The sequence below is a fragment of the Ailuropoda melanoleuca genome, chromosome 9, assembly GCF_002007445.2.
Source record: "Ailuropoda melanoleuca isolate Jingjing chromosome 9, ASM200744v2, whole genome shotgun sequence".
NCBI classification, from domain to species: Eukaryota; Metazoa; Chordata; class Mammalia; order Carnivora; family Ursidae; genus Ailuropoda; species Ailuropoda melanoleuca.
Genome location: NC_048226.1, coordinates 6,383,698 through 6,455,786, shown reverse-complemented (window position 1 = coordinate 6,455,786; position 72,089 = coordinate 6,383,698). Strand labels below are relative to the sequence as shown.

General features: G+C 46.9%; 1 long non-coding RNA gene and 1 other non-coding gene across 2 annotated transcripts; one reads left to right on the top strand and one right to left on the bottom strand.

Moving 5' to 3' along the window:
• Positions 1 to 42,838: 42,838 nt before the first annotated feature.
• TRNAK-CUU lies at positions 42,839 to 42,911 on the top strand. The gene has a single exon. It is a non-coding gene; the product is annotated as a tRNA-Lys (tRNA).
• A 13,982-nt stretch (positions 42,912 to 56,893) lies between these two features.
• Positions 56,894 to 62,971, bottom strand: LOC117803847. The gene is made up of 3 exons (XR_004627982.1): positions 62,932 to 62,971; positions 61,455 to 61,764; positions 56,894 to 56,914 (listed from the first exon to the last, which is right to left on the bottom strand). It is a non-coding gene; the product is annotated as an uncharacterized LOC117803847 (long non-coding RNA).
• Positions 62,972 to 72,089: the final 9,118 nt, after the last annotated feature.

The window sequence follows — 72,089 nt, the reverse complement described above, 5'->3', positions numbered from 1 at the left end:
ATTCACAGGGTCCCAGGAAAGAACTTAAGAGGGTAGAAGCAAAGAGTTTTTTCTGTCCCAGCAGTGGTTTATACTGATTCTTTCTTCACCCTTCAATTATCAGTAGGGCCTGGAGCCCCTAAACCCCTCATCTAGCATTGCCAACCTCTTGATCGTAAGACATTAAACCGTTCTCGCTGGGCCCTTAGGTATGTCCCTGTCCTTAGCCTTACTCCCTAGCCGTCCTCACTCTCCAAGTATCTACTAACCTCAGCAGAGGAAGTCCCTGGTATGTGGGTCTTGAGCTCAAAATCCACTCCTTTCCCAGCACAACCACAGGCCTAGCCTATTTGTCTTTCTAGAAATTAGATTCTAGATTCTATTTGTCTTTCTAGAATCTAGAATGTTGATTGATGCCCTGGGGGCTCTTGCCAGAAGGTATGGTGAACTTTGGCCAAAGGAGCTTTGGCACAGAGTCCAGACCCCTTCAAAGTCTCACCAGCAGAGTGACTTGCAGAAAAGCCTCCTTGTTTCCCCAATAATCCAGCTCGTCATTGCTGAATCAGATATGCCACATTTCTAAAGGGCAAACATTCGTCCTCAGAGATAGGACCACCTAATCGTTAGGGAGGATAGGACGGTGTTCCTAAGGGCCCTGTAATTAGCCAGGCTGCCCCTCTGATACTGAGTTAGTACTTTCCACCATTCTACTCCTGCCGCTTGGTCTTGCCAGAAACAAGAAAAGATCCCGGTGCGCCCAGACTCTTTACAGGCAGCCCTCAGCTACACACACAAAGACCTGGCCGAAGCTTTGAAATGATCAGTGGTAAAGGCCCAACGGCATTTTTAGCGAGGAGGGTGGCCCTCCCCCTCTGCCACTGTCTGGGGCTGGGGGCTGAGGGGAAGTCACTCTTCCGGTGATCTCTGTGTTTGGGAATGTAAAGTTGAGATGTCTCGGGAGGCATCCAGGCAGTTGGAAATAAAGCTCCTGGGAGCTAGTTGATCCAAACAGATAGATGTGAAAATCATCAGCTCTAAGGTGACAAGCCCCCCCGTGAAAATGGGAGTGCCCCCTTGGGGGCACATGCAGGGGCAGAATCTATGTGTTTTCACCTGCTGGCTCTGCGAAGATGACCTCCTTCATCTCTGGCCAACTCCCCAGAGACTTGTAGCAGAAGGGGCAGGAGGGAGCTAAGAAGCTCTGAGTGCCTACCAGCCGTAAGGCCACGTCAGGACAGGAGTAGGCCGTGAGGTTCTGTTCTGAGTCCTCCAAACTGGGACTGAGCCTGGCTCTGCCATTTCTGTAGTGGGATGAAGGGAACTGGCTAATAATGTGTGGGGCTCAGCGCACAATGAAAATACCGGGCCGTTTGTTCAAAAATTACGAAGAATTTCAAGATGACAACAGCAGAACTTTTTTTTTTTTTTTAAAGATTTTATTTATTTATTTGACAGACAGCCAGTGAGAGAGGGAGCACAAGCAGGGGTCGGACTGGTTTTCTGGGAACCACGAGCCACGGTTGATCCAGATACTGACCCACCCTTGCGACGTGGGCCTGCAAAGTCACAGCTGCTTCATGAAATTCCCCATCCTCATCCTGAGCATTTAGGATCTGCCAGGCCTGACACTGAATGCCCAGGGGTGACCGGAAGGAGTGTGAAGCCCAGTGGGGAAGCAAGCTCAACCAGGACTAATAAGGCAAACTGCGCTAAGGGCCGCATGACAGGTTCTAGCAAAGACCACAGTGGCTCTCAGAGACAGGACAGACGGCAGACCCTGTGCTCCCTGCCTCTCTGTGTAAGGGTCTCCAGTGGCAACTCTGATGGCTTTTGAAGCCAGAGATGCCAGCAGAGCTCTAAGCCCATTTCCTCCCTGAAGTAGCAAACAGATGCCCCCTTGTTGCCGGAGCCCCCGATGAACGCGGAGGAGGGGATCTCCCAAGGCCCTCTCATTCCGTGTTCGCTCCTGGCACCTGACTCGTGAGTCCTTGGGGTATCAGTCCCCACTGGCTTCCCTCCCAGAGAACTGTCACACCCCGGCTGTCCTGGCCTCCCTGGGGAGAACCGGCAGCCCCTTTCTTGCTCACCCCAAGCACCCCGACCATTTTCCTGAGGTTGCTATTGAAATCTCCTGCCCGCACCGCCACCACGCGGCTGCCACCAACAGTCCCCCCTCGAGCGGGCTCTGACCCCCACCACGCTACTCAGTTCTCAGGGCGGGGATAGGGGGGCGGGCAGGCCCTGCCTTCTGTGCACCGCATGCCCCTTCTGCCCCCTTCAAGGTCCTTCTAGCCAGACTAAGAATCAAACAGACATGAGACTAACAGGAGAAAATCAAGTTTAGTTCCATGCATTCGGAGAATCCATGCAACCCTGGGCATTCCAAAGATGGTCGGGCAAAATGAGGTATACACATGGTCATTCTGACCTAAGAAGAGGTCAGGGGTCTGGACTTCAAAGGGAACGGATGCAATTCACAGAAGAGGAAAAAGCATAAATGTGTTGTAAACAAATGTTTGCCGGGCCCTTTGGAAACAATGGGACGCAGAGAACTTAGGCCTTGCCAGGTTCCTCCCTTTCAGCTGTATCTAGTTCTTATTATGATGTAGTTATCTGTCTGTGGTCATAGCTCTCTTCCTGGGGCAGCCCCTCTATCTCCATTCTTTTAGGCAACGAGGGAAAGGTAAAGTGCTTTTCTGGAATCCACCAGGTTTTGATTGCTTTGTAACTCAAAATCATCTTTATGCCGAAGTGGCCCATCTTGGGGCGGCCTGCACTTGGCCCCCTACGTCATCCCCCAGATGTCTGGCCCATTGCTAAAGATGCCCTGGGTCATGTCTCCCTGGTGCCAGGTTTAGGGGCCCACTGCCCCCTGGGAGTGAGGGTAGAACCCAGCCAACACAAAGCCCTCTCCTCTCCCCACCCCTCAGCTGGCCCTTCTATTTCTGCTCTTCCAATAAAACTTCTCCCAGTAGGGACTCCAGCGGTGGCACCTGCCCCTCTCCTGCTTCACTGGGGCTCCCTCCCTTCAGCAAATCTCCTTATTGTGCCCATTTCACAGTTGGGAGGACGAGGCACAGAGAAACCTCTCACTTGTTGTTTGTTCCGGGGGCCCAGCTGCTGGGCCCTTTGCCTGGAAGCCCAGGCCCTGAGGGCAAAAAGAGGAGCTTCTGGCTTGGGACACAGGCTCTCCTGGGAAGAGAAGTCGTCAGCAGTGAGCAGCTCCCAGGCTCCCAGTCCTCCCTCCAGCCAGACCTCCCTCCCTCCGCAGGCAAGCTTGGACAGGGAGCAGGCACCCAGGGGGCACCAGAAGCTGCCTGCAGCCTCCCAGCGGACCTTCCAGCCCGAGTTGTTTTTGAGGATCAGAGAGCCTGGCGGAGACCAGGCAACGAGGAGGCTGCAAATGGGGCTCTTTGTAGAGAAGAGCGTAAATACACGCTTAACCACCGGTGACATTTCCTCATCAGCCCACGCTGGCGGGCTCTGCCTGTCCCCCTGCCCCCACGCCGTCCCAGAAGGCCGGCTGACACGGAGCACGGGCACGGAAAGTTCCTTCCCTGCACGGCAATTAGCTCCAGACATGGGAGCAGATGCACATTCTCAGGGAGCCGGGTCCCGAGGCCTTGGCAGGGACCCCCGCAGCTGCCCGTCGCCAGCAGGCCGTCAAAAGGAGGTGAGGCGTGGGAGCCTGGCCCTTAGACGGGCCACCGCTGGACCTGCCAGGCGGCCGTCAGGCCTTGGCAGCAAGAGAAAACATTTTTGCTCTTAGAGAGAGTAAAGAGAAAGGCAGCGTGGCCGGGCAGGCCAACTTCTGCCAGTCTTGAAGGGGTGGAGAACAAAACCCTTTTTCTCCAGGTCCTTGAATCTTCTGCCAGGCTGGGCCATTGGTTGGTTCTGCCCCAGCTCTGGGGAGGTGTGGCGATCAGAGCTGTCCTGGGGCCCATTGAGGAGAAAGGCCCTGGATAAACACATCCAGGAGGCCCTGGCCCGCTGATGTGACCTCCCAGAGTCAGCCTCACGGGCTCTGCATTCTGAGAGACCCGCGTTCACCAGCCAGGCCGCAGAACATCTGTGACTGGCAAGGTCCTCTTGCTTAAACTAATGAAGATAGGGTCTGCCGCACTGTGGAAAAGGCAAGGTGCAGAGTGCAAGGCTAACAGGCCACTGTTCAAGGAGGCAGGGGCGGGGAGCGTAATGTTGATGCATGTTTGCGGGGGGCGGGGGAGGAGGGTGGGAGCATCTCTGGAAGGATAAACAAGAAATGGGCTGTTTGGGTTGCCTCCAGGAAGGGAAATGGGTGGCCGGCCAAGGAACAGAGGACAGAAGCTTTTCAGAGTGTACATTTTGGAGCTTTCGAGTTTTGAATTGTTTCAATAACTATATATTTAAAAATATAATTTGAATTCGACAAACAAAACACAAGGGGACCTTGTGTATGGACCTTGCTGGATGGCCACGAGGGTGACTTAACGTCAGTGAAATGCCTGCAGGATGCCAGGTGCGTGGCAGGCCCTTGGGAAGTGGTGGTAGAGCTGTAGGGGTTACGACACGTGGGCACCAGCCCGCACTGCTGGGCATGAAAGGGTGCAGGTGGAACCTAGAGGTCCAGAAGGGACAGGCCCAAGGTCACACAGCTGCAAGTGATGGATGATGGATCTTGGACTGGAATTCTGTTCCCAGAAGGAGCCTAGGAACATGAGTAGAAACTAGAAAAACTATTTAAGATCTCTGGAGATATGAACACCAGGTAAAAATCAGACCCTTCTGAGATGGCTTGACTTTCAAGGTTGGCCTTCAGAAGAGCGGGGGGCCTTTGGCTGATCAGGGCAGAACTTTGGGTTGGGGTGTAAGGGCAGGGGAGCTGGACTTAGAATCTAGCCCCCGTCAGAGCTGGTCCACCCCAAGAAGCCCATTTGTTGAGAGAACACACACTTCTGTGCTTTCTCTACCCAGCCCCACACTTGGCATCCATTGGAGAGGAATCCCTTCTCAAAATGCCCCCGGCCCCTCCCTCACCCAGCAGGCCCCTCCTCACCGAGATGGCATGCCTACTGTATACTAGGCATTCAGCGAGGCCATGGGGACGCCAAGAAGTCTGAGGAACCTCTTGGAGCTTCTAGTTTAATTGGAAGTGAAGAGCAGACAAATATCTGTTCTTGGAGCCCTGGCCCTCCCATTCGTTAGCTGTGTGACCACCTCGCATCTTTGTGGCCTTTGCTTCCCCATCTGTAAAATGGGCATCAAAAACTGCCTAGCTTGTTTTGAGGATTAAGAAGGCATGTAAACTGTCCATTGGAAGTGCCCGACCATCACTCTATCAGCTACTACTCTCATGCAAGAGAGAAAGGGGAAAGAATGCATTTTAAGACAGACAGGACCAATGTTTGGATGAGTGATGTAAGCCTACACAGCATTATCATTGGGATTCCCAGAGGGAATGCCGGGGTAGACTAGAAGGGCTCCGTGAGCAAGTGGAGCTTGCACTGGGCCTTGACGCAGAGGAAAAAGGAGACCACATTCCAGGACCCCTGGCTGCTTCAGTTGGAAGAGAGTGTGACTCTTGATCTTGGGGTTGTGAGTTCAAGTTCCATGCTCAGTGTAGAGATTACTTAAAAAAAAATCTTTTCTTTAAAGATTTTATTTATTTATTTGAGAAAGAGAGAGCGAGTGAGTGAGTAGTGAGGACAGAGGGAGAGGGAGAAGCAGACTCCCCACGGAGCAGAGAGCCTGACATGGGGCTTGATCCCAAGACCCTGGGATCATGACCTGAGCCAAAGGCAGACACTTAACCAACTGAGCCATCCAGGCACCCCAAAAATAAAATCTTAAAAAAAAAAAAAAAGAAGATGATATTAGAAGGAAGAGACTCAGTGTGGCATAGGTGAGCGTGAGTGCGGCTGGAGGGAAGCAAGACAGCAGGTTTGTCTTTGGGGAATTAGCCCCTCGTCCTGTAGATGAAACGCCAGGGTCTGAAGCCAGCCTCGGCAGCCCTCCCCTGGCAGCACCCAGGCTGGGCCAGAGGCTGCCCAGAATTCCTGCTCTCGACTCACTGCTATCAGTGTACATCCTCTCTCTGGGTCCAGCTGCCAAGCCCAAGACTGCCTCACAGGATTCAAACTCAAAGTCGGGATGCTCCATTCCCGATCCTGGGAAAGGCGAGTGGGTACAGGCAGCCTGACTCTGTGGCCACTGTCCTCACAGTGACTGTCCCCATCACAGCAGCATGGCTCCACGGTGCTCAGACCCTCCTCTGCTTGGGCAGTCAATAAAATCGAGCACCGTCTGTTCACAGTAATACACGCTCATTATTAGAACTTTGCAAACGTAGAAATACTTAAAGAAGAAAAGAACGGATACCTTCATCCTCCAACCCGAAAGAACCTCAGTCGTCATTTGACCACCTATGTCCTTCCAACCTTTGTCCTATGCATGCAGTTTTGACAAATTCAAAAATTGTGCCATGTGTGATAGGCAGCCTTCTAAAATGGCTCACCAATCCCCACCTTCTGGAAGTCACACTCATGTGTGATCTCCTCCATTTGAGTGTGGGCTGGACCTGGTGACTTGCTTGTAAGAAGAATGTGGCCAAAGTGATAGATGTCCTCTTCGAGATGAGGGTCCATCTTCCTAGCATTCTTTCTCTCTGGCTCTTCTCACGGGCTGCCCTGATAGGAAGGACCGCCCAGCAGGGAACAGATGGGAACCTCATTCCTACAACCCTGAGGTCCTGAATCCTACCAACAAGCACAGGAGTGAGTCTGCAGATGAGACCACAGCCCCGGTTGACACTTTATAGCCTTGGGAGTTATCAGAAGCGGTGGACCAGCTCAGCTGGGATCAGATTCCTGACCCAAACCAAGTGTGAGATAATAAATGTGCATTGTTTTAAGCTACTATGTTTTGGAATAATGTGTTATGCAGCAATATACAATTAATAAACTATGTGTATTATTTTATAAACTAATGTTCAAGCCTAACATAACAACATAAGCACCTATCTCTCTGCAAACGTCGTGCTCCGGTGTTGTGTAATGTTTCATCCATAATTTGTTTAACCATCCTGCTGTGGTAGGACATTTTAATTATTTCTGAGTTTTCACTGTGCGGTGAATAAAGCATCGTCTTTTTTTTTTTTTTTAAGATTTTATTTATTTATTTAGAGAGAGCATGAACACAAACTGGGGGAGGGGCAGAGGCAAAGAGAGAGAATCTTTTTCTTTTTTTTAAAAGATTTTATTTATTTATTTGATAGAGATAGAGACAGCCAGTGAGAGAGGGAACACAAGCAGGGGGAGTGGGAGAGGAAGAAGCAGGCTCATAGCGGAGGAGCCTGATGTAGGGCTCGATCACATAACGCTGGGATCACGCTCTGAGCCGAAGGCAGACGCTTAACCGCTGTGCCACCCAGGCGCCCCAAAGAGAAAGAATCTTAAGCAGACTCCCCACTGAGCACAGAGCCCGATGCGGGCCTCGATCTCACCACCCTGAGATTACGACCTGAGCCAAAACCAAGTTGGATGCTTAACCAACTGAGCCACCCAGGCGCCCCTAAAGCATCATCTTTAAGATGATTTCTTTAGAGTTTATTTCCATAAGAATTATTGGGTCAAAGAGCATGACACACACCATTTGATAGTATGAGTTACGATAAACCCACCACCCTACCTCTTCAAATCCTTTTAAATCCTAGTGCTATAGACCAGACAAGTCAACAAAGTTGCCATAAGGTCATGCTGAGAGCCAAGGATTTGGCTGGGGTCAGAGGTTAGATCTTAGAGAAGCCATAAAACACCATAAAACAAGAAGTTCAGGTTCAATTTTCCTTTCGAGAGCATTTGGTACTGAAGGAGCCTGAGGGTACACCTTCTAGGTTCTGTTTACTACACACTCAAACTGTATGTCTCAGCAAACTCATTCTTCTCATTGCCTCTTAGGGTTCCCATTGACTGCTCTGTGACTTTGGGCAGGTTGCTTAACCTCTCTGTGCCTCAGTGTCCTCATATATAAAAGCGGGGGGGGGGCTAAAAATAATACCCACATCATAGTGTTATGTGAGAATTAAATGATTTTAAAATATGTAAAGTGCTCAGAACAGTACTGTTGCGCAGTGCTATGGGTGTGAGTTCTCATTCTCAGAGAAGGACAGCATGACGATGGAGAGCTGAGCAGACCTGGCTTTAAAATCCCCCTCCATTAAGGGGCGCCTGGGTGGCTCAGTTGATTAAGCATCTGCCTTCAGCTCAGGTCAGGATCCCGGGGTCCTGGGATTGTGTCTACGTCAGGTTCCCACTTCAGTGGGGAGTCTGCTTCTCCCTCTGCCTCTCCCCCTGCTTGTGCTCTCTCTGTCTGTCTCTCTCAAATGAACAAATCAAATCAAATAAATAAATAAATAAAATCCCCCTCCACCGATTATGAGCTGTGTGCCCTTGCACAAACGACTTAGCCTTTCAGACATTCAATTTGTGCATTTGCAAACCAGGCCATGAAGCTAGGAACCCTCATTTGCCAAGGTTCTGTACCTAATTTTGCACAGGATTTATAATTGTATCATTGCAATTTGCATATAATTTGCAAATGTATAATTGCAAAAGAGGGCCCCCAATTTTATAAGCTTCCAGGCCTCAAAAACCTGGGTCCATTCCTAAGAAGGGCGATGCCATTTGGGGGGGTTATAAAAATTAAATGAGACAAGGCATTTAATGACTTAAAATAGTGTCCAGCACATAGAAAGCCCTACCTAGTATATAGTAGGAACACAGGAGAATAGAACTTGCTTTCTTCCTTTCCTTCCTTTATACATATGTTACCATTTTAGGAAACCTAATTTACAAACACCCAAATTTTGGAAGAGAAAACAGAGGATGATCATTCTACTTATAAAATGACTCACTGACTTTACTTTTGTTGCTGTTGTTGTTAGTAATTTCCATGCCCAACATGGGGCTTGAACTCACAACCTTCACATCAAGAGTCACATGCTCTACTGACTCAGTCGGACAACACCCCTCCCACCCCCCACCCCGGACTCTACATTTTTAGTTGATGTCTGAAAAGCAGGGATCCATCCACCGGACAAACAGGATTACTGAGACACTGGAAGTGCTTTGAAATCCTGGGAGGACGGTCCCCGCAGAGAACAGAGGGAGAGACAGGCCTTTGGTACCCAGTGCTACCACACCTGCAGATCCAAAGCCGGAGGAGGGGTGGAGTGGGTGGCCACAGCTTCCCAAGCCTCGAGGACAGGACCCTGCCTTGTTTTTGTTTTTTGTAAACATCCAAACGACTTTCTTTTCCAAAACATTTTTAAAGAAAATAATGAAGCGAAGAACAGAAAAGGTAGGTGTCCCTCTTAGCAAAACTCCTGGGGATAATGCAAGATGATAAGGAGGAGGTTAAGACTGGGTAAATAAAGCCAGGAGTAAACACCAGTAAAAGGAGCAGTGGCCGATGGAATGTGGGAGGGAGAGGATCCAAAACAGGGGCGGCAGGCCAGGCAGTGAGTCAGCCTGGAGGCTTGGCGGCCCCTCCTCCCAGCGGGCCCTTGGGGAGGCAGGGCTCTCAGCAGGGACAGGCCTGATAAACCTGGAATCCCCTCCTGGATCTGTTATTCTCTGTCCCCTCTCTGACTATGGCTCCCTCCTCCACATCCAGCCACCCCTAGCTCATGAGTCCAGCCTCTTGCTTCGTAAACCTGAGCCTGCATGAAGGACCCATCTTTCAACAGGGGGCGTTTCATACCCAGCATCCTGTGGCTTGTGTGGCCACCTCCTGACATGCCCACAGGACCTTGGGCTGTACCCACATTTTCTAGACCAAACAGATCCACCAGAAGTAATGATTCCAAGCCCCAGCAATGCTGGTTGACAGAGCAGCACGGGCACTGATGCCTTGGGCTTGTATGGTGTTCTCCCTGGTGTGACCTTGACAGTCCCTCAGTGCCATAAAAAGGGGGGAATGATAGCCACGTGGCCCACCTTCAGCGTCGTGAAGATGAAGTGAGCTGCTATGTGGGAAAGTGCCTTGCAAAGGGAAGGGTTTGTAACGAAGATAGAGTATGGTAATGAACTTGGGAAATTTCATGCCCCAGCCTGACCTGGCACATTCTCCTTCTGTCACCTGCGGCCACCTGGAAATGCCACATGGGCCCTTTCCCTAACCCCCGAGGTCTATCTGTACAAGCCAGGCCAATCAATGCTCAGAGAGGTTTCCTCAGTGCCAGGTTGGACAGTGCATGGGGCCTTGGTCTCACTGACTGTCCTCCCCCTGGGACGCATCCCTGCCATGTCTCCAAATTCCTGTTGATACCCAGCCCAGGACAAGAGCCACCAGGAGGCAAGTCTCCGATGGCTGAGCAGCCTCCCAGAGAGTGAGAATCCACATCTCATAGAAGAGGAAGGAGGAGGACGAGGAGAAAAAGTAGTTGTTTTATGGTTGAAAAGTTCGGGAAATTCTGCTGACCCAAATCCAACCTCCTCTCCCTTCCCTTTCCCATCCGTCAAGGAAACACACAGTAACCTGCGGGGTTGGGACAACACGGTGACTAAGGGCATAGTTGCGGTTTTTGGTTTTGGGGTTGTTTTAAAGGCAATTTTCAAATACCTGGAAGTAGAGTAAATAGTAAAGGAAACCCTTTGGATTCAACAATTGGCTTCAACAATTATCCGTATTTACGAACAGGAGGGAGGAGGGATTTAGGAACCAACTCGATGTCCCAGCTCCAGTCCTACCATGAATGGTGCTGAGACTCTGGGCAAGTTGTTTAATCTTTCTGTTTCCTGATGCATTCCGGGAATAATTGGGAATAATCACCTTGAGAACTCCTTGTTCTGTAGTAAATGAAATAAGGTAGCTCTAAGGCACTACCTGAATGTCCCCAACAAAGTGCTCAATCATTAGTGATAACCTGTGCTAGAGGCTAGGACTGTGGGGTGTAGGGGCCCAGGGCAGACTGCCCCAGGATGGGCCACTTTGGCATGGACAGTTTCTTTGCGTCAAAAGCAATCAAAACCCAGCAGATTCAGGAACAGCTCTTCACCTCCCCCTCCATGGCCTGCTTGTACCACGAAGAGAGCTATTAACAGAAATTCCTGTTTACCTAAGAAATGTCTCTGCATAATAGGGTAACCTTTGTTTAACAAACATCTCTCACCTTCCTGCTAATGGTCTTCCTCCCCTTTGTAGCTTCAGACCCCACCCCTCTCTGTAGCTCATATAAGCATCATGTTGCCCGACTGTCTTTGGAATTGTCGACTGTCTTTGGAATTGTCGTGTTCATGTAGAGTCCCCATACATATGCCATGAAATTTTACTTTCTCCTATTAATCTGTCTCATGTCAATTAGATTTTGCCCAGCTAGAAGGACCTTGAAGGCAGAGGAAATTCTTCCTCCCCAGCAGGGTTTCTGAAACCAGATTGCCTGGGTTTGAATCCCAGCTCTGAGTTTCTAGCTATGTGACCTTGGACAAGTTGCTGACCCTCTCTGTGCCCCAATGTTTTAACAGCATTCCCTACCTCCTGGGTGTTTTGTTAGGCAAGCACATTTAGAGCATTGGGAATAACACGTGGCGAGTAGTAAGGGCTCGATGAGGGTTGACTTTGGTACTGTTAGTACAACCGGTTGAACTCTACTTATTTTGGCATTCCGTACCTTCCATTCACACCTATACAAATCCTCCTTCTGAAGTGGCATCTCAGAGTTTCAGCTTTAGGAAAGTCTGGAAGAAGGAAAGAAGGAGTCTCGGGAGTTTCACTTCCACTGGACCATGCGTCTAGGCTCCTGCCATTTTCCCAGCAGGAATGTCAGACCTGTGGGCCCAAGAATGATTTTGTTCTGATTTGCTTGCTCTCTCTGTGGGTCACACACTCTTCCCAGGGCATTCAGAAATGCTTTTAGGTTAAGTTGGTGCAACCTTGAACAACTGGAGTGACAAACCAGGAGAGGCTTTGCGGTGACGGTGCCCCTCCCCGACACACTAGCAGAACAGAACAATCTCCTTTCTTGAAGACCTTCAGACTGCTACCTGACCTTTCATGGGAGCCCTGTCACCTAGAAATCCTCGAGTGGCGTCTGTAGATGAGTCCATTTCGATGTTCTCCCCTCGTGGAGCAAATACTCACCAGGTGCCCCGTGGTGCCGGCCCAGGATGAGGGTGATGCGGGAACAGGAGGCAAGCTGAGGCCAAAGCAGAAACTGGCACCCGGCAAACCCCTCCCCCCATGGGATGTGTGTGACGTTCCTCAGGCACTCCTGGCTGCCCTAAAAGACAAAGAAATAGTTAACCTATAGAGACCACCACGATCCTGCAAGTCTCCAGTCTCCCTCAGTTTACAAATGTCTCAGCAGTTTACAAGAACAAAGCATTTCTATCAATAACCTAGCTTCCAGAAGGGAATGTAAATACAATTAAATGTCCTTATAACCTGCAGGTCATAGACAGATGCTTCCAGCAATCCAGTAAATTCCCAACTATCTTCATGTTAATGTCTTACTAGAGGGGTAAACAACCTTAACTGGACAATGGCAAGGCCTCCGGTATCCTGTGCGTCTTCTTTAACATATGAAAGTACTTTCTCAACCTCCCTTTTTCCTCACCTCCCCCAACCCCATAGTATATAATCAGCCACCCCTCACAACCCGGGGCAGCAGCTCTTTCTGCCCAGGGGTCCTGTCCCCGTGCTTTAATAAACCACCATTTTGCACCAAAAACGTCTCAAGAATTTTTTCTTGGTCGTTGGCTCCGGACTCCACCCCACTGAACCTCACCTGTATTCCACAACGTCATCAAGGGGATGTGGCATGCCCAACTTTTCCTGGGGGACCTCCTGCTCTTCACTTAACCACATCTGGGCTTACATTTTTCAACAGGGTGCACCCAGATGATATCCATGGTCCCTTCCACATCTCGCCTTTTGTGGCTGTATAATTCTATTTTTGATCTGAAACGCTAGTATTTGAACAATCTGATTCTTTTGACGAAACAAAGGGGGTGTGGGAGAGAGAAATCGGGGGCCTGTGGCTTCTGGCAATGGTGGTTCGCCTCTCAGCCTGCTTCTGCCCACACCACCTCCTGCACGCCGATGTTTACAACAGTCGAAACCACAGCTCTTCCGTATGTCTCAGACAGCATGGCCAGCTCATCCCCACTGACCCCTGGCTTTGTTTATTAGTGGGGGTGAAAAACCACCGAAAAATCCTACTACCAAGATCCCAGACAGGCTGAACCCGTGACCTCAGGGAAGGCAGCGACCTGAGCCTGTGCCAAGAAGAAACCCCAGTGGCCTAGGGAGGGCTAGGCCCCCTTCTGATGCCGCAGATAGAATACCGTGAACTGGCAAGAGACCCTCTCGTCCAGGTTCTGACCTCTTCACCCCAGTGCCTGTTTCTATTATTGTGCTCCCATGGCCTCCTTGGAGTAAAATGACTTTACTGTCAGGGGCATTAATTATATAATGCTAGTCAGAAGGCCAGTTGTAACTCTGAAAGGAAAGCTGACCAGGCGTGGTAACGGTCTCCATCATCCACTGCCCCTTCCTCTGGGAGGATTGCTCGTCCCTGCCATGAGATTGGTGACACCTCCCTGAGGACAGATCTTCCCCACCCCATCATCAGGCCTGGCCACGTGATTTCGTACGCCCCGAGAGACGAGCATAGACCTAACATAGGCCAGCTCCAAACAGAAGCTCTAAGAGCCATTGCACGTTTCCCCCAGAAGTCTTGCTCTTTCCTTTTGCCTGGGGAACACCAGGTTCCAGAGAGCGGCTCCCTCAACTTGCGTTCTGGAAGAGAGATCATATGAGACAGAGCTGCGGCCACCAACACATAATGTGAGTGAGAAGCAAGCCGTGTTTCTTAGAAGCCACAGAGATTTGGGAGTATTTCTTACTGCATCGTAACCTAGCGGAAGCTGACTCACCCAGCAATGTTACCCCAAGCCAGTGTCAGGACTTGCCAATTTTTCTGTCCTGATTGTTGATGTTAAAATTTGAACACCGACTACACCAAGATAAAAAGCTTCTGCACAGCAAAGGAAACCATCAGCAAAATGAAAAGGCAGCCTACTGAATGGGAGAAGATACTTGCAAATGATATCTCCTAGAAAGGGTTAATAGAAATGTTAATATCACTAATATATTATTAGTATATATTAATATTGATATATGTAACCAAAAATAGATAAAGAATGTATACAACTCAACATCCAAAAAACAAATAATTTGACTAAAAAATGGGCAGAGACCTGAATGGACATTTTCCAAAGAACACCTAGAGATGGCCACCAGACACAGGAAGGGTGCTCAACCTCACTTATGATCAGGGAAACGCAAAACAAAACCGCGATGAGATACCACCTCACACCTGTCAGAATGGATAAAATCAAAAAGACAAGAAACAAGTGTTGGCGAGGATGTGGAGAAACGGGGGCCATAGTGCACTGTGGGTGGGAACGCAAACTGGGGCAGCCACTGTGGAAAACAGTATGGGGTTCCTCAAAATATTAAAAATAGAACTACCCTATGATACGGTAATTTCATTAAAGAATAGGAAAACACTAATTCAAAGGGAGACATATACCCTGTGTTCATTGCAACGTTATTTACAATAACCGAGATATGGAAGGACCCAAGTGTTCATCAACAGACAAATGGATACAGAAGATGTGGTACATACACACAGTGGAATATTACTCAGCCATAAAAAAAGAATGAGATCTTGCCATTTGCAGCAACACAGATGGACCCAGAGGGTATCATGCTAAGTGAAATAAGTCAAAGACAAATACCATGGGATTTTACTTATATGTGGAACATAAAAAGCAAAATAAATGAACAAACAAAAAAAAAGAAGGAAGGAAGGAGGGAGTGAGGGAAGAAAAGAAAGGGAAAGGGAAAGGAAGAAAGGAAAGAAAAATACAGAGAACAAACTGGTGGTTGCCAGAGGGGCGGGGTGGGGGGATGGGTGAAACAGGAGAAAGTATTTGAACATAAAAAATGTGATCACCAAAAATAATCTCTGAGTCCCCATTTCATCATTATTCAACGCCTGGTTGGAAAGCACCAGTCATGGGAAAGCATCAAGACTTCCGTAAAACCAACTCTAACCAGCGTTCAAATCAACAGGAGCTAAACATCAGGACACTGCCTGACTTTGATTCAGAATGGTGAGTCATGTGAGGGCAGTGCTGTTTTCCACTCCACACGACTCTCTGCTCTCTTGCAACATAAACAACACAAAATCTGGTTGCTCTGTTTCCCATCTTACCTTCTGTGGCGGCCTGGGGAAGGTCACCCCCAAATTTGTCACAGTGGTATATTGATTATTTTGAATGTGAGTTACTTAAGAAAGAGCCGGGAGGCAGGAAGAACGCTCTGGCTCAACTTCGCCTCCAGAAAGCAAGAAATCTACCTCCCATGGGAAGAGAGATCCGGGAAGAGAGATCCGTACCATGGGAGAAGGCCAATCCAGAGCTGAAGAAGTCCATTTACACAGACCTTGTTACTTTTATTCATTTACTGGCCAGGGCCAAATTCTGTTTAGGATTCCTCACTAATGGAAACTCCCAAATATACGTGGTTTGGGATTGTTTTTGTTGTCAATTCCTCAAAGATTGCTGTTACTTTGTCTCAAAAAGCAGAAAAGCTGCCTGCCTTGGTCATTTCTTTGGGGCTCAGTTTTACTCTTGTGCCGATGTCGGTAAACTTCGCGTGTCAATTTCGCTAGGCTGTAGCACCGTTACTTCATCCAGCACCGACCTAGGTGTCCCGGTGAAGGTGACTTGTAGATGGGGCTGCCTTTCAGGAAAGGGTATGATCCTTGATTATGCGTGTGGGCCCCACCCAGTCGGTGGAAGGCCTCGAGACAAAAACGGAGGTTTTCTGGGAGCAGGAATTCTGTTGTACCAATTCCTGCCTGAGTTTCTAGGCTGCCCTATGGATTTTAGACTAACCAACCCGGTCCTTCCAATCAATCTCTCTCTCTCTCTCTCCCTCGTCCCATTCTTCCCCATCACGAACCAAAGCAGGTTTTGCTCTATTACCAGATGTGAACTGTTCTCATTCTGTGTGGGGCTTCTGGGACTGAGGCGCCTGGACTCAGCCTGTACTGTTTACACTGGGGGACGTGAGGGGGCCTTTGAGAAGGAGGGGCTCCCCTGCCTCCTCCTGAAAAGCTCTGCACGGAGTGAGCTGGGGACCCGCTCCCCCTCTTCCCTGCCCCCTTCTCAACCTCCTTCCATATTCAGTCACCCTTTGCTAACTTCTTTTCCCCTTTAAAACTGTCCTTGAGTGTGATTGCACCCTCATTTCATCAGTATAAAAGCAAGTCTCCCCACCACCACCTCTTTTAAATAGGTTCCACGCCAGGCGTGGAGCCCAACGTGGGGCCCGATCTCATGACCCTGAGATCAAGACCAGAGCTGAGATCAAGAGTCAGACGCTGAATCCATTGAGCCACCCCGGCTCTCCTAAAAGCAAGTCTCTGATCAAAGATTTATGGGCAGCCTTTATCCTTTAGGGAATGACCTATCCTTTGAGTCTCTGGGTTGTTATTGTTTTTTTTTTTTTCTGTCTTTCCCTCCCCTGCCTCCTTCTCCCTTTTCTTCCTCACTCTTTCTTCTCCAAATTTTCTCTCATTTACACAGAAGTGAGGACAATCAATATGGTGGGACTGAGGAATGGAGTGCTCTGGGAGGTGATCGTGAGGAACAAGGGTGGGAACCAAGCCAGCCCCACGGCTCAGAAAGGCAGGGACAGGCACAGGTGTTGGAGATACTCCAGAAACCCAGGGGACAGAACCCAGGGTCTGGCAGTGTCCGAGAGCCCGGCTGGGGGGTGAACCCCTTTACTGACACAGGGGACAAAGGATAGGGAGAGAGTTGGTGAAGGGGTGATGTGATACAGTGATTTATTTATTTTTTTAAAAGATATTATTCATTTATTTGAGAGAGAGAGAGAGAGAAAGCACAAGCAGGGGGAGAGACAGAGGGAGAAGCAGGCTCCCCTCTGAGCAGGAAGCCCAGGACCCTGGAATCATGACCTGATCCGAAGGCAGACGCTTAACCGACTGAGCCACACAGGCGCCGACACAGTAATTTATAATAATACGTATTTGGTCTTCATGCATTCTGGCACCTAGCTCCTAAAAAAAATCCTAGGAGTTTCCTAAAGTGAGAAGAGCAATAAGGTTGCCCTTTGTTATTCATAGCAAGCTGCTTTCAATCACACAAGTTTATCTTAATGGTAACTTCTGGAAAGCCCCTAAGGACAAGGGGGCTGGTAGCCAGGGGAGCCAACCTTACAGATTAGAGCCCCACCTTCCCACCCCCACCTCTGGGGATGGGGACGGGGATGGTGACCGAGTTTAATTGCCGATGGTGAATGATTTCAGCAATTGTGCCTTTGTAACGAAGCCCCCCCCCCAAAACCCAGAAGGGTGGGTGAAGGAGAACCCACCCACACCCTAGGAGAGTGGTCCTCTCAGCCCCACAGGACGGGAGCTCCCGTGCTCAGATCCCTTCTGCACCTCACCTGTGTATTCTCTCTTCACTCAGCGGTTCCTTCATCCTTTGCAAGGAACCGGTGATCTAGTAAGTGCACTGTTCCCCTGAGTTCTGTAAGCCACACTAGCAAATCATCAAACTTGAGGAAGGGGTCGTGGGAACCTGCTTTATAGCCAGTGGGTCAGAATCATAGGTAATAATCTGGACCCATGATTGGCGATTGGTGTTTGAGGAGGGGGCGGTCTTTTGGGACTGAGCCCCTAACCTGTGGCAACTGATGCCATTCCCAGGTGGGCAGTGTCAGAACTGAGTTAACTGTGGGACATCTGGTTGGGGTCGCAGAATTGTTCAGTGTGGGGCTCCCTCCCCCCCATCCCCCACATATACACACATATTTGATGACTGGAAGTGTCAGCAGTTGTAGTGGGGTACTGAGGGTAGAGGAGACATACAGGAGTATTTTGGGGTTTTTTTATAGATTTTATTTATGTATTTGTCAGAGAGAGACAGAGAGAGACCACAAGCAGGGGGAGCAGCTGGCAGAGGGAGAAGCAGACTCCCTGCTGAGCAAGGAGCCCAATGCAGGGCCTGATCCCAGGACCCCGGGATCATGACCTGAGCCGAAGGCAGAAGCTTAACTGACTGAGCCACCCAGGTGCCCCATTATTTTTTATTTTTTAAGATTTATTTATTTGAGTGAGAGACAGCAGAGGAGAGGGAGGAGGGGCAGAGGGAGAGAATCTTCAGGCAGACTCCCCACTAAGCGTGGAGCCCAATGCAGGGCTCCATCTCATGACCCTGAGATCATGACCTGAGCCAAAGACAGACGCTTTACTGCCACCCAGGTGTCCCACACAGGAGTGTTTTATTTTTACAAGTGGAAGAAAGTGATTGTGGTTAAGATTTTTTTTTCCTTTTACTGGTTGATTGATTGTCACCTCTACGCCCAAAGTGGGGCTGGAACTCACAACCCTGAGATCAAAAGTCACATGCTCTATGGACTAGCCAGTCAGGCACCCTGACTGTGGTTATGATTTTAAGTTACCTTGAGACATCAGTGTGGACTGAGGTCCACAGCTCCTGATTGGGTCTGCAGCTCATGAGAGTGGTGGAGAAGGTGTGTTTGGACAGGCCTCAACACACGGGAGAGGAAGAGCTGTGGGAGCCCATGTGACCGGCCGGAGAGGAAGTGGTGAGTGACAGGAGGTGTTGGGGCTGACTGCTGGGGACATTCCAGCACTGAAAAGACTAGCAGATTGAGAGGTGCCAGAAAAGAGAAAAAAATAAGGCACAGGAGTGGCAGCCCATCTGGAAGTTCCAGAGAAAGAGAAGAAAGAAAGGAAGGACAGAGAAGCTGGAAGTAATAGAAGAAAATATCCATCCATAAGCTGAAGAAAGGCCTGAATCTTCAGATTGAAAAGGCTCAGGTATCAAGTAAGATGAGCAAACAAAATCAAAGCCCAGTGAAACCGTTAGACACAGCCTGATGATATTCTAGCTCTCTAAGGATAACGAAAAACATCCTAAAAGTTTCTGGAGAGAGGAAAACAGGTCGCCTGCAAAATAAATACCCAATGAGCCTCAAACTTCTCATCAGCAATATTGGGTTCCAGAATATAATTGAAACAATACCTTCCAACTTCTCAGGAAATGTTGTTTTGACCCTGCGATTGTATGCCCAGCCAAAAGATCAAATAAAAAATTTTTCAGATGTAGAAGGACCCAACATTGACTTCCCACATGCCTTTTCTGGAAAAAAAAAAAAATCCCAGTACATTCCCTAGTGAAATGAAAACGGAATTCGGGAGAAGGAAAGTGAAATCAACTGAGGAACACAATAAGGGGGTAAAAATCCCAGAATGGCAGCTGTCCACAGATCTGTAAATTAGTGGCTCAGCTGGAGTAGGAAGTCAGGGAATTACATGAAGAATGCTTTCAAAGAGAAAGTGGATTCAAATCAACAGGTAATATTAGGAGCGCCTGGCTGGCTCGATCAGAAGAGCATGCAACTCTTGATCTCGGGGTGGTGTTTGAGCCCCACATTGGGTGTAGAGATTACTAAAAAAGAGAAATAAACTTAAAAAAAAACCCATATTAATCAGAGGATAATCTTTGTCTCCACCTCACTTAAAAACAAAGAAACCAATAATAAGAAAAACTCCGGGAAAAACAAAAAGTTGTATAAGAAAGTTATGACCCACATGTTTTAAATATTTATTTATTTATTTATTTTAGAGACAGAGAAGAGAGTGTACAGGGCAGGGGAGGGGCAGAGGGAGAGGGAGGGAAAAAATCTCAAGCAGACTCCTCACTGAGCACAGAGCCCAACACAGAAGCTTGATCCCGCCACCCTGAGATCATAACCTGAGCCATAATAAAGAGTCAGAAACTCAACCAACTGAGCCACCCAGGTGCCCCATCATGACCCACATACGAAGCAAGCTACTTTTTTAAAAAAAGATTTTATTTTTTTAATTAAGATTTTATTTATTTACTTCAAAAGTTTGAAAGAGAGCACAAGCATGCGAGTGGGGGTGGGGCAGAGGGAGAGGGAGAGAGAGAATCTCAAGCAGACTCCATGCTAAGCATGGAGCCAACATAGGGCTGGATCCTACAACCCTGAGCTCATGACCCGAGCTGAAATCAAGAGTCGGACGCTTAACCAACTGAGCTACCCAGGCGCCCCAAAAGATTTTATCATTAAGTAATCTACACCCAACGTGGGGCTCAACTCACAACCTGGAGATCAAGAGTCACATGATCCACCAACTGAGCCACCAAGGCACCCCATATTTTTTCTTTTTTAATTAAGATATAACCTACATGAAGGAGAAGGCTCAGATCTTAAGAGTACTACTCGGTTGTGACCAACATCAATGCTTATGTAACATCACTCATTTACATCACTATCGAGATGAAGAACATTAGTATCACCCCAGGAAATTCGGTCCTGTCTCTCCCTTCTCGAGCCTCTCCATGCAAAAGCAACCACTGATCTGAGACAAACTAATATTGAGATGGAGTGTAATAAACAAGGGTCCATTTGACCTTGTCCTTCGAACAGCTCTTTCAAGCAACACAAGTGTAATGCAAAAAAACTACATTTCCTTCTTTAGGGATCCAAGAACAAATTTTTGTCTGAATATTACAAGTGATATTTATTGGTATATCAGTTTCCTAGAGATGCTATAACAAATTACCATGAACTTGGTGGCTTAAGACAACAGAAATGTCTTCTCTCACAGGTCTGAAGGCCGGAAATCTGAAATCAAGATTTTGATTGAAATCTGAAATCAAGATTTTGATTTTGGTCCCTTTTTTGTTGTTGTTGTTACAATTCCTTGCTTTATTTTTTTTAAATTTTTTATTATGTTGTTAGTCACCATACAGTACACCCTTAGTCTTTGATGTAGTGTTCCATGATTCATTGTTTGCGTATGACACCCAGTGCTCCATGCAATATGTGCCCTCCTTAATACCCATCGCCGACCTATCCCAATCCCCCAGCCCCCTCCCCTCTGAAGCCCTTGGATTGGTCCCTTATAAGAGGAGGAGACACCAGTGCACTATTGGTGAGAATGTAAATTGCAGCCACTGTGAAAAACAATATAGAGGATCCTCAAAAAATTTAAAATAGAGCTACCGTATGATCCAGCAATTCCATTTCTCAGTATTTATCCAAAGGAAATGAAATCACTATCTCAAAGAGATATCTGCATCCCCATATTCACTGCAGCATTATTCACAATAGCCAAGACATGGAAACAATCTAAGTGTCCATCAAAGGATGAATGAGTAAAATATATGTGGTATATGTATACACAATGGAATATTATTCAGCCATAAAAAAGAAGGACATCCTGACATTGGCAACAACATGGATGGACCTCGAGGGCATTATATGAAGTAAAATAAATCAAGAGAAGAGAACTGAGAGTCCAGAAATATATATATGGGCAATTAATTTTCAACAAGGGTGCCAAGACCATTTAATGAGGGAAAGAAAAGTCTTTTCAACAAATGGTGCTAGGGCAGGTTGATATGCAAAACAATTAGTTTGGACCCTTACCTCATACCGTATACAAAAATTAACTGAAGATGGATCAAAATCTAAATGGAAGAGCTAAAATCATAAAACTCTTAGAAGAAAACATAGTAGTAAATTTTTGTGAACTTGGGTTAAACAACGGTTTCTCATATATGACACTTAAAGCATAAGCAACAAAAGAAAAAATAGATCAGTTGGACTTTATCAAAACCAGAAACGTCTGTACTTCACAAAACACTATCAAAAAAGTGAGGGGCATCTAGCTGGCTCAGTTGGTAGAGCATGTGACCCTTGACCTCAGGGCTCTTAGTTCGAGCCCCGTGTTGGGTGTGGAGATTACTTAAAAATAAAATCCTCTTTTAAAAAAGTGAAAAAACTCACAGAATGGGAGAAAATATTTGCAGATCACATACCTGATAAGAGTCTAATATCTAGAATATAAAGAACTTTTAAACAAATTTTTTGAATAATCTCTATACCCAATGTGGGACTTAAATCCACAACCTGGAGATAAAAGTCACATGCTCTACCAACTGAGCCAGCCAGGCACACCCAGAATACAAAGAACTCTGATAACTCAACAACAAAAAGTCAATTCAACTGGCAAATGGGCAAAGGATTTGAATCGATATTTCTCCAAAGAAGACATCCAAATGGCCAATAAGCACATGGCAAGATGCTCGACATCATCGGCTATTGGAGAAATGCAAATCAAAATTGCAATGATAACCACTTCACACCCACTAGGATGGCTATAACCAAAAAGACAGATGAGAAAAAGTGTTAGTGAGGATGAGGAGAAATTAGAACTCTCATACTTTGACTGTGGGAATGAGAAATGGTGGCAGCCATTTTGGAAAACAGTCTGGAAGTTCCTCAAAAGATTAAGCATAGAGTTATTATATGACCCAACAAACGTACTAAGTGCATACCCAAAAGAAATGAAAACATATGTTCAAGCAAAAACGTGCGTACTAATGTTCACGACAGCATTATTCATCAGTAGCCAAAACAAAGTGGCAACAACCCAAATGTCCATCAACGAATGAATGGATAAACAAAGTGGTATATCCACACAATGGAATGCTATCCACCAGCAAAAAAGGAATAAAGTAATAATGCATGCTACAACACGGACAAGCCTTGAAAATATATTACGGACAAGCCTTGAAAATATATTAAGTGAAAAAAGCCAGCCCCAAAAGGCCACATACTGTATAGTTCCATTCATATGAAATGTCCAGAGCCAGAAATCCACAGAAACAGAAAAAAGATTAGTAGCTTCCAGGACCTGAAGGGAGGGAGGAGTAGAGAGTGCTGGCTCATGGGTACAGGGTTTCTTTTTTGGGTGATAAAAATGTTCTGGAATGAGACATTGGTGATTCTGACACAATTCTGTGACTATTACAGTTTACCGAATTGAACACTTTATTTTATTTATTATTTTTTAAGGGGGGGATGGGAAGTGCAGAGGGAGAGGAAGACTCTTAAGCAGGCTCCATGTCAGCATAGAGCCTGACGTGAGGCTCGATCTCAGGACCCTGAGATCATGACCTGAGATGAAATCGACAGTCAGATGCTTAAGGCACTGAGCCATCCAGACGCCCCTACAATCCATCGAATTGTACACTTTAAAAGGGTGAATTGGATGATATGTGGGAAAGGAGCGAGAAAAAGAGATAGGAAAAAAGGAGGGAGGAAGGGAAGGAGGGAGGGAGGGAGGAAGGAAGGAAAAACTGAGGAAGAAGGGAAGGAAACGAAGAATTTAATTTAACCAGGTCTTTTATTTTCTCGTGGAAACATTCATTCCACAGACCCATCCGCTCTGTGCAGAGCATTTAATAAATGCTTCTTGACCCAGCAGAGGCTCCATAGCTGCTCATTTATCAGGAAGGCAAGGTCCCCCCCGCCACTCACCTGGCTGGTTCAATGGGTGGGGAGCTCCTGACTCTTGATCTCTGGGTTGGGGGTAGAGATTACTTAAAGATAAAATCTTTAAAAGAAAAAAAGGGCAATGGGCTCTGCAGATGTAGACGAGGGTGGGGTTGAGGATTTAAAAGGGGATCACCTTTCGGTTGACCCTTCTAAGTGCAGGGGGGCACCCCTTGGTGTGTTAACCATTTGCACCCATGCTCTGTGGCCCAAAGGGCTCTTTAAGGGGCAGCAGTCTTTTCCTTGGCCTCTGCAGTGGGTCGCCTTGCCAGTGACAGACAACACCAAGGCAGCATCGGAAAAAGAGACTTCCAGGTCCTGGGCAAAATGTCTCTGCGGTCTTGGCGAATACATTCTTGTGCCATTTTCCCAGTCAGGTGACTCACTCTGTTGGAGGCGACTCGGTGGGTACTTCCTGGACGCCCACTCACCTGGAAACACTGAGGTGGCTCCGGTCCAGACGTGGGTCTCCCGCTGCCCGCAGAGGAGACAACAAGCTCATTGTAGGGAGAGGTGGTTGGCTCCCCTCTCCTTCCCCGCTCTTACCCCACCCCCTCGGTGCCCCAGCGAGAGCGGGGAAGGAACACAGAGCCGGCTGGGGTGGGGGGTGGGGGCGGGAGCAGTGGCCAGGACAAAGAAGCCCGATTTAGAATTGTAATGAAGCTAAGAGACATCCCTGGGGCGGCTGGAGCTCACCCACCCGGCCAGAGTTCCCCGGCTTTTCCTGGTAGCGGAAGCCAGGAAAAGCCCAGAGCACGCGACGGGGTGCGGCAGGTCTGGGCCCACGCAGCCCCCCTGGCCACGTGCCTCGGTCTCGATCGGTAGAAGTGGCCCCACCTCTGGCCCTTGAGAGACGGGCGAGGGAAATGTGTGGCCCAAATTCGAGGTGTCCTGCCTCCACAGCACCCCCTAGCGGCTGCCCAGACCCTCTGCTTTCTCGCCACCCCTCCCACCGCCCAAGCTGTGGTTCCTGGATAGAAAGGACCCTCCCTCGGAGTCAAAACACTGACCAGCTCCCCGCATGCTCCTGACAGCAAATGTGCTTTTCATATCCATTGCTTGAGAAAATGTTTTTGAAAAACTGCAGTTACGTAAGTAAATCATGCTATGTGTCTGCTAACGAGGTCCCTGGTGTAAGAGCCTGGGTGTGCTGTGTGCTGCCCACCCAGCTCCCTGGCTGTCATTTTAGGAGCGTCCCAAGGCCTCGGGGCAGGGACCCACTAGCCAGGCCAGGGGCTCCCAGGTTAAAAACTAATGGTGATGGTGGCCACTCCTGTCAGTATTTAGGCTCTTACTGCTGGTGCTCCATTTCACTGGGGAACTTCTAGAAGCTGCTGTCCTCCTTAGTCATGGCTCATTGAAATTCCCAGGGGAAGAGGGATGCAGTGGGGAGTCACGTGTATTCTTGGCTTCCAGGCTGGATCCTAGGACTCCTGGCAGAAGGGTCTCTGTTGCCGTGTGACCTCGTCATCTGTGTGACTCAGGATCCCAGTGGTGCCAGCATTCGTGGCGTGTTTAAGAACGTTATAGTGCATGAGGTCAGTGGGCTCCTCTCATGAGGTGACCGTATTGTCATCACAATTCCCAGCATTTTGTGAGTTCCTACTATGTGCAGAGCACTTTTCAGAACTTTTAAAAAATAGAAATCAGTGTCCTTGTCCTTCAAAACATATAGTCTTAAGGGGTAGGGAGTGATAACATGCAGTACATGTAAGAAAATAACTAAAATTCTGTTTAATTCCAGCAAAACCAGTTGAGCACTTGGGTATCGCATAATGCATTTTAAAGGTGCTTTAAGGGGCACCTGGGTGGCTCAGTCGTTAAGCATCTGCCTTCAGCTCAGGGCGTGTGATCCCAGGGTCCTGGGATCGAGCCCTGCATGGGGCGCCCTGCTCTGCTGGGAGCCTGCTTCTCCCTCTCCCACTCCCCCTGCTTGTGTTCCCTCTCTCGCTGGATATCTCTCTCTGTGTGTCAAATAAATAAATAAAATCTTAAAAAAATAAATAAAGGTGATTTAAAAGAAGTTAGACTTTGGGAAGACAATAAGGACAAGGAATGGGATAGTATTAAAGAATAAGGGTTAATGGTATAAAAGAGGGTGAGGTGGTACCTATACTAACCAGCACTAGTTTTGCTGTAAATGCCAGTTTAGTCAACTCAAACTCACATAAACTAAACTAAACTAAACAAAGTGAAAGAAATTTATGGGTTCACTGAACCAAATGATAGAAAGGATAGGAATGGGCTTCAGGGATAGCTAGATCCAGGACTGAAATGCCAGGAGAAATACCAATCCCCTTCATCCAACCCCCCACCCCCAATCTCTCAGCCTCTTTCTCCTCATGGCCTACACAGAAGGGCTTTCTTTGCAAAGGAGGAAAATGGCCCCAGGCAGATCTGGACTCATACCTTTGACTTTCTACCAAAGAGGAAAAGAAATCTTCCCTTCTGGTTCCATTTGAAAGAAGAGAAACAAAGAAACACAAAAGGATTTGATGTGCCCACTCTTCTAAGCAGAGTGCGGGGGCACTTTTATTGGCAGCCCATCTAGAACCAAATAGCTGGACTAGGGAGACATGTCTCCCGAAAGAGAACAGAATGTTGGTCTTGGCAAACACGACAAGGTAAACCAGTGTAAGCCACGTAATCAAATTTTTTTTTTAATGAGGATACACAGATTTTTTTTTTTTAAGATTTTATTTATTTATTTGACAGAGAGAGAGACAGCCAGCGAGAGAGAGAACACAAGCAGGGGGAGTGGGAGAGGAAGAAGCAGGCTCCCAGCAGAGCAGGGAGCCTGACGTGGCGCTTGATCCCAGGACTCTGGGATCATGCCCCGCGCCGAAGGCAGACGCCCAACGACTGAGCCACCCGGGCGCCCGAGATTTTTTTTTTCTTTTTAAGTAATCTCTATGCCCAGTGTGGGGCTCAAACTCATGATCCCGAGATGAAGTGTTGCATGTTCCACTGACTGAGCCAGCCGGGTGCCCCAGGGGTCCATAGTTTTTACCCAATTGTCAAAGAGCTCCCTAACCCGACAACTTTGCTGTAGAAGTAAGCTTGATGGCACCCAGTTCACTTCTCCCATTTTGTGGAAGGGATACTGAGGTGCAGAGTTTGGGTGATTTTCCTAAGACCACACAACTATGACAGGATTCCATATTGATTTGATGTGGGTTGAGGAAGGGGATATGTGAGAAGATGCGGTCGAAACCTGGTGCGAATGTGAGAGTCAAGACAAATGTTGTCTAAGTGATGACAGAGTCCTGCCACGAAAGAGTTTGGGGAAAACTAAAGTGGTGAATGAGGTGAGGCTTATTTTTAAAGGGTAGAATTTTTGTAAAAACTTCTAAAGTCAACAAGGGCCACTCTGGTTAAGTTCCAAGGCCTCCCCAGCGTTTATAATCTTTGAGGAATTTTTAAGAACGGGCGAGGCTCCACCTGACTGGAGATGGGCAAATGTTCTGACTTCCCAAAAGAGGAACCAGCATATTCCAAGAAGCGCAGGCTGGCGAGCTGGACAAGGCTCCAGTGTGGGCTTGTTAAGAACAGGTTATGCCAGACAGGCCTCATTTCCATTTTTGAGGAAGTTCTCACCCTGGCAGGTCACTTAGGGGAATACGCTAGACTCCAAAACTCCTGGCTCGTTAAATCTGAAAAGAGCCTTTTGGGTTTAAAAAGCCAGGGGTGGCAGACTAGCGACCCCCCAGCTGAATTCAACCCTCGGACATTTTATTTTTTAAGATTTATTTATTTATTTGAGAGAGAGAGTGAGAGAGAGCATGAGTGGGAGGAGGAGCAGAGTGAGAGAATCTTTAGGCAGACTCCCCACGGAGCTCAGAGCCCAATGTGGGGCTCCATCTCACGACCCTGCGATCACGACCTGAACTGAAATCAAGAGTTGGATTCTCAGGGCGCCTGGTGGCTGGGTTAGTTGGTTAGTTAAGCATCTGCCTTTGTCTCAGGTCATGATCTCAGGGTCCTGGGCTTCCTGCTCAGCAGGGAGTCCGCTTTTCTCTCTCTCTCTCTCTCCGCCCCTCCCCACCACACATTCTCTCTGTCTTTCAAATAAATAAATAAAATCTTAATAATAATAATAAAAAAAAAAGAGTTGGACGCTCAACCAACTGTGCCACCCAGGCACCATGAACCCTCAGGCATTTTAAATAAATGGGGAAATTTCCCGTTAAGTCTGCCTTTCTGGCTTCATGATGACACTGGTCCACGTTGCTGCCTGGCAATGCACACTCCAGTTCACCCCCGGCTTCATCATTCCCTACTGCCTCACCCTTAGCCAGCTACATTCATTATTGTAATCTCTCTACTCCGGAGGGCATTTGAAAGAAGCCTGAACTTGAGAAACAAACCTAAAAACCATGAGAACTCCAAGGAAGACCAACTAGTATGTGTGTGGTGTAGTTTGGGAGGACTGGGCATCAGCCTGGGGATAGAGCGACCTGGCACGTCAGTGGGAGGATGTAATGAAAGGGTTTTATTATTATTATTATTAATTATTACTATTATTCAAGTATAGTTGACATGCAATGTTACATTAGTTTCAGGTGTACAACATAGTGATTTGACAATTCTATATGTTATGCTATGTTCACCACAAGTACAGTTACCATCTGCCACCGTATAACACTATTACAATACCATTAGCTATATTTCCTGTGCTGTACCTTTCATCCCCATGACTTATTCATTCCACTGCTGGAAGCCTGAACCTCCCACTCCCCTTCACCCGTTTTACCCATTCCTCTTCCCTCTGGCAGCCATCAGTATCAATTTGTTCTGTGTATCTGTGGGTCTGTTTCTGTTTTTTGTTTGTTTGGTTTTGTCTTTTTTGTTTTTTAATATTTATTTGTGAGAGAGAGAGAGCATGAGTGGGGGCGGGGGGAGAAGCAGACTCCCCGCTAAGCAGGGAGCCCCACGCAGGGCTCCTCCCAGGACCCTGGGATCGTGACCTCAGCTGAAGGCAGACACTTAACTGACTGAGCCACCCAGGCGCCCCTGTTTTGTCTTTTAGATTCCACATATAAGTGAAATCATATGGTATTTGTCTTTCTCTGTCTGACTTCTCTCACTTAGCATAATACTCTCTAGGCCTATTTGTGTTACCACAAATGTCAAGATCTCATTCTTTTTTTTTTTTTTTTAAAGATTTATTTATTTGAGAGAGAGAGCGCGTGCATGAATGGGAGGAGGGGCGGAGGGAGAGGGAGAGAGAGAAACTCAAACAGACTCTGTGCAGATCGCGGAGCCCTATGTGACGCTCAATCTCACAACCCTGAGATCATGACCTGAGCTGAAACCTGGAGTCCTATGCTTAACTGACTGAGCCACCCAGACACCCCTCCACATGCATTGGGACAGTCACTGCCTCCCCATTGCCTCTGTGTGACAGAAGCTGGGAGCAATAGCCCAGGTTTCAGGTGCTGGCAGGCTTACTATCAGGGCACCCCAGCAGTGCCCCAATAATGAAAACAGTTGTGAAATAGTGGAAACAGGTGTGGGCTGACCAGCTTCCTTCAGACATTCACTTCTCCCCATTTCTTCATCCCCCCACCAGGGCTGGTAGCACCCCATGGGGGAGGCTTCCCCCTTACGGTACTGCTTCCTTCTAAAAGTTAGGAGTGAATCTCTGACTGGAGGCTTTGCCTGGTGGCCCAGGAGCAAATAGGGAGGGGAGGACAGGGCTCAGCAGTGACTGTGTGGTGCCTGGGGCTCTATGCCTGGCTTTATCCAAGCCCGTCTCTGTAACTCACAGGGAAATGCAACATTCCCGAAAGGCACGAACATCCCCAAAGACAAGGCAAGAAGGGTTCATGGGCCAAAATACCAGCTACTGGAGGAATACATATTCCATTTAAAAAGGAACATACACATGCAGAAAATGGAACAAAATGTATCACATGAAGCAAAATTAATAAGAATTTTAGTAACAATCTTCAAACACTAGGAGAGAATATTAGTACATAGCGTGGTTATAAAGTATGTCCATGAATTCTCTGATAATCCTCTCTTGAAGAGATGATTAATTCTCCTTTCCTTGAGTGTGGACTGGACTCACTGACTCACGTCTTATAAATAGACTATGGAAGAGACAGTTTGTAACTTCCAGGACTAGGTCATAAAGGCATCATAAAGGTCTTCCTTTCTCTCACTCTCTTGAAACACTCATTCTAGGGAAAGCCATCTGCCACGTCATGAGGGCGCTCAAGAAACCCCCTGGCGAGGTCCATGCAGTGAGGAACGTAGCCTCCTCACAGCAGCCAGAAAAGACTGAGACCTCCTGCCAATGGCCATGGAATGGGCCATCTTGGAATCAAATCCTCCAGCCCCAGTCAAGCCTTCAGACAACAGCAGCCCTGGCTAGCATCTTGACTGCAACCGTACAAGAGATTATGAGCCAGAACCACCCAACCAATCTGCTCCTAAATTTCTGACCCACAGAAACAACTATGACAAAAAGGCAGAATTCTGGAAGATCTAAAACACAAAATTGGAAAGCTTAAGCTATTCGATTGTATAGAACTCCGCAACCAAATCAGAGGGTACACACCTATGTGTACTTCCAAGCACATGTGGGATGTTTACAAAATGTTTCCTGTGTACCAGACCTTAAAGGAAGCTTTAATAAACACCAAAGAATTGGTTTCACACAGACTATAGTCTCTGATCCATAAAATTATAACTGGGGGGGGGTGGCAGAATGCGTGAACTGTTTTTGGTTTTGTTTTTAGTTTAAATAAATTGAGAAGGAAGGGAGGGAGGGAGGAGGAAGGGAGGGAAGCCTGCCTGGGATTCTCTCCCTCTCTCTCCTTCTGCCCCTCCTGTTGCCCTCTCTAAATAAATAATAAATAAATAAATAAATAATCCTATAGGAACTTGAAAGGAAAAATGGACAAAAGTTGTAAATAGATCCTTTTCAGAAATTAGCAAACATTTAAAGAAATGTTCAAAAAAAAGAGAAATGTTCAAATGTTTTAGATATTGAAGAAATACAAAATTAAAACAATAATACACATCACTTGCACCCTCGTCAGAAAGGCAAGAATTAGAAAGCTGGGTAAAGGCACAGGCTGAGAATTATGATGGCTACTGGCCTTCTCGATGATAGACATTCATCATATCCTACAAGAACCAACACGTGGATCCAGGCCAGCCTGAAGCTTCTTGCTGCAAAGCTGGGTTCTCAGTCTCACCCTATTCAACCTCTTATCATGACTTAGATGCAGAAAACAGGCTGGGAGGGCAGGTAATATCTGGAGGATAGCATCATGATTCAAAGGATTTCTGCAGGCTAGCCAGACCATGTTGGAAGTGTGGTCCTCAGGGGCGCCTGGGTGGCTCAGACGTCGAGCGTCTGCCTTCGGCTCAGGGCGTGATCCCAGTGCTCTGGGATCAAGCCCCACATCGGGCTCCTCCGCTATGAGCCTGCTTCTTCCTCTCCCACTTCCCCTGCTTGTGTTCCCGCTCTCGCTGGCTGTCTCTCTCTCTCTGCCGAATAAATAAATAAAATCTTAAAAAAAAAAAAAAAAGGAAGTGTGGTCGTCAGATTAGCACCATCAGCATTACCCGGGAACTTGTTAGAAATGCAAATTCTTGGTCCCCACCCTGACTTAATGAATCAACTCTGGGAATGGGGCCCAGAAATCCGTGTTTTAATAAGCCCTCCTGGTGGCTCTTATGTCCGCAAGAGTTTGAAACTCAAGTTTTAGACCGATGGGCTATTTAACAAGGATAAATGTAAACCCCCTCCCTCCACCCATCCATCCAAACCCAAAAAAGAAAAAGAAAAAATAACAACAACAACAACATTATAGACAAGGGACATAAGTCATTTCACAGCCCTTGTGCAGAAGGCTTAGAAGATTTAGAGGGTTTGTTTTCTTTGGTTTGTTTTTTACTATAACCTTGAGATGAATTGTCGGTATATGACGGAGCTTTCCAAAAAGCCAATCTATTGACGAGCGTCTTGGTTACTTCCAAGTTTTGGCAATTATGAATAAAGCTGCTGTAAACATCTTTGTGCAGGGTTTTGGGTGGACATAAATTGTCGATTCCTTGGGGAAATACCAAGAAGCACAACTGCTGGATCATATGTTTGGGGAATGTTTAAGTTTTGTAAGAAACTGCTGAACTGCCTTCCAGAGTGTCTGTACCAATCATTCTGCACTCCCACCAGCAACGAACGAGCATCTCTGTTTCCTACATCCTTGTCAGCATGTGGTGTTGTCAGTGTTCCGGATTTGGGCCATTCTAATAGTACCTCGTTGTGATGTTCTGTTTTGTTTTGTTTTTTTAAGATTTTATTTTTAAGTCATCTCTACACCCAACATGGGGCTCGAACTCACAACCCCGAGAGCAAGAGTCGCATGTTCCACTGCCTGAGCCAGCCAGGCGCCCCATCATTGCTGTTTTAATATGCATTTCATTCCTGATCTATGATGTGAAGCATCTTTTCATATGATTATTTGCTATCCCATATCTTCTTTGGGGAGATGTCTTTTCAAACCTTCTGCGCATTTTTAAGTCAGGTTGTTTATTTTTGCATTGTTGAGTTTTAAGAGTTCTTTGTATATTTCAGATAATGGTCCTTTATCAGAACTGTCTTTGGTGAATGTTTTCTTCCAGTCTGTGCCTTGTCTTCTCATCCCCCCCAGCAGTGTCTTTCACAGAGCAGATGTGTTTACATTTCATGAAGCCTAGAGTATCAAGGATTTCTTTAATGGATGGCACTTTCGGCGTTATATTTACAAAATCATCACCATACCCACGGTCATCTAGATTTTCTCCTGGGGCATTTTCTAGGGTTTTATAGGTGTGCCTCTTACATTGAGGTCTATGAACCATTTTGAGTTACTTTTTCTGAAGAGTTTAAAGTCTGTGTCTAGATTCAGTTTTTTGCATGTGAGGTCCAGTTGTTCCAGAACCATTTGTTGAAAAGGTGATCTTTCCTTCGTTGTATTGCTTTTGCTCCTTTTTTTTTTTTAAAGATTTTATTTATTTATTTGACAGAGAGAGAGACAGCCAGTGAGAGAGGGAACACAAGGAGTGGGAGAGGGAGAAGCAGGCTTCAGCAGAGCAGGGAGCCCGACACGGGGCTCGATCCCAGGACCCCGGGATCACACCCTGAGCCAAAGGCAGACACTTAATGACTGAGCCACCCAGGTGCCCCTGCTTTTGCTCCTTTATCAAAGATCAGTTGACTGTATTTATGGGGATCTATCTCTGGGTTCTGTAATCTGTTCCACTGACCTACTTGTCTATTCCTTCACCACTATCCTGATGTCTTAATCACTATAGCTTTATGATAAGTCTTGAAGATAGGTTGTGTCAATCCTCCAACTTTTTTCTCCTTCAATATTGTGTTGGCTATTCTGGGTCTTTTGCCTCTCTATTTGGCAGTCCTTTTTACGTCTTTGTTGTACACAAAACAACAAAACATCTTGCAATTGATGACACTTTAGATTTGATGACATGTGATAGTTTCTTGTAGATATTTCCAGAGATATCTTGTACATATAAAAGCAAATACATAAATGCATTATTTCCCCTTCAAGTTTATTGTCTATAATGTGAGGCAGATCTTTAGTCTTTAAAAGGACCTGAGAGAATTTAAAAATAAATGGGAATGTCTGCCCCCTGATGTGTGTTGAGGGGAATTTTTCCATGTCAAATATGGCCTTTAAAAAAAAATTATTTCACATCTGCCATGAGCAAGGCTCTGAAGACAGAATTCCTGACCCTGTTAAGTTTGCAATCTGATAGAAAAGACACAAACACATAATAGATTATGCTTTGATGTGTTCTCTATTCCAGGTTTATACCAAATGCTGTTATAGCATAAGGAAGGGAGCAATTAACACGCCCTAGGGATGAGAGCCAGAGTAGAACTCGCAGAGTGAGTGCTATTCCACTGGGGTCTTGAGGTATAAGAGATGTATCGAAGAAGAGAAAGCAGGAGACGCACTGCAAACAAAGGGAATGTGTGATTAAAACATCAAAGGGGTAAATGCCAAAGGGCATGCTGAGAGCTGAGAAAGGTGAGGTTGAGTGTGGAGTTGGTGAAGGAAAAGGAAGCATAATAGGGAGTAAGGTTGGAAAAGCAAATTGGAACCTCTGAATCTGTAAATGGTCTTGCATATTATTCTAAGTGTTTGGATTTTAACCTGTAAGCACTGAGTTCTGGTAAAGAGTTTTTTTTTTGGTTTTTTTATTAAGATTTTTAAAGTTTTTTTTTTTTTTTTAAGATTTTATTTATTTATTCAACAGAGATAGAGACAGCCAGGGAGAGAGGGAACACAAGCAGGGAGTGGGAGAGGAAGAAGCAGGCTCTCAGCAGAGGAGCCCGATGTGGGGCTCGATCCCATAACACTGGGATCACGCCCTGAGCCAAAGGCAGATGCTTAACCGCTGTGCCACCCAGGCGCCCCTAAGATTTTTAAAGTTTATTTCAGAGAAAGCACATGAGGAACCTGGGGGAAGTGGGGTAGGAGTAGAGGGAGAGGGAGAAGCAGACTCCCCACTGAGCAGGGGGCCCCACATGGGGCTTGATTCTAGGACCCTAAGATCATGACCTGAGCCGAGGGCAAATGCTTCACTGACTGAGCCACCCAGGCACCCTATTTTTTTAATTTTTAAAGTTTTTATTTATTTTTTTAGTAGGTTCCACACCCAACGTGGGGGTTGAACTCATGACCCCAAAATCAAGAGTCACATGCTCTACCGACTGAGCCAGCCAAGCATCCCAAAGAGTTTTAAAATCAGGTACAGAAGAGCTCAGATCTGAGCTTTAGAGAGAGATCCTTCTGGCTGTGGCGTGAAGGACAGACTAGGGAGAGAAAGACCAGGGAGACTGGTGAGGAAGCTACAGGAAAATCGCAGCTCAGATGATAGGGAAAGTGGCAGAGACTGGCAGTTGTCTCCAATTATCCCTTCTTCCCTTCTTATAAGAACAATAGAATCTGAAAATATCAGCTGGGCACATGACTATCCAGGATAAAGACTACATTTCCCAGCCTCCCTTGCAGTAAGGTGTGGCCATGTGCCTAAGTTCCAGTAAATGGGATGGAAGAAGTAATATACATAATCTCTTAGTGGTCTCATTAAAGAACTACCTGTAAATTCTCCCCTGCCTTCTAGTTGTAATCTACGAGTGATGGCAAGTCATCTGGGACCAAGCTAAGGAAGATGACTTAGTGATGGCAGAACAATGACATGCAAGGAGGCTAGATTCTGTATAACTTCCACATATAAACTTCCAGATATAACTTCCATAAACTTCCAGATCAGCCTGTACTGCTTATTCCCAGATGACTATGGTTTTGTGATGGGGAATAAACTTTATCTTATTTTAGTCCCTGTTACTTGGGGGTCTTTGTTACAGCAGCTGAACTTCTCCCTTTCAAATACAAGAACCTAAAAAGAGGTGGAAGGCATTGGGCACGGTGAGGAAATGATGAGTGAATAGTAAGTGAGACAGTCAGTTAAGTTGGAGACACAGAAAAAAAAGGGGGTCTTGGAGAAAATATATTGGGATATACTGGGTTTGAGTTGCCCATAACGGTTCAAGGTAGTTTCAGTGTAAACATCTTTGCTGCAAGATTCTCATGGCATAATTGGCCATAAGGCAATTTTGCCATAAAAGATAAAGAAATAACTGTTGACAGTTTGTTGGTTTCATCAACTGGTTAACAGTTTCACTTCTCCATTGACTCAGTACTCCCCCTTTTGTAAAGTAATCTCTACACCCAACATGGACCTTGAACTCACAACTCCAAGATCAAGTGTGGGATATTCTGTCGACTGGGTCACCCTGACACCCCTAAAGGAGCTGGCTCCCATTTTTGTATTATATAAATCTTAGCCCTCATAATGGTCTATACAGTGGTACAGAGCATGGAACCAACATTTCCCACAGAACTTTGGAATGTCTATCAGGATATTTGACAATATGCCAAAGACAAACAACAGTGTGAAAGGCTTTCACGACATAATACAAAGCTCAGTTACAAATATGCATCCTAGTATTTGGAAACTGATACGTCTCTTAATAAAGGAAACATTTTAGCAAATAAAGGAAAAGCATGATGCCAAATCAGGGGGACAAATGAAGCAAAAGGGAGAAAAAGTATAATACTCTAAAACTATGAAAGAAAGACTTTGAAGACAAGTGCTTAAGTACAGTCCACAAAATAAAATCAGTTATTTGCACAGTATTGACAGGAATCTACGCTATACATTTTGAATGTATTCAAATATTTTGTATGTCCCAATAGTCTTTTTAATTTTGTTGTTCATTTTCCATGTTTCATTATGTCCTTTTTAATGAATGCCCCTCTTTATTTTTTGTGATTTTTGTCTTTTATGGCAAAATTGCTTTGCAGCCAATTAGTTATGCAGCAAAAACTCTTGCAGCAAAGATGCTGATAATGAAAATGCCAGACATGGCCTGTGACACAGGCCTGAGGAGATGTGGATACACATGAGCAGAGCTCAAGAGAGAAGTAGGGATTTGGTCTAAATCTGGGTGCCTGGACATATAGACTATACATGGAGCCACGAGAATGCCTTGTAAGAGTCTGTTGAATAAGAAAAAGGCCAAGGATAGAAACCTGCCTGTATCAAGTATATTCAGCTGCAGGGAACAGAAAACCCGGCTTTCATGGCTTAAACAAATAGGGTTTTATTTCTCTTATAATAAGAAGTTTGGAGGTGGTTGGATGTTGGGGGTTAGTTAAAGTGGCCCAGTGATGTCAGGACCAGCAAGTATCTCTGTGATCCTCTTGGCTTTCCCTCCTGCTTGTTTCTTCATGGTCATAAGGTAGCTGCTGTGGCTCCAGATATCACATCCATGTTTAAGGTAAGAAAAAGGAAAGCAGGGGCACCTGGCTGGCTCTGGTGGTAGGCTAGCATGCAACTCTTGATTTCAGGTTGTGCATTCGAGCCCTACACTTTGGGTGTAGAGATTGCTTAAAAATGAAATATTTGAAAAAGATATTTTAAAAATAAATAAAGAAAAGTAAAGAGGAAAGCAGAAGACTTTCCAGGGGTCTTCAGCAGACATTTCTGTGTGTGTCTCATTGGCTGGAAGTATGTCACATGGTCACCTTTAACTATATCTGTAGTGGAAACGGTATGCGAGAAGTAATTGGAAACACTTGTTGGCTCAGCCAGTGAATAGTGTCTGAGGAACACGTCTAAGGGATATTAGAGGTAGAGATGCTACTGAAGACTGAAGACGACTTTGGGCCTTGTTCCTGTCATGCTTCTTCCCACCTAAAGGCCTTTCTCCTCTGCTTGGAAGCTCCACTTGCTACTTCTCACCTAGTTAACCCCTTACCCATCAGCTCAAGTCTTCAGCAGCGCTTTCTAAGGAGAACAGTCCCCCAACCTCACCTGGCAGATCAAACCCCGTAATACAGGCTGTCAGGGCACTAGGTGCCTCCACTTGGTAGCACTGGTCATACTTGAAATTTCACTGTTTCATTTATTTATTTATTTATTTATTTATTTATTTATTTATGATTTTATCTATTTATTTATTTGAAAGAGAGAGACTGAGTGAGAGAGCATGAGCAGTGGGAGGGGGAGAAGCAGACTCCCCGCTGAGCAGGGAGCCCAACATGGGACTTGATCTCAGGACCCTGAGATTGTGACCTGAGCCAAAGGCAGTCACTTAACCAGTGAACCACCCAAGCGTCCCTCATTGTTTCCTTTAAATGATCATTGGAGTCATAATTGTCTCTCCTACTAGACTGTAAAATCTTTGTGGGCCTGGGCCAAGTCTGTGTTTGATCACATTTGTCCCAAGTGTTGGGTACGTAATGACATTCAGTAAATATCTGTTGGATGGAGGGATGGATGGATGGAGGGAAGGATGGAAGGATGGGTAGATTTTTCAATTGAGGGATTTGTGCCAATTTTGGCAAATTTATTTTAAAAAAGTAATTTTGAAGAGAGTTTTCTCAACAAAACATGAGTATATTTTTTTATGGAACATCAGTTTGCTGAAAACTAAGGGCTATAGTGTAGTTTAGGCCTCCTATGAATATATTTTTCTTTTACTTATACTCATGAAAAGAATATTGAATAAATTTATTAATATATTCATAAGAAGTATATATTCATATTCATTGAAGATATTAAAGGAATTTTTTAAGTGAGCAAATCAAAATATTCAGAAAATGCAGCAGACTGACTTTAGGTGACTTTTTCTGCTTCCAGCATCAACAGCTCTTTGAAGAATTTAGAAAGAGGAGGAATGGAGCGAGACAGGGCCATAGCTTGAGGGGGAAGCAAGGCTGAGGGAAGCTGTTTGGGGACAGCTGTGACTCAAGTGGTTTGTTGGCTCAAAAGGGGCAATTCAGAGAAGAGGGAACAATGGCTGAGGGGAGAAAGAGGGAAGTGGATGGGGCAAGGATTTGGGGGACTGGCTGGGAGGGGGTGAACCTTAGGAAAAATAAGTGGAAGTGGACTGTCACTTCGCTGGCTCCCAATAAGCCACACCTTCCAGTGTTCATGCCTGTGTGTTGTTCTGCACTGACTTTGGGCTTCGGCCAATGGGGCATTAGCAGGAAGATGCCAGCAGACACGTGAGACATGCTTGTACACTGGGCTTGTCCTGTTGGGGTGCTGCCTCTTGGAACCCAGCTGTCATGCTGCAGAAGTTTGACGTAGCTATGTCGGGGGTGGGGCACAGGAAGAGGGTCCCTGGGCTGACAGCCCCAGCTGAGCCCCCAGCCAACAGCCAGCATCAATTTCCAGCCACGCGAGCACACGCACGCTCCTGGAACTACATCTTCTAGCTTCAGTGGAGTGGCCCCAAACGATGCCATGTGGAGCAGGGATGAGCCGCTCCTGCCAAGCTCTGCCCACGTTGTAGAATCATAAGCAAATACGAGTGTTGTAGGTTTTTTTGTTCTGTTTTGTTTTTAAATAGTTTATTTTTTTAAGTTATCTCGACACCCAATGTGGGGCTTGAACTTACAACCCCGAGATCAAGAGACATGCTCCACTGACTGAGCCAGCGGGTGCCCAAGTTTTGTGGTTTGATGTCAACAAAGTTTTGGAGTGTTTTGCAATGCAATCGTAAGAACTGCTTTTTCTGAGTTTGGGCTTGAATTCTGCTTTATTATAATTTATTTATGATATGCTTCTGGTAATTCTGTCTGGGCTCATCAGCACTGACCTGGCAAGACCACTTAGGGTTTCAAGACTCCTGGAACTTCCTTGAAACCTGGACCCACTGCAGCGGCTTTTAGAGCAGTGGTTTAAGGTCAGGCTACCTGAGCTGGAATCCAGTCTTGGCCATCCATTGGCTGTGAGATCGGGGTCAAGCCTATGCCTCTGTCGGGGCTTCTGGGGAGACGTCACTAAAGAGAAAGGAGGTCATGGAGGAGAAAGCCAAGGCAAGGGAAGGTGGATTGGGGCAAGGGCCGATGCCCTGCTGGGGAAGCCACTCTGCCCTCAGCCCGCTCTGCTGACCACACAAGACCCTCTGCCTCCATCCACAGGGCTCCCCTCTCCCGGTCCCTACTCCTGAGGGACAGACAACAGAGACAGGACTTGGCAGCAGTGGGACAGTCACAGAATAAGGGACCTGAAACCTGGCAGGGCACAAGCATCTTGCCCTGCCTGGAATCAGAGGCATAGCTGGGGTCCAACATTAGGGGTGGGGCTGGACGGGGGTTGGGGCCAGAGGTCCCCTAGAGTGTTTGGTTGGTAGGGGAGCCCATCATCATCTTCATCTCCACCACCACCACCACCATCACCAACATTGTTGACATCCACTGAGCCGTTACTATGTGCTGGGTAGCAGTCTACGCCCTTTACAGGCGTTAAGTCATTTGCATGCCCTCTTTATTTTATTTATTTGAGAGAGCGCGCACACATGAAGGGGGAAGGGACAGAGGGAGAGAGAATCTCAAGCAGACTCCACGCTTAGGGCAGAATCTGACATGGGGCTCGATCTCACAACCCTGAGAACATGACCTGAGCTGAAATCAAGAGTCAGACTTAAACGACTGAACCACCCAGGCCCCCCTGTGGGGACTGTCATCTCCTCATTGCAGCTAAGGATCCATGGGGGAGAGGGCTTTGTAATTTGGTGAAGGACATGTAGCTGGTAAGTAGCACAGCCAGGATTTGAACCCTGGCAGTCTGGCTCTCAAGTCTGCTCAGAACCACTCAGTGATACCATCTCAGACTTTGAACACCTTCCCCACAATCCCATGGTCTTGCTTTTCCTCAGTTCCCTCAAATATCTTTTCACCAGGTCAACACTTTAGCTTAAAAATTGGAAAGCTGCTGTGTTTGGAGCAAATACTCAGGGTGCAATGCACCCCACCACCCCTGCTCCCCAGCCAGCACTCCCGCTGCCCCTGCCTCCTATGACATCTATCGGCCATTTGCATATGTTCTTTAGAAAAATGTCTATTCATGTATTTTGCCCACTTTTAATTGGATTATTTGCCTTCGGGGTGTTGAGTTTTATATGTTCTTTCTATATTTTGGATGCTAACCTTTTATCAGATATGTTGTATGCAGATATCTTCTTCCATTCCGTAGGTTGCCCAGTAGTTTCGTGGATTGTTTCCTTCAATGTGTACATCTAAATTCTTACACTGAAAGCCACCTCCTCCATGAAGACTTCCTGCTTACTCCCTTCCTGGAAATGCATCCCTTCTTTCTTAACTTGCCTAAACTCCTTGGTTTTCCCACTCTCATTGCACGGTTTGCCACGATCTGCATTTGTGCTTGTGCTGATTATTGGGATGCAACCCAGGGCTCTTCACAACACCCTCAGCGTGGCCCGGAGTGACACAGCTGGGGACAAACAGCAGTGAGACATGGAGTCCCTGAGAAAGTGACAGTCCACCCTGCCTGAGCTATTCCTGGCACCCGAAATCAAAGCACGATTGCTATTGGCAAAAGAGTTGAGGTCAGGGGCAATCTACAAGGTTGGGATAAATATTTCACTATATTTATTGATGAGTTTTTTCCCTCCTCCTCATATTGTTACTTTTGCTACCCCTCCAAATGTACAGGAAGTTGGCTCATTGTCTCTGGGCAAGGCTGTTGCCGGGCAGAAAACAAAGATCACCAAATACCAGTCCTCTGCCTTGACTGTCTCCTTAGGTCTATTTTAAGTCCTCGAGTTTGAGAGGCTTTCCTGGAGCAGACAAAATGTCTTGGAGAAAGGTGAAAGCAGCTGGGCACCCCCTCCCATCGGACGGACACTAGGCCTGGGAGGAGGGAGAGGTCCCAGGTTCCAGGAGCAGGGCAGACCTGGCCTGGCTCCCTGACAGACCTCAGAAGCTTCATGCACAAGCCTAGGAAACGATGGCAGGAGAGTATATCTGGGAGCGGGAGCTAGTTTAGATGGAATTTGCGGAGTTTGGAGGCAGAGGGCCCAGGGGGCCAGGACTATGGACATCTCAGCAGTAACCATGTGGAATTGGTCCAACAAGATGGCTTGGCACAGTCTAAGATCTGGGGGCTGGAGTGCAGCAATGGTGCGGGGGCAGGGCAATAGGGAACTCCTCTCCAAGGAGAACTGCAATGAAGTGTCCCCCCAGTTCAGCAGAATAGTCGATTTACGAAAAACAAAGTTAACACCATGTGCGCCTGTGTTTGCAGCCTGAGATTTCTACCCAGCGCACCTGTTCTTACAATGTGAGTCCTGGGGGTCCAATCTGTTCCTGTTCCCAGCAAACTCACTGGGGCCCATCTGCTGGGGCAGGAGGCAGAGGGGAGGGGCTGACTTTTCCTGAGACACCAGATGACAGTTCCCCAGGGAGCTAATCCTGCCGCTTGCCCAGTCCCCTCAGCTTCATGAGTCAGGGAGCTTGGGAGAGCATGTTGAGGGAGAGAGACTGAGGGAAAGGAGGCTGCATGAAAGTTGGCCTAGTAGGGGGTTTTCCGTCCGTTTCAGGGTTAGCTACTGCGCATGTGCTATGTGCCAGGTCCTAGGCTAGGCGCTGACGGATAAGGAAAGGAAAGAATGCGGGAAAGCATTGTGTTGGAGCCTGGCATACGGTAGGTGCTTCGTAAATGCTGCATCCCCCATGCTCTTCCTGGAAGGATACGAGATAAAGCAAATACGTTTCATCCTCAAGGATCTGAAGCTCCTGTGAGAGGTCAGGACCCTTGTGGACGTTTCTCTACAACCCAGGCACAGTAAGCAATGTAGCCCAGGCCCAAGGATCCAGGGCTCCAAGGGAGGAAGAGAGATCCGATTGAGGCTTCACGGAAGAGACACCGTGGGAGGGTTGAGTGTGTGTCTAGGAGAGGTGGGACATGAGGAGGGGGACAGGGACAGGACTCATGGGAAGCTGTCAGGAGACTGAGCCACAAGAGAACACATTCTGGCAGTTTCTAACCTCCAGAGTGAAAGTTCATGTACAAATCAGTTGTTTGGAATTCGGAATGCATTTTCCCATGGGAGCAATACCGTAAATGGAGGCTGGGTTCTCAGGCCAGAGGGTGGAAGCTGATATACCCCACAGTGTTATTCATCAAGATTACGCATAACTAACTATTCCCCAGATCAGGGCTCGAGAGATGGGAGCCTGTGGCACAAATCCTTTCCGGGTGGCTGGACCTGCCTTAGGCCAAGGTGGTCTTCTTGTCTGTGCTTTGGTATGGTTTAGGAAGGGATTAAACTTAAAAAGGCATAAGGTTAGTTTTAATTGTATTCAATAACAAAGTTACCCACTGACATACATTTATAATTACATATTAAAGGAATAGTCAGTTTGCAGGAAGTAGAGATGAAATAAGGTCTAAATTGCTATCAAATCAGCAGCCGGGCTAGTCTTAGAATTTTACAGTGGCCAAAACGGTTCTGTTTGATGTAAATACTTCCTAATTCCTAATCCAGTATGACTGGTGTCCCTATAAAAAGAAGGAATGTGGACGCAAACACCCACACAGGGGGAATGCCAGACGAGAGGACGGTGTCCATTATGTTTATGCTTCTGTGAGCCAAGGAATTCTCCGGATTGCCAGCAAACCACTCAAAGAGGCATGGACCAGACTCTCCCTCACAGCCTGCAGGAAAAGCCCAATCCTGCTGATACCTTATCCTCAGACACCTGGCCCCCGGCACGTAGCGTTTTACACTCCTGTTAAGGTTGTGCTAATTTGTCACTGCAGTTCTAGAAAGGAATACAGCCTTTACAGTGCTAATAGATAACGTAACATACAACGTAACCCCATCACCTCTGTTACAGCTGGGCCAGGGGTCTCCAACAAAGGCAGCCATCGGCAGGACACGGCCTGCCCCTGGAGCTATGCCCAGCACGCGCTCCCAACACCAGCCACCCAAGCAGTTGGGATTTCTTAAAGGATTTAAAGGAAGTACATGGGGGGTGCCCAGCTGGCTCAGTTGGTAGAGCATGCGACTCTTGATCTCAGGGTTGTGAGTTCGAGCCCCACGTTGGGTATAGAGATTATTCAAAAATAAGATCATTAAAAAAAAAAAAAGGAGGGGCACCTGGGTGGTGCAGTTGGTCAAGTGTCTGACTCTTAGTTTTGGCTCAGGTCATGATCTCATGGTCATGGGATCCAGGCCCACGTTGGGCTCCACGCTCAGCTTGGATTCTGCTTGGGATTCTCTCCCTCTGCCCCTTTTGCTCATGCTCTCGCTGTCTCTGTCTCTAAAATAAATAAATAGATCTTTAAAAAAAAAAGTGTAAGACCCTCAGAGAAGTGGAACACAGGTGGCAGAGAGGCGCTGAAACCAGGAGCTCCATAAGCAGAAGCCATGGAGAAACCATGCACGATTCCCCAGCACCCGTGCAGAGTGAGAGGAAGCTCACCCCACTGCTTCTGGGGGGCTGGCAGAGCCCCGTTATCCTGAATAATGGTTCAACCTCCCAGATGCCTGGCATCCTCACCCACTCCCCTGGGGAGCCTTAGGATAATCTCACCCCTTCCAGGTGAGATGCCCGAGCTGGCCTCTGCCTCCCTGTAACCAGAGAAAGCCTAACGTGTTACGACATTATGACACACAGCACGTGACCCCTGTAAAAAGTATAGGAGACACAGACAAGGCACGACAAGAAAGCAGTCATCTGTGACCCCACCACTCAGAAACGAACACTGTGCCTATTTCAGTGTTCCTCCTGTCTCGGTCTTTTGTTCTATGCACATATTTTTACAAAATAAGGTAGTACTATATATGCTGGTTTAGATTACGGCTCTTGTCTAGCGTCTAATAAATGTTTTTCAAAATTTTTTAAGATTTTATTTATTTATTTATTTGAGAGAAAGAAAGAGAGATAGCGAGAGAGAGCACAAGCAGGGGTGAGAGGGAGAAGCAGGCTTCCCGCTGAGCAGGGAGCCCAACATGGGGCTTGATCCCAGGACCCCACGGTCATGACCGGAGCCGAAGCCAGATGCTGAATCGACTGAGCCACCCAGGCGCCCCTAGACGTTTTTCAAAACCAACAAAAATTTGCCGTTATTTGTAGGCAATGTTCCGTTGTGTGGGATGTGCATTAACCAATCTCCTCTTGTTAGAAATTTAGCTTGTTCCCAGTTTTCACGTTCATGCCCTTTGAGCTAACAGTTTTACCACTGGAAATATATCCCACAAGAGTAAAGCACTGGTTTCTGAGAGCGTTTTACAGAGATATTTATTGCAATATTATTTTTAAAAGATTTTATTTATTTATTTATTTTAGAGAGAGAGCGAGAAATGTGCCTGTGGTGGTGGGGAGAAGCAGGAGAGAGGGAGAGAATCATCAGCCAACTCTGCACTGATTGCAGAGCCCAACATAGGGCTTTATCCCACACCCCTGAGATCAGGACCTGAGCTGAAACCGAATTGGACACTTAACTGACTGAGCCCACCCAGGTGCCCCACAATATTATTGATAATAGCAAAAATCACCGGGACAACCTGGATGTCCACCAACAGGAGAGTGGTTTAATAACTTACGGCACATTTGTATGATGAAATTTTGGACTACTAGTAGGGGTGAGATGGGTGAATATTATTTATACAAGTGATCATGATATATTGTTAATTGAAAAAGTAGGTCACAAACTAATTGCATAATGTGATTTTTGCTTTCAATTTAAATTTTGTAAACGGAGGTGGGGAACCCCTATATGCATTTTTCCATATTTGCATCTATGCATATCTCCATGGGGGGAAATAACTCAGGAAACTGTTAATATTGTTCACCCCAGGAGGTGGTGTTGGAGATATTTGACTAGTTACAGTAACTATGTATTGATTTTGCAACTTGAATAATGTAGTAGGAGACATTTTAAGAAGTAACAGAAAAAAAGAACGCCATGCCCCAGTGCAGGGATTACGGGAGGAATTTGAATGTTTAAGCCATTCAGAAATGCTTGCAGCACAGTGCGATGAAACAAAAAATTTAAAAACCGCAATCAGACAGATCCAGCAATGCCCCTTACTCCTCCCTGACCCTGAGCAGGTCATTAATCTCCCCATGCCTCAGTTTCCTTGTCTGTAAAATGGGGGTGGTAACAATCTCTACCTGTCAGGGTTGATGTGAGGGCAATGCCAGGGAAGACGGCAAATAGGCATTAACATTTTTGCACACACTTAATCCAGTTTAAACTATAGCTGGTACAATTTAAAATAATGTTCGGTGGAGGGGGAAAGAGCTATTTAGCCCCCTCTGCAAGCATGCGAGTTCTGCTATAGAGGTTGTCCCCAGATTAGCTCTCCTAAACTCCTCATAGTTAATTCTCTTCTTTCATCTCTAAATTATTGGTGCTTAGCATGGTGGGCGGGTCTCTGGGGATGGGGAGAAAACGGGTTATCCAGGGGCCATTGGGAAGTTGGAGGCTGCATTCCTTGGCACCTTCCAGGATTGTTTTTCACCATTAGCAAACAGCTGAGAGTCCCCTGGGGAGCTTCTGTGGGGAAAATGGTATTTTGGGTAAGAAAACAAAAAGTAGAGTCTCTAACGTAGCTGTGACCGTGAACCCAGGGAGGACACCTGTCTAGAGGCAAGCCTCCTTGGGGTCCCTCAGAGATTCCTGCTGCCATTCCCAACCTGGCCTCAGGGTGGCACTGCTCCCTCTGCCACAGTGGCCTTCCCTCCCTGCCTTGCGGGCGAAACTGCAAACACCAGCTGGAACTTTCCAACGCGACAGTCCTGAAGGCTGAGAAGTAACAAAAAGAAAACAGACTCAGAGGGCATCATGGGCTACAACTCTAGCTCACCAGGTCTCGCTCGTGTCCTGCAGCTCACAGCCCATTTCAACCAGGGGACTAGGACTCCGTGGTCCCCAGCTCCAAATTTTAGGCCAGCTCCATCTGCAGAGCTCTGGGCAAGAGGACAAGTACCCTCATGTACTCTGTGTCCAAAGACTTTTAAGTTATTCAATCAAGCTAATAAGCTGTTAAATAAATTTTGTCCCCTCTTCCCAGCTTGACATTAATACCCTTTCATAACAACCTAGAAGACTATGTTCAGATGGAGGATTTTTCAGACTCTTTAGAGGTCAGTGTCAGAATATGGTGGCTTGGGAAGAATTGGCTCCTGGCTCCCCACCTCCAGCCCTTGACCCATCCCTTCTCTTCCTGAATCACCCCGATCCTCCCACAATGTGAGCACCTTCACATGCGTGGCTGTGGGCACTCCAGCCCATACATATAATCTTTGACCACACCTACACTAATAACCGATAATAATTATACACACACCACACATAGAGTAACCAATTCATAACCATCACCTGCACTAATAGCACCCCTTGGCTATTCTGAGGACCTAGGGCATGCACACTGGTAGTGAGGACCACCCTGGGGCAGACGGACCCAGAGAAGGGGCCCCTGCAGGCTTTGGAAGAGGGGGTGGTGCCAGTTGGTCAGGAATTCGGGGTTCAGGTACCCAGAGTCTAGGCTGGTAGTGTGAGTTAGTTTCCTAGTGCTGCGATAAAGTGCCACGAACTGGGTGGCTTAGGACAACAGAAAAAAAATTTTTTTTCTGCTCTGGAGGCTGGAAATCCAAAATCCAAGTGCCAGCAAGGCCGTGCTCCCTGTGAAACCCACAGGGGAGAATCCTTCCTTGCCTCTTCCCAGTCTCTGGTGGCTTGTCGGCAATCCGTGGCATTCTGTGGCTTGTGGCCACAGCACCTCGGTCTCTGTCTCTGTGTTCATGAGGCTCTCTGCCCTCGCGCGTCCACGTCTCATGTGAACTGATGACGTCTGCAACAACCTTATTTCCAAATAAGGTCCCATTCTGAGGTAGTGGAGTTTAAGATTTCAACATACCTTTTGGGGGATAGTATTCAACCCATAATGGGGGGGGGATGAGGCTGAAGAGACGCAGAGCAGGGGCCCCTCTAGCTCTGGGGCAGGGAGAGAGGACATCTTTAACCTCACCACCATTTGGGCATGTCCCTAGACCTCTGGACTCCCAGCAATCTGAATCATGAGAGGCCGAGCCCCCCCTTGGGTCCTCGGTTCTGCTGTGGCTACCACTCGTGTTCAGTGGTGGCACATTAGGAAAGACCTTGCCCCTACAGGTGAGACCACAGTGGTTGCCCCCCAAAACCTTTCTCGCTGAGCCCTCAACCATATTGCGGTACAAACAGCAACCTAACATTTATACGGGCGATAGAGGCCTACAGTAACTGGAGCAGGGGTGGGGGGGTAGGAGCTGTCCTTTCAAAAGCACAGAGTGCCCTTCCTTTCTCTAGGGACAGATAATTCGTGTCTTAATGCAACTCTTCATTTGCCCAGTCTCCAGCTGATGGGAAAGCAGGCTCCTGAGGCAGCTCCAGTGAGAGATAAGGCTCTTTGCCTGAAATAAAAAATTCATGAAGAAAGACTAGGGATCGGGCACGCGGATAGCTGCCAAGTTGCTGTCCTCTGGGGACATGACAAGGAGCTCGAAAAGCCAAATGGAAATTTTCTCTTCTCTCCAGCACCTCTGATCATGCTCCCCTTGTTCGGAGGGGCTCCCTTCTCTGCTATACCTGGTCACACCATTTCAGCCTCATCTGAGCCCCTGGACCTCCACCACCAATACCCATATGGCTAGGGCATTCAGGAAGAGGGTACCTCTCTTACCCAGACCAGGCCCCTGCCAGCAACCTCAACAAAATATGTGTCCTACAGCAAGTTGGCACCATCTGACCACCTGCCATCCCCAGACCTGGAGGACCCCCAAGCTGGCTTTTATTTTTCTCCTGGGGGGACCCTACAGATGACTTCCTGTTCTAATTCCCTAACCCACAAATCCGATTGAAACTCGTAAGGTTGGTCAGATGGTCATAACATAACTTGTGAAGAAAACCTTGGGTCTCTTGTCACCATGCTGAGCATACAGTGATTTGGATAAGTTAAAGGGGGAAAAAGTTCTCAAACCATGAGATGGGCTTGAGAAATGTGACTGGTTAGCCTATGGTATGCAAGGTGGCAGAAGAGTCACAGACACCGTCCCAGAGATGGTGAGCACTGGGGCAGAAATGGGGTAGGAGGGCAGGCTGCCATCAGAGAGGAATCTGCCACAAAGGAAGTCCACCAAACTCTACTCTCAGTGAGAAAGGGGGAACTTGAGTCTCTTGCTGCAGCCAGCCACAGGGCCCACTGTAGGAAAATCTCACTCCACTGTCCCCTGCCAGGCCAGCTGGGACCCTCAAAGGAACACAGCCTCCTCCGTGAGCTTGGGGATCGGGCTCCCAATGCCTTGGCTCTTGGTTCCCAGTGTTTTAGGCGTTCAGGCAGCCCTTCCCATTCCAAGAGGGATGTGGCTTGAGCAGCTGCCTCTCATTGCAAAGCAATCCTGCCCCACCTTCCGGTCCCTGAGAACCACCCCAGGGCCTGCTTTTCAACTCCAACTCCCCCAAACAAAGGATTTGTTCAGCCATTTCCTCTATATTGGAGATCTGTAGGGGAGAGTACAGATCTCAAAAACCTACAGGCTTCTTTGCCCACAGCCCCACCCCAAAAGGAATAGGAACCCCTCACACTACATCAACAAAAAGATATAATATAAGTTCTCAGTGATAGACCTGGAAGCCTTGCAGTTCAGGTAAAATGTTCTGGACCGCAAAGTCCAGTGTGTATATGTAGCGAGGGGGTGGAGGTCTCCCTACTACCCATAAGCAACTCTCCAACACCAGCTGGGTGCCTACAGTTCAACTCAGCTCTGACCCGATCTACTCAGATTGTACAGGTGAAGAGCTAAGCCCTATAAGACCTCCCTCCCCTTCAGACGCCCATCACAAGTCCAGATTGTTACATGTACTTCTGACCAACTGGCTATTATATAGAGGTTCCATGACCTTCTCCTTGGGTTCTATTAACTTGAAGCTCACAGCACTCAGGAGTAAACCTGGTTACCACTAGGTTATTGATTTATTACAAAGGATATTAAAAGATATAAGTCAACTGCCAGATGAAAAAATACTTAGAGCGAGGTCCCAAACAAAGGAGCTTCTGTCCCTGTGGAGTTTGGGGTCTGGCATGGTTGCCCATGGAAGCATTCTGATTCCTCAACCTGGAAGCTCTCTGGATCCCCTCATTTTGGGTATTTATGGAGGCTTCACTAACTACCATGACGGAGTAAATCATTGGCCATTGGTGATTGAAGTCAATCTCCAGCCCTTCTCCCCTCCCCGGAGACTGGAGAGTGGGACCGTAAGTTCCAACTCTCTAATGACTTGGTTGGCTCCCCTGGAAACCAGTCCCCACACTTAGGTGCTGTCCAAAGTCACCTCATTAACACACACACAGGATACTTTGACCTCTTTCATTACTTAGGAAATTCCAATGATTTTAGGAGCTCTGTGCCGGAACCATGGAAGAAGACCAAATATATGTTTCATATTATAAATCACCATAGCACACTGGGATACCAAGTTCACGTGTAATTTAATTATTTTTTCTTCTACGTGTGAGAAGCCTTTTGGAGTTTTTTCTTCAGATTATGAAAGTGATTTGTACTCACATAGAACACTTAAATACTTTAAGTCTAAAGACAAATGGTGGGGGAAAATTCTATAATCTCACTACCCAGAGGCAAATTATCAATATTTTGACATATTTCTTTCCTATTTTTGCTCTCTGCCTTTTTTATTTCTTTTTTTTTTAAGATTTTATTTATTTATTCAACAGAGATAGAGACAGCCAGTGAGAGAGGGAACACAAGCAGGGGGAGTGGGAGAGGAAGAAGCAGGCTCATAGCAGAAGAGCCCGATGTGGGGCTCGATCCCATAACGCCGGGATCACGCCCTGAGCCGAAGGCAGACGCTTAACCGCTGTGCCACCTAGGCGCCCCTCTGCCTTTTTTATTTCACTAGAAGTCATACCAAACACATAATTCTGATCAAGAGTATTTTTCCATGATGTTAATAATACTTAGCAAACATATTTATGGCTATGCAACTGTCCATAATTCCCCTATGCCATGATTTGATCAATTCTCTGCGCTTAGACATCTAAGTTGCTTCTATTGTTTTGCTGATTTAAATGATCTGATTCATATTTCTGCATAAATCCTTGTCCATCAGTTTCATTTCCGAAGGAGATATTCCTGGAAATGAAATTAGAAGGTCAGAGTCTCAAAGGTTATGAACATTTTCGGGACCTTCTTACATATTGCCAAATGGTTGTTCTGGAAGGTTTCACTCACCAGCTGAGTAAAGGGCTGTCTCTGCAAGACCTAATTCTAAGTCCCATCAGGTATTAAGGCCAAAGCCACACCAGCAAGTTAGGAGCAAGAACAGGCAGAACTCTCAAGAATGAGGCTCACAGAGACCGCTGAAGCCTGCGCTTTTAAGGCACGAATTCTGGAGCATAAAGGACACAATAGGAAGAGGGAAGTCTTTTGGACCCCAGAGCTGAAAGGAAAGTGGAGTCGCAAGGCCATACTGAGGTCCAAGAAAAAGCACAGCTGTGAAGAAGGGTGTTTAGGGGCTGCAGCGTTGTGGTTCCTTCAGACTGGGCGTGATGGGCACCAGGGCTAAGTCTGGAGGAGGTCAAGGAAGTGATTTTCTTAAAAACCCATTTAGGAATGCGCTCGGGCTGGTGGTTTGCTTCTCAGGCTGGCAAGAGGAGAATGGGGTCATTTCCGAAGATGGGCATGACTACGTCGAAGAAGAGATCTAAGGCTGGCCCAACCCCTCCCCCATTGATTTCTACTGCTTCCTGGATGAGTCACTTTGATTGGAGAATAATTTCCTTTTAATTTTTTTTTAATCTTGTTCATTTGACTATGTCAGTCACAATGCTTCTTGATAGAACATGGGATCCCTTTCTTTTTAAAGATTTGAGTGATTGCTTGAGAGTGAGTGGGGGGGAGGGGCAGAGGGAGAGACTCTTCAGGCAGACTCCCCACTGAGCGCAGAGCCTGACTCCAGGCGGGATCTCACAACCCTGAGATCATGACCTGAGCCGAAATCAAAAGTCAGACGCTTAACCGACTGCGCCACCCAGGCATCCCTGCTTTCTTTTTAAATCAGGTTTATTTTGTTCTGATTACACAAGTAAAACTTACTCATAGCCGAATATCATAATACATAGAAAATGTGAAGTGTAGGGAAGAAAATAGAGATCGTTTGTAACCTGAACATCAAACACCAAAAGATAACTACTGTGGACATGTTAATATAAATCCTGCCAGATATTTTCCTATACATTCTCTCTCTGTCTCTGTCTCTGTCTCTGTCACACACACACACACACACACACACACACACACACACACACACAGAGGGGGGAGGAAGGTAATCATAATCTACATATAGCTGTCTTTTATTGCGGCAAAATATACAAAACATACAATTTACCATTTTAACCATTTTCAGTGCACGGTTCAGTGGTATTAAGTACATTTAGATTGTTGTAAATCACCATCCACTTCCAGAACTTTTTCGTCTTCCCAGACTGAACCTCTGTCCCCACGAAACACTAACTCCCTCCTCCCCTCCCCGTCGCAGTCTCTGGATGCCACCGTTCCACTTGCTGTCTCTGTGAAGCTGACTGCTCTAAGGATCCATATGAATCAAATCACAGTATGTGGTTTTTTTTGTGGCTTGCTTATTTCACTGAATGTAATACCTTCAAGGTTCATCCGCGTTGTAGCCTGTGTCAGACTTTCCCTCCTTTTTAAGGTTGAGTAATAAATATTCCATCGTGTACACATTTTGTTAACCATTCATCTGTCAATGGGCACTTGGTACATAAGTAATTTTAAGCTGCCTTTTTCATTTAACATATTGTGGACACTGTCTCACATCAATAAAGTAAGATTACAGTATTATTATTATTATTAAATATTTTATTTTTAAGCAATCTGTGCACCCAACATGGGTCTCGAACCCACAACCCTGAGATCCAGAGTCACATACTGAGTCAGCCAGGTGTCCCTACAGTATTATTTTTAATGGCTAGTTAGTATTTTATTAAACAGTATACTCTATAAGTTATTTAACCAGATTGCTGATAATAAACACTTGATTGTTTCAAAATTTTTACTTAATAAACCACCCGGTGATGAACAATTGTTACAGATTTTTGTTAAGAAATATATCACATATGAGGGGCCTGGGTGGCACAGCGGTTAAGCGTCTGCCTTCGGCTCAGGGCGTGATCCTGGCGTTGTGGGATCGAGCCCCACATCAGGCTCCTCTGCTGTGAGCCTGCTTCTTCCTCTCCCACTCCCCCTGCTTGTGTTCCCTCTGTCGCTGGCTGTCTCTGTCTCTGTCGAATAAATAAATAAAATTAAAAAAAAAAAGAAATATATCACATATGAGAGGATATTATCTATATATAAAGTTTGAAGGATAATAATAAAATGGACATCTCTGTACCCCCACTCCCTGCTTAAGAAATAGAACATTATCAGAACCATAGCAGCCCCCTGGAGGCCCTGGCCCATCTTATTAGTCTCTCAACCCCCAGAGGGTCTACTACCCTGAAGTTTGTGTTAATCATTCCTATGTTTTTCTCCATCATTTTACCATATGGGTATGTATCCTGTGCCCCAAAAGACTAGATTCTTTTTTTTGTTTGTTTGTTTTGTTTTTTTTAATGATTTTTTATTATATTATGTTAGTCACCATACAGTACATCCCCGGTTTCCGATGTAAAATTCGATGATTCATTAGTTGCGTATAACACCCAGTGCACCATGCAATACGTGCCCTCCTTACTACCCATCACCGGTCTATCCCATTCCCCCACCCCCCTCCCCTCTGAGGCCCTCAGTTTGTTTCTCATAGTCCATAGTCTCTCATGTTTCATTCCCCCTTCTGATTACCCCCCTTTCTTTATCCCTTTCTTCCCCTACCGATCATCTTAGTTCTTATGTTCCATAGATGAAAGAAATCATATGATATTTGCCAAAAGACTAGATTCTAATATGCGCTTACAAGATAAAAGAACAAGGGTGCTATGGCTATCATGGTCCCTGGCCTTTCTTTACGGACTTAAAATATCTAATTCTTGGGGCACCTGGCTCACTTAGTCGATAGGGCATGCAACTATTGATCTCAGAGTCATGAGTTTGGGCCACATGTTGGGTGTAGAGTTTACTAAAAAAATGTATATATAATTCTTTCCATCTGAGAGAACCCCTCCTCCATCACACACTGGTGTGATTTTCCCCTCCTTCAAAGAAGCCCCCCGCCCCAAGGTTGGTATCACTTTAGAATCCCTTCCACCCCCATTCCCATCCAACCATTAGGGCAAATCCGTAGAACAATAATTTCCCACAGTATATTTTCCTGAAATCTGAATAACGGGTCTAGAGGAACACTATGCTGGAGGGCTGCAGCAGAATTGCCCAGGGTGGCCTCTGGCGTCCCCAGCTCACCACTTTGGAGACCCCTCCTCTTGGGTAGGGCTAAGGTCTTCCTGATTCTTTTCCTGACCACCTGTAGATGACTCTCGGACAAAATAAATACACAAACACTCGTCTCCAAGAACAGCGATCTCAGACACCATTTTTTTTTTAAAGATTTTATTTATTTATTCAACAGAGACAGAGACAGCCAGCGAGAGAGGGAACACAAGCAGGGGGAGTGGGAGAGGAAGAAGCAGCCTCATAGCTGAGGAGCCTGATGTGGGATTCGATCCCATAGCACCGGGATCACGCCCTGAGCCAAAGGCAGACGCTTAACTGCTGTGCCACCCAGGCGCCCCAGACACCATTTTTTTTTAATGCACAACGAGGAGACATTTAATTAAAAACAATACAACGTGGGGCGCCTGGGTGGTTCAGTCGGTTAAGCATCTGCCTTCGATTCAGGTCATGGTCTCGGAGTCCTGGGATCGAGTCCTACATCGGGCTCTCTGCTCTGTGGGGAGTCTGCTTCTCCCTCTCCCTCTGTACTCTCTCTCCCAAATAAATAAAATCGTTAAAAAAAAAAACAAAAACACAACAGCTTACAATTTCTGCTTTCCCAAATGAATATAGGCTTTTTCATGATTATCTGGAGAAGTTTTAGTCCCCCCTTTACCTCACCCTCCTATCCGGACTATAGTTTCGGTTATCCTCAGACATCTGCAAATCCCTTCCTTCTTGCTTCTGTCCTATTGCAAGACCTTGTGCAAAAGGAAAGCTCCCTTGGTGATCGCAGAGCATGGAGTCTGGGCTAGTATGCTAGTGTTTGCTACCATTTACGTCATGCTGGCCGTGTTCCCGGCACTCTACACAGATTATCTGAAGAACAAATTTCACTAGTTTTGCATATAGGGCAACTCAGGTTCAGTCATGCATCCAAGGCCACTGGCTGGTGAATGATCAATTTGGAATTTGGATCTGGTCCGTGTCAAGTGTCTGTGTGTAACCACTATGCTCTTTATTCTCTTTTTGGAAAGGGTTAAAGTCGTGCAACATCCAACATTTCCCCCCCTGGGTGTATTAGTTAGGAACAGCTGCTGTAACAAAGTACCACAAAGCCGGCAGCTTACAACTGCAGAGCTGTATTCTCCCACAGTCCTGACGGCTAAAATCCAGGTTTGGGCAGGATGTCTCCCTTCCGTGAACCTCGTCCCCGCCTAATAACTTCTGGCGGTTCCCGGCCATCCTCAGTGTTGCTAGCAGTGCGTCACTCCAACCCTCGCCTCTGTCGTCCCAGGGCCTATTTCCTTATGTCTCTCTATCCAAAATTTCCTTTCCCTTCTCTCTTTTTTTTTAAGTTTATTATTTTTTTTTAGCAATCTCTACACCTGACACACCTGTCATTGGATCTAGGGCCCACCCGAACCCAGTGTGACCTCACCTTACCTTGATTGTATCTACAAAGACCCTACTTCCAAATAAAGTTACAGGTATCAGGGGTAAGGACCTGAACATATCTTTTTGGAGGACACATTCTTTTTTTTTTTTTTTGTAAGATTTTATCTATTAATTTATTTGAGAGTGAGAGAGTGCCTGCGTGAGCAGGGGAAGGGGCAGGGGGACAAGCAGACTCCCCTCTGAGCAGGGAGCCCCCATGCCATCCAATCCCAGGACACTGAGATCATGACCTGAGCCCAAGGCAGACGCCGACTGAGCCACTCAGGCGCCCCTACCCTGGGCATTCTTGTCAGCACGCCATCCTCCTGCCCTGTACCCTTTCTGGGGCATGGCAGGACACTACACTCTGTTCAGACAAGTAAACAGGAGGTGTCAGAGTCCTTTCCCAGAGCCAAATCCACAACAGGAGTGCTGGATACACACTTGTGCCGAGCCAATGAGTGGGAACTCTTGGTGGCAGGCCAGGAGAGACTGAACAAAACCCAGGATGAAGTGTTTCCCTCTGGTGTCCCGAAGCCGAGCTCTTGAGGACATGGTCACGGGTGACACGCCCAGCCGCGGTCGGTAGTCATCGCTCCTCCGGATGCCTTGCCCTCTGGAAAATGCGGCTCGGCCCTTGTGAGCTCACAGGGCTCAGGGAGTTTGGAGTCTGAATAATAAACAGGCAAAAGTTGTTGAGATTCACAACTCTTTCCACTCCAGATTCTGTAGGTCAAGGAGGGAGGTTTGTTTTGTTTTGTTAGAAAAGTCTGTGCCTTCGTTAGCCCAGCAGGAGACTTGAGGGGGGTGAGGCGGGAGGAGAGAAGGGGGCTCCGTGCCCCCCCCCCCGGTGCTTCACGGGTTTGTAGGTGATGGAGAACTCACCCAGGTAGTGGCTGGTCATTCCAGGCTGGATTTCCACCTGGTCGAAGGTCTCGCGGGTATAGACGCCTACCAGGCTGCCCAGCCGCTCACAGGGGCGTCTGCAGGTGCGCCTTCACCCCCTGGGGCTCCTGGGGCGGGGGGGGGGGGGTCCGGGGGCTCCTGGGCAGTGCAGCCCCCGCCGCCGCCGGGAGGCGCTGTGAGCGGCAGCCGCTCGCGGGTCGCGTCCAGCCCCGCAGTACAGGTCCGCGCAGCGTGCAGCCGGGGGTGAACTTGCGGAAGGTCCGCTGCTTCTGCTCTATTCCCAGCATCGTGTCGGTTCTTGGCAAAGAAGAAGGGAGGTTTGAAGTGACTGAGGGGCCTCAGCTCTATTCCCGAAAATCTGGCTGGAATTCCACCGCCTTCTGTACACCTAACCGCTCCGCAGTGAACTCTCTGCTTGTCCATCCCGCACCCCCACCCCCTGGCTCTGAGGGTCCAGACCACCAAGGCAGGCCAAACCACGCGTGGCTCCTTGGGCTCCGCACTCTAGGTGACCTGCAGTTGTTTGGTGAATGAATTAACTTGTAAATGAGTAAGCGAGAGAGCGCAAGAATCACAGTTCAGGGCAGCTCTCCAGCCACACCTACAAGCAACCTTCCACCTCCTTCACCATGGACAAGGGAGAATTTCCTTCTCAAAGACCCCGGCCCTAGGCTTCGGGGTCTTTTCTGTCTTCTCCCCCTGCAGGACATTCTGTGGGCAGTATGGGACCCAACATGCACGAACTCACTTTAGGAGGGCTCAGGGAGAGAGATTTATGGTATGGCACTGAAACTGTTTTCAAAACGTGTGTGCGTGTTTTAACCGTGTCAATTATCAACTGCGCCATACAAACGGCCTCAAAACTTAGTGGCAGAAAATAACCATTTTATTGTGCTCATCGATTCTGCAGGTCAGCAGTTAAGATGGGACCTAGCAGGGGTGGCTTGGCTCCCTGATGTCTGGGAGCTCTATTGGGAAGACTAGAAGGCTGAGGATATCTCAATGGTTGGGGGCTGGAATCACCTGGAGGTGTCTTCACTCACATGCCCGGTCATTTGATGCTGGCTGTTGGCGGGAACCCCAGCTGGGCTGTCAGCCAGAGAACACCTACACGTGGTCTCTCCATATGGGCTAGTTTGGGCTTCCACGAACTAACTGGTCATTGGGATCCAAGAGAAGGTGTCCAGGAAAGCAAAGCACAAGTGCATGGCATTTTCACGATCCGGTTTCAGGAGTTACACAGCATCGCTCCTGCCATAAGTGTATTGATGGAGGCGGTCATACCGTTGCCCAGGGTCAAGGCGTGGGAGAGGGGCAAGTTTCTAAAAGAACACATAGACCTGAGTTATTTGTCCATCTTTGGCAAACACAATCTGCCGTGCCTTTGCTTTCTTTTTCTTTAAGTTCTATAATTCACACACAAAGGAGAAAATATAACACGAATAGTCTAGAACTCTTAAATTTTATGTCTCCCTTACCCCCAGCCAAAGGTAGGCACTCCCTGAATTTTGCATTAATCGTGCTCTTGTTTTCTTTATGATTTTGCCACCCCAGGTTTATTCCTAAATAATATACTATTCAGCTCTGCCTGTTTGCAAACTTTGCAAAAACAGAATCCTACAGAGGTATTCTCAGGTGATAGTGCTCATTTACTCTTGCACCTGGCAGGGTTGGCTTAGTTATGCTGTGGTTGCGGACATCACCAACATCTCAGTGGCTTACATCTACAGACGCTTCCATCGCATTCGTCCTACATATTTGTTGTGGAGTGGCTGCCGTTCTGCTCTGGGATCCAGGCTGAAGGAGCAGACTCTGTCTGGAACATGGTTAATCTCAGGGCCGAAGGAAAAGAGAAGATGGTGGGCCAGGGCTAGCTCTTCAAACTCTGGCTCAGAAGTGACCTGTGTCAGTTCTACTTACATTCTGTTGGCCGAAGCAAGTCACACGGCTAAGCCTAAGGTCAGTGGGGTTGCAGAGATAATCCTCATACAGGTAGGGGTCCCAAAGGAAGTAGCCCTGGAGGAGCCACAGATATTTTGGATAATAACATAATCTACCCCAATTTTCCCCATTGGTCGCAAATAATTTGTTTCCCTCTTTTCTGCAAAATAAACTCACTCCTCTTTGGAGACAGCTTAAATTCTCATCTAACCATGGCACCAGACTTTAAGTCCAGTATTTCATAATACATCAAGTCTGAATGTGGATTCTCTAGATCTGGAGATCTAGAACAAAAAGATACATATCCATTCCTTATGATGGACAGGATGGAGTAATCCCAATCCATTTAGAAAGGAAAGAATGGGGAACATACGGGCGCCTGGGTGGCTCAGTCGTTAAGCGTCTGCCTTCGGCTCAGGTCATGATCCCAGGATCCTGGGATTGAGCCCCACTTCGGGCTCCCTGCCCCGCAGGAAGCCTGCTTCTCCCTCTCACACTCCCCTTGCTTATGTTCCCTCTCTCGCTGTCTCCCTCTGTCAAATAAATAAATAAAATCTTAAAAAAAAAAAAAAAAAGAATGGGGAACATAGTAGTCACTGGTCTATGGAAATCTTGAAATTGCCCTAGGCTGTTACCGATCATGGGTGTGGGGAGTGTTTCTTGATGAGGTCCTAGTCCTGCTCCCAGGGAGAGGGGAGATCCTTAGGCTGTGGTCCTTCATGGCCCTTGGCTCTGCCACCTTAGAGATCCTTCTTGTTCTATATTCTTCCTAAAGAGGGGACTGTGAGGTTTTCCCACCTGCTTTTTTGTGGAAGATTGTATTAGTAATAAAAATATTCACTGCCCCTCTCTGTGGGTCCCTCACTACTGGAGGCTTATAAGTGCTCGCCCCATTGATGACAAACTTGGTCATGTGACTCTCTTGGCCAATGGAATGTGAGCACAAGTGACCAGCATCCCTTCCAAGTAGAAGCTTTATTAGGGTGGCCACCATCTTGATTTGCCCGGGACTACCCTAGCTTTAGCACTGATGTCTTGTGTCCCAGGAACCCCTAGTCCTGGACAAAAGGGGACATTTGGTCACGCTGGCTTTAAGAATCATTCTGTGACCAACCATTCTCTTTTATCCTTTTTCCATGAGGCCAGGAATGCCCTAGTTTAGAAGCCTCCCAAGAGCCTTAGTCACAGAATAAAGAAGGGATGCAGCTGACCTTTATGGACATGTAACGTGAGCAAGAAATAAACCTTTGGGGTTGTGAGCCACTGAGATGTCAGAGTCCTTTTTCTGCACCCTTGGGCGTAACTTAGCTTAAGCTGACAGAGATGGCGTGACACAGTGGTTTTTATATTCACCCATTCATTCATCCATCTCTTGTTGTTGTCCTGGCAACTCTGCCTCTTCCTCCTCTCCCTCAGGTTATGCCAAATTTCTCCTTGAAATTCCGGGACTGTTGTGAGTATGGTTGCCAGATAAAATTCAGAACACCCAGTTCCATTCGAGCTTAAATTGAATTTAAACAATAATAATTTTTTAGCAATTTTTACCAAATTTAAATTGACCAAATTAACTGAATTTAAATGTTGCTACTAGTAAATACACGAAACTAAAATTTTTTTTTTACTATTTAAAATAATTATAACTAGTATATTCCAAGCAATATTTGGGACATTCTTACACCAAAATTTATTTCCTGTTTATCTGAGATTCAAGTTGTACTGGATGTTCTGTATTTTCACTTGTCAAATCTGGCAACCTTAAGCAACCTTCTGAGGTGCCTTGGAAAAGAATACTCAGAAAATTCCTTTTTCTAAAGAGAGGCAGCATCGTGGAGTGGGTAGTCGCTGAAATTCACTGATCATCAGATTTACGGGGCGGGGGGGAGGGGGTTTAAAAAAGGGATCTAGGCATGACCTCAAACCTAATGAATTTGAAACCCGGGTGGGATACCTAGAGAATTTGTACTTTTTTTTTTTTTAAGATTTATTTATTTATTTATTTTTAAAAATTTTATTTTTGTTGTTAGTTTGTACACCCAACACGGGGCTTGAACTCACGACCCCAAGATCAAGAGTCACAGGCTCCACCCACTGAGCCAGCCAGGTGTCCCTCACCAACATCTGAAGTCTATTTCCTACTGGCTCTTCCCAATGCCTTTTAAAATACTCTGAACACCCCCATCACTCAATCTTGCTGCCATCTTGTTTCCAGGGGGGGAAAGGGCTTGTTCTGTCTACCCTTGATCCAGAACTTTACCATGTAGACACCCAAAGATTATCAAGAGCGTTTGGATAGTCAAACCTAAAGGCCTTTTCGCAGTGACTGTTCTCCTTTAATTCAACTGAACAAACACCTTTAATGCCTACTATCCCTGGGGAGTAAAGATGAATAAGCCGCTATCTTTGACTTCCAGAGGTGGGGTGTAGGTATAGGAGTGGCTGGTGACTATGATATAAGGAAGTCAATACTATTGCTGAGATAAGAGCCACGACATCCTGTGTGAACTATTTGGGTTCTTGACCTCAGCACCCAAGCTTAGCACAGGGCCCCGAGCATAAATATTTTTTGAATGAATTAATGAATGATTGAATGAATGAATGAACTCCACAGGAAAATGAGGAAAGGCTTTCCCCATGAAATGACCCTGCAGCAGAGTCCCAAAGGATGAGTAGAGTTTTCCAGGTGAGGTAGTCTGCAGGCAGGGATCCCAGATGGAGTCAGAGGTATGGGAGCAAGAAATAGCATGGCACATTCCAGAAGTGTCGGTGATGTAACTGGTGGACATGGAAGGTGTGAAGGGGGATGGGAGGAAAAGGGCTGGGAGGTAGTTGGAAAGGAGGTGGGGGTGCAAAGAGATGCTGAAAGCCCTCCTGGGCCTCTACGAAGAGTTAAAACATGGTCACTGGGGGATGGGAAGCCGCTCCCGGGTTTTAACGAGGGAATCAGGTGATCAAAGTTGCATTTCAGAAAGACAGCCTGGCAGCAACTAGAGCTACTAGGAGGGGACGAAACCACTTGGGAGGAGTGTATTGGGGAGAAGAGTAGAGGCCTGAGGACTGAAGGCATGGCTGGGTCAGCCTCGGGAAAAGGGTCTGAAGTGCAGGCTGACAGGGAGGCAAGGAAAAGCAGGGGCACCTGCCACTAGTCCCAGGCCACCCAAAAGTCAAGTGGGGGGGCTGAAAACCAACTGCTACATGTGGCAGTGAGTGGAGGTCATGGCGACCTGTGCCAGAACTGTTCCAGCGGAGCAATGGGGGGAGAAGCAGAACCATAGCCATGGGCACCACAAGAACATTCCCTCCTCCCCTGGTATCGGTGACCGTGGGCCTGCGCTCTCCTCCGTCCATCTCAGTGGAGATACAAACTTAAAAATATGGAGCCATGGACATCAACGACTTTGCGGGCACACTGAATGTTAGTTGTCTACTTTTTTAAAAAAAAAAAACTTCTTATTCACAGGGCGCCTAGTTGGCTCAGTCAGTGAAACGTCTGCCTTCAGCTCAGGTCATGATTTCAGGGGTCCTGGCATCGAACCCCCACTTCGGGCTCCCTGATCAGTGGGGAGCCTGCTTCTCCCTGTCCTTCTGCCTGCTGCTACCCCTGCTTTTTGCTCACTCTCTCTCTGTCAAATAGGTGAACAAAATCTTTAATTAGAAAAACTTCTTATTTCAAAATATGTTCAAACATATACCCAAGTAGAGAGAAAGTAAGTACAGTGACACCCAGGGAACCACCTCCCACCTTCAACAGTGATCAGCTCCTGGCCAATCCGGTTTCATCTCTACACTCACACCCACGTTATTTTGAAGCAAATCCCAAATGTCACATCATTTCACTCATAAACATGTCAATATGTACCTCTGAAATATAAAGCCTTTTAAAAATCATCACAATACAATTAATACACCTAAAATCAACAATACCTTGATGTCACCTGAGATGCAATGTGTTCAGTCTCCGCTTCATTATTTTTATTTTTTTCCAGTCTCTTTTAATATGGATGCTAACAAGTCCTATATGTTGCATTTGGTCAATCTGCCTCTTGAATTTCTTTTAAATGCATACTTTAATGGACTCCGCTCTGCATTTTTCTTTGCATTTCATTCATCGAAGAGGAAACAGGACAGCTGCTATCTTGGCAGCTCCGTGGTTGAAAGGGTTTGTCCTCAAATCATATGGGCTCGTTCCCTTTTGCTTTCTTCTGTCTTAGCAGGCTTTGTAGTGAAGTGTTATCTATCCACAGAAAAGTACATGAACTGTTAAGTGCGCAGCTTGGTGAAATTTCATAAATGAACACACCTGTGTAACGACCACCCAGATCAGGAAACAGAACATTACTAGACCCCCTCCTCCTGCCCTCTCCCAGTCTCTACTACCCCACAGAGGTGACCTGGCTTATTCACACTATAGATTCATTTTGCCTTAATGTAAGTAGGCTCATACAACACGGTCTCTGTTGTGACTGGCTTCTTTTGCCCGACGACGTTGTGTCTGTGTTGTTGCCTCTAGCAAAGGGTTTTTTTCATTTTCCCTGCTTTATCATATTCCACTGAATAGGAAGATGCCACAATCTGTGTATCCCCATTCTAGAGCTGATGGACATGAGGGCTGTTTACATTCTCAGGCTATTACAAATAGCGCCATCGTGGACATTGGCATATACGTGTTTCTTTGGGTGCACACTTGGGAATGAATGCTATGTATGTCTATGACTGCTTAGGTTTTCATTTGGGCTCTATTGCATACCACCTGTGTGAGCCCATTAATTCAACACTCTGGTCTCAGTTTTCTGATCTGTAAAATGGGGATAAGGAAACCAACCCTGTGGCATTACTGTGAGGATTAAAGATAAGAAAACATGTCAAGTTTTTTAAACAGTGCTTGGCTCTTCATAAGGGTTAGTGTTAGTAAGTGTTATTTCTCATGATTTCTACCTTTCTTGAGGTAACTTCTCAATCTCCTTCACTCCTACCTGCCAAGAGTTCTGTTCTCCCACATTTACGGTGACCTGGTCTGCTTTTCTCTTGCTCTGGAACTTATCTATTCTCATGACTTCTGCTATCTCGTGTGTGGGCACTGTTTTCAAAGTGTTATGCAAAACGTGTGATGGCAAAATTCCTTGTCTACAAAGCTCGAACTTTCACCTACTTTCCAGTCCTACTTTCCTGGTCACAATGCACTATTTGCCCTTTCCCTCGAATAGATCTGCTACCCCGACCTCAGGAGGTCTACATGAGACGCGCCCATCCTCTTCCATAGTAGAATCACTTTGGAGTCCTCTCTGACCCTTCCCTCCTCCCCACCCCCCACACCCCAGATTTAATCTGCAGGGAGATCCTGATGAATCTGGTTGTTCCTACACCACTCTTGTCCTTTTTACTCCCTCCGACACGTTCAGACCTTTAGTGCTTTATGCCGGAGCCAGCGTAGTAGCCCGCCGCCTCTTGCACCTGGCGTCCGTCTCTCCTACTTATACATCACCCTGAACACTGCCGCCAGACTGATCAAAGTACCAGAGCGCCTCACTTCTGGAATGGTGGCATGAGTTTCTCCATGAACCCTCTCCACAGGGAAACAGTGGTAACTGGTAAAAATTAAAGAAAAAAAAATCAAAACCAAAACCATAACTCACAGTCTCTGAAAATGGTCTTAAGAGCACACAGCAAGGGGAGCCTGGGTGGCTCAGTTGGTTAAGTGTCTGCCTTCAGCTCAGGTCATGATCCCAGGGTTCCGGGATGGAGCTCACATCAGGCTCCCTGCTCCCTCCTCTGCCTCTGCCCCTCCTCCCTGCTTGTGCTCTCTTTTAGCTCTCTTGCTCTCTCTTTCTCTCTCTGTCTCAAATAAATAAAATCTTAAAAAAAAAAAAGGGCACACAGCAAATTAAGAAATTTTATTCAAGGGGCACCTGAGTGGCTCAGCCATTAAGCATCTGCCTTCGGCTCAGGTCATGATCCCAGGGTCCTGGGATCGAGCCCTGAATGGGGCTCCCTGCTTGGCAGGAAGCCTGCTTCTCCCTCTCCTACTCCCCTTGCTTGTGTTCCCTCTCTCACTGTCTCTTTCTGTCAAATAAATAAATAAAATCTTTTTTAAAAAAAGAAATTTTATTCAAGAAAAGTCACTAAATCTCCGTGAGAACAATGAGAGTCAGTGACATTTGATCCTCAAACCTCTCCTCCCCTCTCCTGTCCCAGCTCCCCCTGGGAGCCAAGAACACAGGGCTCGCTCCTCCCTCGGCTCTCAGTAGCGCCCCCCAGAAGGACAGGCTGCCAGCCTTTCTCATCCTGTCCAGCTTCATATGCAAAAGCTCTATTCCTTTTTTTTTTTTTTAAGATTTTTATTTATTCATTTGAGAGAGAGAGAGATAGCCAGCGAGAGAGGGAACACAAGCAGGGGGAGTGGGAGAGGAAGAAGCAGGCTCCCAGCGGAGGAGCCTGATGTGGGGCTTGATCCCAGAACACTGGGATCATGCCCTGAGCCGAAGGTAGATGCTTAATGACTGAGCCAGCCAGGCGCCCCAAAAGCTCTATTCCAAGCAAGATTGGCTGAGAGGACTGGTGCTCATTGCCTCTACCTAGCTCCCACTCATAGGGCATAATCTCTATCCCAGGCATCACAGGCTGAAAATACTGGGGCCTCAATAACCTTTGCCCCTGCTTGCTCACAGGGTAGAGATTCTGGAGGCGGGGGGGGGGGGGGGNTTTAGCAATCTCTACACCTGACACACCTGTCATTGGATCTAGGGCCCACCCGAACCCAGTGTGACCTCACCTTACCTTGATTGTATCTACAAAGACCCTACTTCCAAATAAAGTTACAGGTATCAGGGGTAAGGACCTGAACATATCTTTTTGGAGGACACATTCTTTTTTTTTTTTTTTGTAAGATTTTATCTATTAATTTATTTGAGAGTGAGAGAGTGCCTGCGTGAGCAGGGGAAGGGGCAGGGGGACAAGCAGACTCCCCTCTGAGCAGGGAGCCCCCATGCCATCCAATCCCAGGACACTGAGATCATGACCTGAGCCCAAGGCAGACGCCGACTGAGCCACTCAGGCGCCCCTACCCTGGGCATTCTTGTCAGCACGCCATCCTCCTGCCCTGTACCCTTTCTGGGGCATGGCAGGACACTACACTCTGTTCAGACAAGTAAACAGGAGGTGTCAGAGTCCTTTCCCAGAGCCAAATCCACAACAGGAGTGCTGGATACACACTTGTGCCGAGCCAATGAGTGGGAACTCTTGGTGGCAGGCCAGGAGAGACTGAACAAAACCCAGGATGAAGTGTTTCCCTCTGGTGTCCCGAAGCCGAGCTCTTGAGGACATGGTCACGGGTGACACGCCCAGCCGCGGTCGGTAGTCATCGCTCCTCCGGATGCCTTGCCCTCTGGAAAATGCGGCTCGGCCCTTGTGAGCTCACAGGGCTCAGGGAGTTTGGAGTCTGAATAATAAACAGGCAAAAGTTGTTGAGATTCACAACTCTTTCCACTCCAGATTCTGTAGGTCAAGGAGGGAGGTTTGTTTTGTTTTGTTAGAAAAGTCTGTGCCTTCGTTAGCCCAGCAGGAGACTTGAGGGGGGTGAGGCGGGAGGAGAGAAGGGGGCTCCGTGCCCCCCCCCCCCCGGTGCTTCACGGGTTTGTAGGTGATGGAGAACTCACCCAGGTAGTGGCTGGTCATTCCAGGCTGGATTTCCACCTGGTCGAAGGTCTCGCGGGTATAGACGCCTACCAGGCTGCCCAGCCGCTCACAGGGGCGTCTGCAGGTGCGCCTTCACCCCCTGGGGCTCCTGGGGGGGGGGGGGGGTGTCCGGGGGCTCCTGGGCAGTGCAGCCCCCGCCGCCGCCGGGAGGCGCTGTGAGCGGCAGCCGCTCGCGGGTCGCGTCCAGCCCCGCAGTACAGGTCCGCGCAGCGTGCAGCCGGGGGTGAACTTGCGGAAGGTCCGCTGCTTCTGCTCTATTCCCAGCATCGTGTCGGTTCTTGGCAAAGAAGAAGGGAGGTTTGAAGTGACTGAGGGGCCTCAGCTCTATTCCCGAAAATCTGGCTGGAATTCCACCGCCTTCTGTACACCTAACCGCTCCGCAGTGAACTCTCTGCTTGTCCATCCCGCACCCCCACCCCCTGGCTCTGAGGGTCCAGACCACCAAGGCAGGCCAAACCACGCGTGGCTCCTTGGGCTCCGCACTCTAGGTGACCTGCAGTTGTTTGGTGAATGAATTAACTTGTAAATGAGTAAGCGAGAGAGCGCAAGAATCACAGTTCAGGGCAGCTCTCCAGCCACACCTACAAGCAACCTTCCACCTCCTTCACCATGGACAAGGGAGAATTTCCTTCTCAAAGACCCCGGCCCTAGGCTTCGGGGTCTTTTCTGTCTTCTCCCCCTGCAGGACATTCTGTGGGCAGTATGGGACCCAACATGCACGAACTCACTTTAGGAGGGCTCAGGGAGAGAGATTTATGGTATGGCACTGAAACTGTTTTCAAAACGTGTGTGCGTGTTTTAACCGTGTCAATTATCAACTGCGCCATACAAACGGCCTCAAAACTTAGTGGCAGAAAATAACCATTTTATTGTGCTCATCGATTCTGCAGGTCAGCAGTTAAGATGGGACCTAGCAGGGGTGGCTTGGCTCCCTGATGTCTGGGAGCTCTATTGGGAAGACTAGAAGGCTGAGGATATCTCAATGGTTGGGGGCTGGAATCACCTGGAGGTGTCTTCACTCACATGCCCGGTCATTTGATGCTGGCTGTTGGCGGGAACCCCAGCTGGGCTGTCAGCCAGAGAACACCTACACGTGGTCTCTCCATATGGGCTAGTTTGGGCTTCCACGAACTAACTGGTCATTGGGATCCAAGAGAAGGTGTCCAGGAAAGCAAAGCACAAGTGCATGGCATTTTCACGATCCGGTTTCAGGAGTTACACAGCATCGCTCCTGCCATAAGTGTATTGATGGAGGCGGTCATACCGTTGCCCAGGGTCAAGGCGTGGGAGAGGGGCAAGTTTCTAAAAGAACACATAGACCTGAGTTATTTGTCCATCTTTGGCAAACACAATCTGCCGTGCCTTTGCTTTCTTTTTCTTTAAGTTCTATAATTCACACACAAAGGAGAAAATATAACACGAATAGTCTAGAACTCTTAAATTTTATGTCTCCCTTACCCCCAGCCAAAGGTAGGCACTCCCTGAATTTTGCATTAATCGTGCTCTTGTTTTCTTTATGATTTTGCCACCCCAGGTTTATTCCTAAATAATATACTATTCAGCTCTGCCTGTTTGCAAACTTTGCAAAAACAGAATCCTACAGAGGTATTCTCAGGTGATAGTGCTCATTTACTCTTGCACCTGGCAGGGTTGGCTTAGTTATGCTGTGGTTGCGGACATCACCAACATCTCAGTGGCTTACATCTACAGACGCTTCCATCGCATTCGTCCTACATATTTGTTGTGGAGTGGCTGCCGTTCTGCTCTGGGATCCAGGCTGAAGGAGCAGACTCTGTCTGGAACATGGTTAATCTCAGGGCCGAAGGAAAAGAGAAGATGGTGGGCCAGGGCTAGCTCTTCAAACTCTGGCTCAGAAGTGACCTGTGTCAGTTCTACTTACATTCTGTTGGCCGAAGCAAGTCACACGGCTAAGCCTAAGGTCAGTGGGGTTGCAGAGATAATCCTCATACAGGTAGGGGTCCCAAAGGAAGTAGCCCTGGAGGAGCCACAGATATTTTGGATAATAACATAATCTACCCCAATTTTCCCCATTGGTCGCAAATAATTTGTTTCCCTCTTTTCTGCAAAATAAACTCACTCCTCTTTGGAGACAGCTTAAATTCTCATCTAACCATGGCACCAGACTTTAAAGTCCAGTATTTCATAATACATCAAGTCTGAATGTGGATTCTCTAGATCTGGAGATCTAGAACAAAAAGATACATATCCATTCCTTATGATGGACAGGATGGAGTAATCCCAATCCATTTAGAAAGGAAAGAATGGGGAACATACGGGCGCCTGGGTGGCTCAGTCGTTAAGCGTCTGCCTTCGGCTCAGGTCATGATCCCAGGATCCTGGGATTGAGCCCCACTTCGGGCTCCCTGCCCCGCAGGAAGCCTGCTTCTCCCTCTCACACTCCCCTTGCTTATGTTCCCTCTCTCGCTGTCTCCCTCTGTCAAATAAATAAATAAAATCTTAAAAAAAAAAAAAAAAGAATGGGGAACATAGTAGTCACTGGTCTATGGAAATCTTGAAATTGCCCTAGGCTGTTACCGATCATGGGTGTGGGGAGTGTTTCTTGATGAGGTCCTAGTCCTGCTCCCAGGGAGAGGGGAGATCCTTAGGCTGTGGTCCTTCATGGCCCTTGGCTCTGCCACCTTAGAGATCCTTCTTGTTCTATATTCTTCCTAAAGAGGGGACTGTGAGGTTTTCCCACCTGCTTTTTTGTGGAAGATTGTATTAGTAATAAAAATATTCACTGCCCCTCTCTGTGGGTCCCTCACTACTGGAGGCTTATAAGTGCTCGCCCCATTGATGACAAACTTGGTCATGTGACTCTCTTGGCCAATGGAATGTGAGCACAAGTGACCAGCATCCCTTCCAAGTAGAAGCTTTATTAGGGTGGCCACCATCTTGATTTGCCCGGGACTACCCTAGCTTTAGCACTGATGTCTTGTGTCCCAGGAACCCCTAGTCCTGGACAAAAGGGGACATTTGGTCACGCTGGCTTTAAGAATCATTCTGTGACCAACCATTCTCTTTTATCCTTTTTCCATGAGGCCAGGAATGCCCTAGTTTAGAAGCCTCCCAAGAGCCTTAGTCACAGAATAAAGAAGGGATGCAGCTGACCTTTATGGACATGTAACGTGAGCAAGAAATAAACCTTTGGGGTTGTGAGCCACTGAGATGTCAGAGTCCTTTTTCTGCACCCTTGGGCGTAACTTAGCTTAAGCTGACAGAGATGGCGTGACACAGTGGTTTTTATATTCACCCATTCATTCATCCATCTCTTGTTGTTGTCCTGGCAACTCTGCCTCTTCCTCCTCTCCCTCAGGTTATGCCAAATTTCTCCTTGAAATTCCGGGACTGTTGTGAGTATGGTTGCCAGATAAAATTCAGAACACCCAGTTCCATTCGAGCTTAAATTGAATTTAAACAATAATAATTTTTTAGCAATTTTTACCAAATTTAAATTGACCAAATTAACTGAATTTAAATGTTGCTACTAGTAAATACACGAAACTAAAATTTTTTTTTTACTATTTAAAATAATTATAACTAGTATATTCCAAGCAATATTTGGGACATTCTTACACCAAAATTTATTTCCTGTTTATCTGAGATTCAAGTTGTACTGGATGTTCTGTATTTTCACTTGTCAAATCTGGCAACCTTAAGCAACCTTCTGAGGTGCCTTGGAAAAGAATACTCAGAAAATTCCTTTTTCTAAAGAGAGGCAGCATCGTGGAGTGGGTAGTCGCTGAAATTCACTGATCATCAGATTTACGGGGCGGGGGGGAGGGGGTTTAAAAAAGGGATCTAGGCATGACCTCAAACCTAATGAATTTGAAACCCGGGTGGGATACCTAGAGAATTTGTACTTTTTTTTTTTTTAAGATTTATTTATTTATTTATTTTTAAAAATTTTATTTTTGTTGTTAGTTTGTACACCCAACACGGGGCTTGAACTCACGACCCCAAGATCAAGAGTCACAGGCTCCACCCACTGAGCCAGCCAGGTGTCCCTCACCAACATCTGAAGTCTATTTCCTACTGGCTCTTCCCAATGCCTTTTAAAATACTCTGAACACCCCCATCACTCAATCTTGCTGCCATCTTGTTTCCAGGGGGGGAAAGGGCTTGTTCTGTCTACCCTTGATCCAGAACTTTACCATGTAGACACCCAAAGATTATCAAGAGCGTTTGGATAGTCAAACCTAAAGGCCTTTTCGCAGTGACTGTTCTCCTTTAATTCAACTGAACAAACACCTTTAATGCCTACTATCCCTGGGGAGTAAAGATGAATAAGCCGCTATCTTTGACTTCCAGAGGTGGGGTGTAGGTATAGGAGTGGCTGGTGACTATGATATAAGGAAGTCAATACTATTGCTGAGATAAGAGCCACGACATCCTGTGTGAACTATTTGGGTTCTTGACCTCAGCACCCAAGCTTAGCACAGGGCCCCGAGCATAAATATTTTTTGAATGAATTAATGAATGATTGAATGAATGAATGAACTCCACAGGAAAATGAGGAAAGGCTTTCCCCATGAAATGACCCTGCAGCAGAGTCCCAAAGGATGAGTAGAGTTTTCCAGGTGAGGTAGTCTGCAGGCAGGGATCCCAGATGGAGTCAGAGGTATGGGAGCAAGAAATAGCATGGCACATTCCAGAAGTGTCGGTGATGTAACTGGTGGACATGGAAGGTGTGAAGGGGGATGGGAGGAAAAGGGCTGGGAGGTAGTTGGAAAGGAGGTGGGGGTGCAAAGAGATGCTGAAAGCCCTCCTGGGCCTCTACGAAGAGTTAGAACATGGTCACTGGGGGATGGGAAGCCGCTCCCGGGTTTTAACGAGGGAATCAGGTGATCAAAGTTGCATTTCAGAAAGACAGCCTGGCAGCAACTAGAGCTACTAGGAGGGGACGAAACCACTTGGGAGGAGTGTATGGGGGAGAAGAGTAGAGGCCTGAGGACTGAAGGCATGGCTGGGTCAGCCTCGGGAAAAGGGTCTGAAGTGCAGGCTGACAGGGAGGCAAGGAAAAGCAGGGGCACCTGCCACTAGTCCCAGGCCACCCAAAAGTCAAGTGGGGGGGCTGAAAACCAACTGCTACATGTGGCAGTGAGTGGAGGTCATGGCGACCTGTGCCAGAACTGTTCCAGCGGAGCAATGGGGGGAGAAGCAGAACCATAGCCATGGGCACCACAAGAACATTCCCTCCTCCCCTGGTATCGGTGACCGTGGGCCTGCGCTCTCCTCCGTCCATCTCAGTGGAGATACAAACTTAAAAATATGGAGCCATGGACATCAACGACTTTGCGGGCACACTGAATGTTAGTTGTCTACTTTTTAAAAAAAAAAAAACTTCTTATTCACAGGGCGCCTAGTTGGCTCAGTCAGTGAAACGTCTGCCTTCAGCTCAGGTCATGATTTCAGGGGTCCTGGCATCGAACCCCCACTTCGGGCTCCCTGATCAGTGGGGAGCCTGCTTCTCCCTGTCCTTCTGCCTGCTGCTACCCCTGCTTTTTGCTCACTCTCTCTCTGTCAAATAGGTGAACAAAATCTTTATTTAGAAAAACTTCTTATTTCAAAATATGTTCAAACATATACCCAAGTAGAGAGAAAGTAAGTACAGTGACACCCAGGGAACCACCTCCCACCTTCAACAGTGATCAGCTCCTGGCCAATCCGGTTTCATCTCTACACTCACACCCACGTTATTTTGAAGCAAATCCCAAATGTCACATCATTTCACTCATAAACATGTCAATATGTACCTCTGAAATATAAAGCCTTTTAAAAATCATCACAATACAATTAATACACCTAAAATCAACAATACCTTGATGTCACCTGAGATGCAATGTGTTCAGTCTCCGCTTCATTATTTTTATTTTTTTCCAGTCTCTTTTAATATGGATGCTAACAAGTCCTATATGTTGCATTTGGTCAATCTGCCTCTTGAATTTCTTTTAAATGCATACTTTAATGGACTCCGCTCTGCATTTTTCTTTGCATTTCATTCATCGAAGAGGAAACAGGACAGCTGCTATCTTGGCAGCTCCGTGGTTGAAAGGGTTTGTCCTCAAATCATATGGGCTCGTTCCCTTTTGCTTTCTTCTGTCTTAGCAGGCTTTGTAGTGAAGTTATCTATCCACAGAAAAGTACATGAACTGTTAAGTGCGCAGCTTGGTGAAATTTCATAAATGAACACACCTGTGTAACGACCACCCAGATCAGGAAACAGAACATTACTAGACCCCCTCCTCCTGCCCTCTCCCAGTCTCTACTACCCCACAGAGGTGACCTGGCTTATTCACACTATAGATTCATTTTGCCTTAATGTAAGTAGGCTCATACAACACGGTCTCTGTTGTGACTGGCTTCTTTTGCCCGACGACGTTGTGTCTGTGTTGTTGCCTCTAGCAAAGGGTTTTTTTCATTTTCCCTGCTTTATCATATTCCACTGAATAGGAAGATGCCACAATCTGTGTATCCCCATTCTAGAGCTGATGGACATGAGGGCTGTTTACATTCTCAGGCTATTACAAATAGCGCCATCGTGGACATTGGCATATACGTGTTTCTTTGGGTGCACACTTGGGAATGAATGCTATGTATGTCTATGACTGCTTAGGTTTTCATTTGGGCTCTATTGCATACCACCTGTGTGAGCCCATTAATTCAACACTCTGGTCTCAGTTTTCTGATCTGTAAAATGGGGATAAGGAAACCAACCCTGTGGCATTACTGTGAGGATTAAAGATAAGAAAACATGTCAAGTTTTTTAAACAGTGCTTGGCTCTTCATAAGGGTTAGTGTTAGTAAGTGTTATTTCTCATGATTTCTACCTTTCTTGAGGTAACT